We start from the raw sequence: 72,089 nt of genomic DNA, 5'->3' as shown, positions 1-72,089 counted from the left end.
GCTTGTTCTAAGCGCCTCTGCTTGTTCTAAGTATTCCAGAGCCACCTGGTATTGGCCTCTGCAGTGTTTGATATAGGCAAACAGATTGTACACAATTGCTTTGAATTCTGTGTTTAGAAACTCTACCTGATCATATACTCTGTCTTCTAAATCATCTAAGGAGCTTTCTTCACCACGTACATCCTGGGTAAAATGGCATTTCAGTTGTAGAAAGATATTTTCTAAGGAATGTGTGGTGATTTCACAGTAGCTAAGGAAAGTGAACATCTAGGAATGTCAGTAAGCAGATGTACAGTAACAGGTTTAAGGCATAGGCATTGGGCCACTTCTGAGAAGAGGTTAAATATACAGAAGATGTACCAATTTTTAATCTTTCAGCTACCTTCACAGAGTAGTAAGATGAACCATGAACCTTGTGGTTTCTTTTGCAGGCTGTTTCAACTTGTCTTGGAGGAGACAGTGTTAAGATATTACCTGACAGACAAGACATGGGAAAAGGATAAATTCTTATGCTCATTAGGGAGCTGGCATTCATTCCAGACAACAGTGGCTAAAAATTAGCTCAGCAGTCCTTCCCAGATCAATCCATGTGCGAGAGACCATTTTATTCACCAAGATTTGATACATTCCTAGATTTGATTGAATTCTTTCCATTAGTCTTTCTAAATGCATGCATATCAGTCTGGGGACAAGAGAGAGAAAGAGAGGGAAAGGAAGACAAACTCATATCTACAGAGACAGGAAGAGGGGAAGCAAAGGGGGAGAGGGGGAGAGAAAAGAATTTGCTTTGTCAAGTGACCATCCAAGGGAGACAAGCATATTTATCAGTGAAGAGGAGTAGCTCACAAATTCACTCTGTGCTCAAATAATGATCTTTATTTTTAATGTTACAGTGGTGGCTTAGTTGCTAAGTCATGTCCAACTCTTGTGACCCCATGGACAGAGAAGTCTGACAGGCTTCAGTTCGTGGGATTCTCCAGGCAAGAATATTGGAGTGGGTTGCCATTTCCTTCTCCAGGGGATCTTTTCAACCCAGGAATTGAACCCGGGTATCCTGCATTGTAGGCAGATTCTTTACCAACTCAGCTACAAGGGAAGTTTTGCATATAATAATAGGCAAATTGGCAGCTATGCTTCAGGGTTTGCAGAGGTGAAAAAAACTAGATACAAGTGTCTCCCTGCAAAGGTCAGGGTCCCTGGTGCTCGCCCACCTCCAGATCCTCACTAGACAAACTCAGCTCTGGGGCAGGTTCCTCCTTTAGCGCCAAGAGGATCTGGCTCGCAGGTGTCACTTTGGAGGAGCTCTTTCTAACATTCGTGTCAACAGCGTCCCTCTTGTCCCTGAGGTCAGCTCTGGATTCTTGCTGCTTCAACAAGATGCCACCTTCCTTCTCAGGAGCTGCCTGGGATGACAGGCTTCTTTCTGGTCAAGCACCTGCTGGAGCCCCTGGACGGCCACATGACTTTGGCTGAGTTCCTGAGCCAGCTCCAAACACAGGACATCAACGAGCATCTGGAGCTCCTCCTCAGACAGCAGGATGATGCTGGATAGGTCTTCCGTCAGCTGCCTGGCCACTTCTTCCACTTCAACCCTGCCCTGCTGCCTGTTTCATCTCTGTTGAAGGACTCTTGGGTAATCCAAGCTGTACCTCCATCTGAACTGTGTGTCCACTTTTCATTCCCAGCCAAGCCACTAACTTAGTATTGGCAGGAAGACACAGGAAGTAATCATTGTCATCCGCGATGGTGACATTTTCTGCCAGGCAGGGTGACTGGTGCCAGGAACTTGTCAATGGCCAGAATGTCACAAGCCTTGTTCCTCAGCTCGAGGCAAGAGGCCGCCACACCGTGCTGTTCTTGACTATTGTTGCAGCGCAGCAGACACTGCTTTAAAGAGCCTGGATTTTTAATGTTATACTCAAATCTAATTTATTTTATACTGATTTTGAATTCTTTCGCCTCCTAAAGTTCACAGTGTATCTTCTTCACACCAAGGCAGGTGGCGTTTCAAGAATATTTATTAAACATGCAGAAGTGCATTAACTGGTGTGAGGAAATGTTCAAAGTCCATGACTAAGACAAATTCAGGATATCATGTGTTCTAGTGAATGTAAACTACAATAGAACTTTGAGAAAGAAGATAGATAATGGTAACGAAAATAAGAGTTAACATCTATTGATCACTAATTATATGCCAGGTACTGTTCTAGGGACTTCACTTGTATTAATTCATGTAATCCTTACAACTCTGTAGGGAAGGAGCTAGTATCTCCAGATGGGCCATTAAATAACTTGTTCAAGGTCATATAGTTTATTAACTGGTAGAGGCAGAATTTGTATCTAGGCAGTCTAGCTTGAAAGCCCACATTTTTTGGGGGTAATTAATATTGTGTTAGTTCCAGGTATACAGCAAAGTGATTCCATTATATATATAATATATGTATGTATATCATATTATTTTTTATTAATAGGTTATTGCAGGATACTGAATATAGTTCCCTATGTTATATGGTACTATCAGATAATCAGGATGATTTGATCACTCACCTAGAGACAGACATCCTGAAATGTGAAGTCAAGTGGGCCTTAGCAAGCATCACTATGAACAAAGCTAGTGGAGGTGATGGAATTCCAGTGGAGCTATTTCAAATATTGAAAGATGATGCTGTGAAAGTGCTGCACTCAATATGCCAGCAAATTTGGAAAACTCAGCAGTGGCCACGGGACTGGAAAAGGTCAGTTTTCATTCCAGTCCCAAAGAAAGGCAATGCCAAAGTATGCTCAAACTACTGCACAATTGCACTCATCTCACACACTAGTAAAGTAATGCTCAAAATTCTCCAAGCCAGGCTTCAACAATATGTGAACTGTGAATTCCAGATGCTCAAGCTGGTTTTAGAAAAGGCAGAGGAACCAGAGATCAAATTGCCAACATCCGCTGGATCATGGAAAAAGCAAGAGAGTTCCAGAAAAACATCTCTTTCTGCTTTATTGACTATGCCAAAGCCTTTGACTGTGTGAATCACAATAAACTGTGGAAAATTCTGAAAGAGATTGGAATACCAGACCACCTCACCTGCCTCTTGAGAAATCTGTATGCAGGTCAGGAAGCAGCAGTTAGGACTGGACATGGAACAACAGACTGGTTCCAAATAGGAAAAGAAGTACATCAAGGCTGTATATTGTCACCCTGCTTATTTAACTTACACGCAGAGTACATCATGAGAAATGCTGGGCTGGAAGAAGCACAAGCTGGAATCAAGATTGCTGGGAGAAATATCAATAACCTCAGATATGCAGATGACACCACCCTTATGGCAGAAACTGAAAAAGAACTAAAGAGCTGCTTGATGAAAGTGAAAGAGGAGAGTGAAAAAGTTGGCTTAAAGCTCAACATTCAGAAAACTAAGATCATGGCATCTGGTCCCATCACTTCATGGCAAATAGCTGGGGAAACAGTGGAAACAGTGTCAGACTTTATTTTTGGGGGCTCCACAATCACTGCAGATGGTGACTGCAGCCATGAAATTAAAAGACGCTTACTCCTTGGGAGAAAAGTTATGACCAACCTAGACAGCAAACTAAAAAGCAGAGACATTACTTTGCCAACAAAGGTCCATCTAGTAAGGCTATGGTTTTTCCAGTAGTCATGTATGGATGTGAGAGTTGGACTATGAAGAAAGTTGAGCACTAAAGAATGGATGCTTTTGAACTGTGGTGTTGGAGAAGACTCTTGAGATTTCCTTGGACTGCAAAGAGATCCAACCAGTCCATCCTAGAGGAAATCAGTCCTGAATATTCATTGGAAGGACTGATGTTGTAGCTGAAACTCCAATACTTTGGCCACCTGATGTGAAGAGCTGACTCGCTGGAAAAGACCCTGATGCTGGGAAAGATTGAAGGTGGGAGGAGAAGGGGATGACAGAGGATGAGATGGTTGTATGGCATCACCAACTCGATGAACATGAATTTGTATAAACCCTGGGAGCTGGTGGTGGACAGAGAAGCCTGGTGTGCTGCAGTCCATGGGGTCACGAAGAGTCGGACATGACTGAGTGACTGAGCTGAACTGAACTGATGGTATATGGTATAAGGTAAAAAGAGAAATTGGGATTATAGTGAATTTTTGACCTGGGCAACTTGATAGACCCTGAAATTGAGATGAAGACAACAGGAATAGCAGATTTATGGGAGAATAGTGGAGTTTGGGAGCAGATTTAAGAGTTCTGTTTTGAGATCATCAAATTGAGATGCCTAGTAGATATCCAAGTGGAACTAATAAGGCAATAGCTAGATATTTGAATCAGGAGTTCAAAGGTCCAGGCTGGAGTGATAAATCTGGAATTCCTGAGCATGGAGGTAGTTCTGAAAGCCTTGGGTCTGAAAGCCATTACCTATAGAAAGACTGTAGACATAGAGGAGAGGGCTGGCCCAGATGGAGACTTGGTACACAGTGACAGTCAGAGGAACTGGATAGAGGATGAAAAACCGCAGAAGAGGCAAGGAGTGGCCAGTGAGGAAGGAAGAAAACCAGAAGGTGATGCTGCTGTAAGAACCAGTTTAAAAAAAGAAGTTCCAAAGAGGAAGTTGTAGAATTAGTTCTTGAGAAAGAACCACATCAAGGACAGAAAAGTGGCAACATGTTGGTCACTGGTAACTTTGTGTGGGGATCAAGAGTGATGAAGCAAATGCTTGTTTGGAGTGAGTAAACAAGAAAACAAGAAGTAACGAGACAATTCTAAATTTCACTGTAAAAGCAGAAACTTGGGTGGGTAAACCTGGAGAGGACTGAGGCGATACTGCTTTTGAATTGGGTGATATGAGTGTAATGGGCTTCCCTGGTGGCTCAGACAGTAAAGCGTCTGTCTACTATGTGGGAGACCCGGGTTCGAGCCCTGGGTTGGGAAGATCCCCTGGAGAAGGAAATGGCAATCCACTCCAGTACTATTGCCTGGAAAATCCCATGAACAGAGGAGCCTGCTAGGCTACAGTCTATGGGGTCGCAAAGAGTCAGACACGATTGAGCGACTTCGCTTTCACTTCAATTAATGAATGTGTATGTGCTGATGAGAGAGATAGAAAACTGGGATACCAAAGAGCTGATAATCTGGAGAGGAGTCTTTAAGCAGGTGAAATGGGATGTGTACTAGAACAAAACTATGACGCTTGACTTAAAAAAAAGAATACTAGGGATAATTCATCCAAATTATGGAAGGGAAGGCAGCCTGAAGGCACAGATTTACACAGGCAGAAGATTTGGTAGTGATACATGAGGGTGATTCTCGAAGTCTGCTTCTTAGGGAAGGTCTACACCAAAATGTTCCCTGGTGGCTCAGCTGATAAACAATCTGCCTGCAGTGCTGGAGACCTGGGTTCAATCCCTGGGTTGGGAAGATCCCCTGGAGAAGAGAACGGCTACCCACTTCAGTACTCTGGCCTGGAGAATTCCACGGACATAGGGTCGCAAAGGGTCGGACATGAGTGAGTGACTTTCACTTGACATCAAAATATACTTTTGGTGAAATACTTTGATGAAAGTATTTGATGAAGATACTTTTCATCTTTATTTACTTCTCTGTGTTTTTATCCTCAACCTTTAAGGTTTTGCTTTTGAGCATGCATTTCTGAAAACTAAGTAATGTAGGTCTTATGGGTCCATGGAATTGGGACATGCTAGTTTCTATTTGCCCCTACAGCTCCACTCTGCATCCCTCTCCACCTGACTGTCACCATCAGACAAGGAGCTCCACGGTCTCTGGCTTCCCAAGGGGTTTGGCCAAAGGGAGACACAACAAGATCTCAGAGAGAGGGAATGGTATGCTTGAGTATTTACTTCTGGGGCTTCCACACTGCAGAACTTTCCTCTCCTGAAGCCCACAGATGCCATCAGTTGGCTTGTTTACAATTCCCTTTTTCGGTTCAGTTCAGTCACTCAGTCGTGTCCGGCTCTTTGCAAACCCATGGACTGCAGCATGCCAGGCCTCCCTGTCCATCACCAGCTCCCAGAGTTGACTCAAATTCGTGTCGATCGAGTCGGTGATGCCATCTAGCCATCTCATCCTCTGTCGTCCCCTTCTCCTCCTGCCCCCAATCCCTCCCAGCATCAGAGTCTTTTCCAATGAGTCAACTCTTCACATGAGGTGGCCAAAGTATTGGAGTTTCAGCTTTAGCATCAGTCCTCCCAAAGAACACCCAGGACTCATCTCCTTTAGAATGGACTGGTTGGATCTCCTTGCAGTCCAAGGGACTCTCAAGAGTCTTCTCCAACACCACACTTCAAAAGCATCAATTATTTGGTGCTCAGCTTTCTTCACAGTCCAACTCTCACATCCATACATGACTACTGGAAATACCATAGCCTTGACTAGATGGACCTTTGTTGGCAAAATAATGTCTCTGCTTTTGAATATACTATCTAGGTTGGTCATAACTTTCCTTCCAAGGAGTAAGCGTCTTTTAATTTCATGGCTGCAGTCACCATCTGTAGTGATTTTGGAGCCCCCAAAAGTAAAGTCTGACACTGTTTCCACTGTTTCCCCATCTGTTTGCCATGAAGTGATGGGACTGGATGCCGTGATCTTAGTTTTCTGAATGTTGAGCTTTAAGCCAACTTTTTCACTCTCTTCTTTCACCTTCATCAAGAGGCTTTTTAGTTCTCTTTCACTTTCTGCCATAGGGTGGTGTCACCTGAATATCTGAGGTTATTGATATTTCTCCTGGCAATCTTGATTCCAGTTTGTGCTTCATCCAGCCCAGCGTTTCTCATGATGTACTCTGCATGCAAGTTAAATAAGCAGGGTGACAATATACTGCCTTGACATACTCCTTTTCCTTTTTGGAACCAGTCTGTTGTTCCATGTCCAGTCCTAACTGCTGCTTCCTGACCTGCATATAGGTTTCTCAAGAGGCAGGTCAGCTGGTCTGGTATTCCCATCTCTTGAAGATTTTTCCACAGTTTATTGTGATCCACACAGTCAAAGGCTTTGGCATAGTAAATAAAGCAGAATTGTGACCCCATGGACTGCAGCATGCCAGGCTTCCCTGTCCATCACCAACTCCTGGAACTTTCTCAAACTCATGTCCATTGAGTCGGTGATGCTATCCAACCATCTCATCCTCGGTCGTCCCCTTCTCCTCCTGCTTTCAATCATTCCCAGCATCAGGGTCTTTTCCAATGAGTCAGTTCTTTGCATCAGGTGGCCAAAATATTGGGGTTTCAGCTTCAGTGTCCATCCTTCCAATGAATATTCAGGACTGTTTTCCTTTAGAATGGACTGGTTGAATCTCCTTGCAGTCCAAGGAACTCTCAAGGGACTTCCTTATTCAGCTTTCTTCAATGACTCAGCTTGAGTTCGTCAGTTTCTTGCCAGGAATCTGACTTACAAAAAGAAAGGAAACTTAAAAATCAGGACTCAGAACCTGAGAACTAACTGGCAGATGAAATTACAGCATTCTTTTTGTGACATTGTGCAAGTTGTTTAGCCTTTCTGAGCTTAAATTTCTCATCTTTTTTGTGAGGATGAGATGAGATACATAAAAAGTGCCTGTAACATTGCCTGGCACATAGAAAGCATCTGAAAAGGTTATTTATTAGTACTGTTATCTCTATGGGTAACAATAAGTTATATTAATCAAATGAGGCCATACACATATTCACAGCAGCCCCAGGAGGTAGGTGGTCAGTATCCCCATTTTCAGATGTGAAACTCAAAGAGCTAGTTGTTTACACAATATCACAAAGCAAATATACTGCCATTCCAATCAGTCAAATGTGTATGTGTGTGTAGGGATGAACTGAAGGTAAGAATAGGAGGACTGATGAAAAGTTTAAGAAGCATCTGTACCTAAAGACTCTCCCTGTATTCTCTGCAACCCCCACTCCCCAATTTATGTAGAAGACGGTAGGTTTATCCTAGATAGAAGATGAAAGGAAGGGGCCTGGACTGCGGTTACAGGCACAGTTGAAACTCTGGGATACCATACTGAAAACAAGAGTGCTAAGTTTATGTTTGCATATCGAATTTTGAGACCATATCTTCTTCCCGAGTCAGATGCCGCATCCAGACTTATTCCCTCCAGGCAAGAGATTAGAAGACAGTTATGGAGGATGAGATGGTTGGATGGCCTCACCGACTCGATGGACATGAGTTTGAGCAGGCTCTGGGAGTTGGTTGATGGACAGGGAATCCTGGTGTGCTGCAGCCCTTGGGCTCGCAAAGAGTTGGACACGACTGAGCGACTGAACTGAACCGATGAAGGAAATCAGGGAAGTCCAGGGAATAAGCCTCAAGATCATGGTCTCAGCGTGACCTCAGTAAAACGGCGCAGTGAGATCACCTCATAAGGAAGCCCAGTCATCTAGCCCACACACATGCTTCCGGCCAGTTTGTTAGTATTCCACTCTTAATTCTGCATTGGAATCAAAGGATCCCCAGATAGTTTAAGAAAGCCCCAAACATAGAGGACAGTGGCCAAACACAAGTGATTTGAAGGGAGAAGAGTTGAGGCAGCAACAACAAACTACCATCAATAAATTCAGATACTGGAGGAGACATTGCATCCATAAAATGAAATCAAATGCTATGAAGAAAGGCGAGCATTTAAAGAACTTGGAGGGACTCTTGGAAATGAAAGCAACAACTGAGTGGAAAAACTCAAAAGAAAGATTAGAACAGAACAGAAAACATTTCTTTCAAATAGAAAAACAGACTACAAAAGGAAAATAGCGTATATAAAATTTTAAAATTAGAGAATCAGACTATGAGGACCATTGTCTAACCAAAAAGAGTTCTAGGAAGAGAGGACAAAGAAAATGAAAGGAAGAAAAATTTTCCAAGAAAAATTCAATAAAATTTCCCTGAGCTGAGCGGTGTGTTTCCAAATGGATAAAAGTAAATCGTTCCCAACTATGTGATTGTAAATTTTAGAACATACTGGTGACAAGGAGAATTCTACAAGTCCTAGGGGAAAAAGGATTAAGGTAAGCGAGTATCCACATGTTATTGGACCTCTCAATAACAACTACTAAAAGCTAGAAGACAGTGGAGAAATTCCTTCAGAAATACTGTGGGAAAATAGTTTCTCACCTAGAATTCTAAACATAGCCAAATAATTATTTAAATATGAGGAAAGAATATACTTTTATACATGTAAAAGAAAATTTCCTTTCCATGCCCTCTTCTTCAGGAAGCTGAGAGGAATTGTCCAATCAAAATTAGGAGTAAACCCAAGTGAATAAAGAAATAGAAGTTAGGAGACACAGGACTCAGTGTGAGAGAATGTTCATACAATAAGAATCCACCCTACAATGCAGAGGACGTGGGTTTAATCCCTGGTCGGGGAACTAAGATCCTGCATGCTCTGGGGCAACTAAACCTAGGCATTGCAACTAGAGAGTCAGTGTGCCACAAAGAAAGATCCCATATGATACAACTAAATAAATAAGTATAAATAAATAAATATTTTAAATATTTGATGCAGTCAAATAAATATTTTTTAAAACCTTAATTAAGGGAGGTGGAGGAAGAACCCTGGATGGAGGGGAAGGGGCAGAAATATCTGCTACTTTGCAGCCACCTGGAAAGCAACCAGCGTAGAGAGGAGTGGGTCCTGTGAGTGATTTCCACAGAAATGTGAAAATGACAGCTTGCCTAAGATCTGTGGCTGAGAAGGTGATAAGAAACCTGAGAAAAAGAAACCCATTTGTTTCTTTTAACTTCAGAAAAAAAGTGAAACAAAATATAGGGAAACAAAGGTCCCTGATGAGCAATGGGATGATGAAAAGAAATTGTAGCCCCAGATGCCTCTTCTAATGACAGCAGCAGCACCAACACATGCAATCATTCTGCATCTGTGTGGGTTCTGAGAGGAAGAAAACTCCAAGGAAGTCTGTCCTTAGCGAAGTCACTTACCTTCTATCAGCACAGAAATGACAGGTTCTCCTGGGAGCCCTGGTCCCCACGCCTATCCATAGTCTCTCGTCATGGTCCAAGGATCAGGGAAGTATTCATCTTGCCAGATTGTAGCAGCATAAACAGTGTTGTTGGATGAGTCAATGAATGCAAGATCTAGGATGCTAAGGGGCAGACATCAATCAAAAAAATTTTTTTAATTCCTTTGTATCCTAATCAAAATAGTACAATCAATGACCTGTTCTGGTTTCTTAGCTGTTCAATGCAGAGGTCTCTCTTTTTAATTTGTGAGCTGCTTTTGAGGACTGAGCAGAGCAGAGACTTGAACATCCCCCCTTCTAAGAGGATCAACACCAAACGCTGCCTGGACTCAGGTACCATGAATGTATCCTATGTCCATGAATATGGTCCTTTCCCTCAAGGTCACATCTACTTCTCTAATTATCCCCAAATGACTGACAATGTCTACAGCCATATATACGTTTCTCGTTTTCATTTGGGTTTTCATTCTCTTGTCTCTAACAAAGACAATTCAAAGCAACAAATGTGCAAATATTCTTACAGTAGAGAGCAAGACCAGGGATAATCCCTTGCTCTATTTTAGATTCTTGTTATTTAAATTATATCTCATGCAAAGCATTGAAACATTTCAAATAGCCAAAAGACACCTCAGTGGGTTGCCTGTATTTTGTCCAGGGATTACTAGCACACCATCAGCAGTTTCTACCATATGGCGAGTCTCAAGGATCCCAGGAAATGGGATGCACAGCTACAATAATGTTCTTTAGGAGAGATTTCTAACTTTTTTAAAGGGCTAGATGGTAAATATTTTCAGCATTGTGGGCAGTATAGTCTCTGCCTCAACTCCTCAACTCTGTTGCTAAGGTGCAAAGGCAGTCATAGACAATATATGTTCCAGTAAAACTTGTTTATGTAAGCAAGTGGCTGACTATACTGAGTCCACTAGCTGTTGGGAGTTAGTCCTTGCTCTGTGGCCCAATATGTTCTTCATAGTCACAGAGCCTCTTGAGGAAATGGCACCTAGTGTGGCTCAGTGGTAAAGAATCTTCCTGCCAGTGCGGGAGACACATGGGACATGGGTTTGATCCCTGGGTTGGGAAGATCCCCAGAGAAGTAAATGGCAACCCACTCCAGTATTTTTGCCTGTGAAATTCCATGGACAGAGAAGCCTGGCTGGCTGTAGTCCATGGGGTTGCCAAGAGTCAAACACACTTGAGCACAGCACAGCAGCAGTTATCCATTCTACCTCCTTTTGCTTCGAATTTCTGTTATTACTACAAATGACCTACAGCTCAGGAAAACGTCATTGAACATCCCAAACATACCATCTCCATCTACACATTGGCTAAATTTTTCGACCAAGTGATCAAGATAGTTCTGACAATTGTGACCTGAGCGTCTCCTTAGCAGGCTCCTCGCTGCTCCCCACTTTACAATATTTTTCCTAGCAGACCTCTTTCCTGGGTGTCAAAAATGTATTAGTTGTCAGCTCTGATTTTTTAGCATTTTTATTGATACTTAGGTAAATTGGGGGCAAACATGGTTTCTTAAATAGGAAACAAAAAGCATTAACCGAGGAAGAAATCTTGGTGGCAAAACACTGCTGCTGCTGCTAAATTGCTTCAGTCGTGTCCGACTCTGTGTGACCCCATAGACAGCAGCCCACTAGGCTCCGCCGTCCCTGGGATGCTCTAGGCAAGAACACTGGAGTGGGTTGCCATTTCCTTCTCCAATGCATGAAAGTGAAAAGTGAAAGTGAAGTCACTCAGTCGTGTCCGACTCTTCGTGACCCCATGGACTGCCGCCCACCAGGCTCCTCTGTCCATGGGATTTCACATGCAAGAGTACTGGAGTGAGTTGCCATTGCCTTCTTTCATTTAAGTCAAGTTATCACATAAAATTCTGTGAGGCCTAAATGGTTAGAAGACTTTGCTGCAGAAGCAGCTCTTAAACGCTGGCTGAAGGATGCTGGAATGTTATTGAGATGGGAGCAATTCTGGAGACTTCCAAAGACTTAACAATAATACAAAAACAGTGAAGGCTTTATTGAGCATCAGAAAGCATTCCATTTGATGGCATGTCATTGTTTAGAGTTAGAGAGAAAAGTTGGAGGCAAATGTGGGAAGTCTTGAATCATCCATCAAAGGCATTGTAAGAGAACTGGCCTCAATAGAATGTATATTATGGCTAAGCCAAGATGAGCAGAAAATTTCATCTTGAGCATCAGCTCCCATGAATTGGTAGCAAAGGACTAGAATGGTTTGCTGGGAAGGAGTCCGAGCTTGTGTCTGCCCAAGTGGGAAAAACACTGCAATCAATGAGTGACCAAGCGCGCTCCCCTAGTGGGGAAACCGGACAGCGCCCTCGACCCCTCCAGCGTCTCAAAATTTTCCTTGCAGAAAAAGCTCCTTGACATCTGTCTTGACAACGATTTTTTGGAAATGACACCAGAAGCACAAGCACTAAAGGCAAAAGTAAACAACCGAGACTCTATCAGAACAGGCACACTACCTGACATCGTCCTTCTGGTTTCTTCTCTCCTTTTTTTCTTTTTTTAATTTATGTGGCTTCATCAGGTCTTAGTTGTGGCATGCAGACTTAGTCGCCCTGTGGTATGTGGGATCTTAGTTCCTGACCAGGGATCGAACCAGCATCCCCTGCACTGGAAGGTGGGTTATTAAAGACTGGCTCACGGGGATGCCCCTCTCTTCCTTTCTAATTTCAGTGTGTGTTCTTTCTCCCCAAACACTCCTAAAGGTGGAAGGCGGTGTGTGGAGACAGGACCAGAAAAAGGTTTTATTACAGGTTCATACAAGGAGATGGGTGGCTCATGCACTAAGAACCCCAATGTTACAGAAAGCTTTCAGCAAGCCCCTTTAAGAGCAACACCTGAGGGAGGGGCGTGGTTAGTTGTTGCAAACTTCTTGATGCCGGATCTTTTGCTCTTGAGTCATTTGCAGGGTCAGGTAATGATGTTCCCATAAATCTCTACTGCACGGGTTGCAGTCTGTGAGACCTGGTCTCGCCATTCGGCTTGGCTTGAGGAGACTGAAGGCCAGTTGTGTTGGGTGTTTGGCTCCCTCGGGAGTGGCAGCTGGGCAGCATGTGGGAACCTGGCCCTGAAGGAGCTGCCAGCTGAGATCTGCCTCCTCTTAGCCAGGACTGGGACCTTGGAGGGTGAAAGTTGTGTCTTGGGACCTTGCCCTTTCTTGTCAAGACAAAGAAGAACATTCACCACTACCTCAAGGGCTGGGCTACGGCTAGTAGAAGGCCTCAGTGAGGGCTCTGGTCCAGATGCCAACGTTCTAGTTTTGATTTGCCTCACAGTGCGTCAGGCACTCGGACTTGGGATTTGGTAACAAGAGAACTGATCACCGTCTTCATCCCTTCTTTAGATTTCCCCCAAAGTCTGATGACAGGTCTGCATTTTAATATCCGACCTCTCAGCTAATCTTTGTCCCGTGAGCTTGGTTCTCATCTCCGCATAACTATTTTTGCTCTTTCTGAAGTGCCAAAGATCCTTCTAGAAAAGCAGCTGATCAGGTGTGTGGTGAAGTGTTACAAGTCCGGCTGCTGCGATGCCATCAAGATGACGCTTCTCCCTGTGCCCTCCTTCCTCGGAGGAAACAGTCCCCCTTCTCGCATAACGGCAAAAGCTAATACATTTGATTTAAACGTATGCCGTGGGGCCACTGGGTTTGGGGTTCAAATTCCTAGAACTTCCACGGATGAGGCTTCTTCTGGGTCCCACTATGAAGGCAGTACTGTCAAGGCAGAGAACTCGTGTTTTCTGCCTGGTGATGTTCACCTCGTGATCCTTTGTAACCCATCAATACAGAAGGATGGAAACTCAAGGAGCTATGGATGCAGGGTCTGAGCAGAGCATATCACATTCCATTCTCATCAATGGAATGAGAAAATCTGCTGGGGAAATTTCTCATTCTCCATCCCAACTAGAGAGGCACTTTAAAGCAGACTGTGGAGGATCCAAGGATTACTGTGGGTCATGGATATGAGGAACTAAAGCTTTACATGGAGCCACAAGGACTGGGCAGACTGACTTCTTGGCATCCACAGTTTCACGTGGAGTTGGAGATCCAGGACTCAGTGATAGGCCAGAAATAAGAGGTAATGTTCCAGGATCACTCCCGGTTATAAGAGATCTGAGGCCAGAGGGCTGCCCCATCACCCTGAAGCCTCAGCCATCAGCCAATCTAACCAACAGCAGCCCTCCTTGCCCACCCCCCAGGTGCTGCACAGGGTCCCCGCCAACTGCAAGTACCACATCCCCACCTCTAACTGCTACCAAGAGCTCTTGGAGGAGGAAGGCAGATCTAGGGGAGGATTAGGGGACAGGGCAGAGGACCACAGCACAGCCAGCTGCCTGGAGGGGAGAAGACCACCCCTGCCCCCTTTTGATTTCCGACCAGAATTCTGGCTCCTAAGTCTAAGCCCATGTCCTTACATCATAAGACCTCGGTGATTCTGTAATCATATCCAGTTGCCGTCACAAATTGGTCCTGCAGATTCATTACTAGGACTTCTCAATTTTTGGTAAAGAAAATTTAAAAATTCACCTTCTTTCCAATATGAAAGATTAAGAGATTGCAAAAGTAGGTGCCCAAAATATGATACAATCCTTCAATAACTGGATGATCTCTGATGGATGTTTGAGTCGTGACCGGCTTCTCAGCCCGCGGTTTGGTAACGAATCAACATCCTTAACGTCCCCGACTGCCGAGCGGCCGAGTAGTGTCTACTGCCCTCTGGCCTCACCCGGGTCTTGGAGCCCCAGCTCCAGAGACTCGGACCGCGGAGCCCGGCAGAGGCTCGGGAGGCGCTGAAGCGCCGGGCGAGACTGTGACCACGACAAATTCACTTACAAGTTGCCCACTGGGGGTGGGACGAGCTTCGACTCTGTGGCCAAACTGCAGAACGCGAGGAGCCTCGGAGGAAGAGCGAAGGGGTTCACCCCGGAGACGGTGCACCAAGGCGAGCGCCGTTGAGGGCGAGGACGCGGGCGCGGAGAAGGCCCAGGGTGCTGACAGCAACTCGGGACATTTCGGGGCAGGTTCTGGTTGTTCCCCTGCGGGGAACAGCAGGTGGCCTAAAACAACCTCACACAGCGGCGCTGCAGGTCCCCTGCACGAGCGGCGGAGACAGCAGAGGCGAGCCCCCCGGGGGCGAGCGAGGGCCTTCCTGCTGCAGAGCCCGGGCGCCTCCCTCTTCTGAAGCCGTGAGCACCTCCGTCAGCATTCACCTTCAAGTGAAGCGGGAGAGACTCCAGCTCTGACAGCTCCGGTATTGATGGGCTACAAAGGATCACGAGGTGAACATCACCAGGCAGAAAACACGAGTTCTCTGCCTTGACAGCACTACCTTCATAGTGGGACCCAGAAGAAGCCTCATCCGTGGAAGTTCTAGGAATTTGAACCCCAAACCCAGTGGCCCCACGGCATACGTTTAAATCAAATGTATTAGCTTTTGCCGTTATGCGAGAAGGGGGACTGTTTCCTCCGAGGAAGGAGGGCACAGGGAGAAGCGTCATCTTGATGGCATCGCAGCAGCCGGACTTGTAACACTTCACCACACACCTGATCAGCTGCTTTTCTAGAAGGATCTTTGGCACTTCAGAAAGAGCAAAAATAGTTATGCGGAGATGAGAACCAAGCTCACGGGACAAAGATTAGCTGAGAGGTCGGATATTAAAATGCAGACCTGTCATCAGGCTTTGGGGGAAATCTAAAGAAGGGATGAAGACGGTGATCAGTTCTCTTGTTACCAAATCCCAAGTCCGAGTGCCTGACGCACTGTGAGGCAAATCAAAACTAGAACGTTGGCGTCTGGACCAGAAAAAGGTTTTATTACAGGTTCATACAAGGAGATGGGTGGCTCATGCACTAAGAACCCCAATGTTACAGAAAGCTTTCAGCAAGCCCCTTTAAGAGCAACACCTGAGGGAGGGGCGTGGTTAGTTGTTGATGCCGGATCTTTTGCTCTTGAGTCATTGCGGGGTCAGGTAATGATGTTCCCATAAATCTCCACTGCACGGGTTGCAGTCTGTGAGACCTGGTCGCCATTCGGCTTGGCTTGAGGAGACTGAGGGCCAGTTGTGTTGGGTGTTTGGCTCCCTCGGGCGTGGCATCTGGGCAGCTGGGCAGAGCCCATGTGGTGCTGACCAATAGCTGAGCAGGACAACTAACAGGGTGTCTCACTGATAGTTGGTTGTTTGTGGGTGGGGCCCACTGAGGCACTGATCAAGGGCCTTGCTAGGCCTGTTGCCTAGTGACAGAGTGGAGGGGGGGCAGCAATGAGGCACAGCAATGGTTGCCCGCTAAGGGCTGTGCTCTTCTTGCTACGTTACACTCTGATGATGTATTCAAAAGGTGGGCTTTAGGATAATCTCCTAAATCACTGTAGTGATGTATCTTAGACTTTTCAACAAGTATCAAGTGTCAGACACTTTTGAAAGTAAGAATTTTATAAGGTTACGCTAAGGAGAAGGAAATGGCAACCCACTCCAGTGTTCTTGCCTGGAGAATCCCAGGGATGGGGGAGCCTGGTGGGCTGCCGTCTATGGGGTCGCACAGAGTCAGACACGACTGAAGTGACTTAGCAGTAGCACACTAAGGAAACTTGAAAAAACTCCCAGTTCATCTGTCAGAAGATGACTTTCATGTACTTAAGTAGTGTATTAAAGGTTTGTCCTATATGATGCATTGGTCTGAGTACTACTTTTTAAAAAATAAGTTTACTTATTTATGAGCTTTTTAATGTATTGGCTAGCTGGGTCTTTGTTGCTGTGTGGGCTTTTGTCTAGTTGCAGCAAGCAGGGGCTACTCTGTAATTGTGATGTGTGGGTTCTCTTGCTGCTGAGTACGGGCTCTAGGGTGCACAGGCTTCAGTAGTTTCAGAGCAAAGGCTCCGTAATTGCAGTTCCTGGGCTCCAGAGTACAGGCTCAATAGTTGTAGCGCACAGGCTTAGTTGTTCTGTGGCATGTGGAATCATTCCTGATTAGGGATTGAACCTGTGTCTCCTGCATTAAGAGGTGGATTCTTTACCACTGAGCCACCCAGGGAAGTTCTGAGGACTGCTTTTAATAGAGTATTTTCTTTTTTACTGTAAGCCAAATGAAAGCAAGTAAGTCCAATACTTACTACTTATCTCTCAGTAAAATACTTCGTTGTGCCAGGTGTCACCTAAGATGAATTAGAAAGACATAGATAGCATCCTTCTTTTCTGCATAAAGAAGTGAGCCAGTCTAGAGAATTGTATGCATATTTGCAAGGGGTTATTGAAATACTGGATGAGAGGTACTTAGGAAGACACTCATAAGACTTGCGTGACGAATATGTTTCCTTCTTCTGCCTTCCCTTAGGAAGAATGCTATCTTGCGTCTCATTGGGAATAAGGAGTGCTTCCAGTAGGAGGCAGAGGGGAAGGCTCATTCTAGGTGATCATGTTTCCCCGAAGCAGCCAGGGGTATAGGAAAGTCTTAGCTGATGAATGGAGGTTGAGGGAGTTCCCAGGCTTGTATTCTTCCTGTGTTGAGTTCTTTGATCTAACAAGGAATATGTTCATTTATTGGATGTTAACATTTGGCGAGAAAATATTTTCAAAAGCTACAGTTGAACTGTCATCTTGCCCATATGTCATTTTAAATTTTCCCCAAAGAGGGGGAAACATCTAGGCTACAGAAACTTCAGTCTCACTTATACACACTTTCATGTCATCTTAAAGGACTGTATGTCTGTCTCCAGAGAAGGTAACACTTATGTTACCAAAGATTTCTTTATCTAATATGTCAGCACCGTGGAACAATGTTAAAAGAATTGTAAAATATTAATTAGAATAAAAAAATTCTTAAAGGAGAGCCTGTGTTAGACCTACAAGTTTTATTTCAGAGACTTTATCCTCATGGAATTACCATGGATAAGTAGGTGATATTGATTTTTAAAAATAACTTAAACATACAACAAAGGAGATTTGTTAGTAAATTACTGTGACTCCAAATAACAGGATCATACATGTAGCCATTAAAAATGATTTTTAAAATGTTGAATGACATAGAAAGATTTTCAATATTAAGTGGGAATAAAGCAGACAAATAATATATGAGGTCTGAGTCCAGTTTTGTAAAATTATGTATGCAGAGGAGAATAGGGTTAGATGCTATACACACAAGTGGAAATACATTGAACCTATATGATAACTAAAAGCCATTAATAATAAGATTTATAGAAAGGAATTTACTGTAAGAAAAAATAAAAAAAAACACAATTAACCAGTACTTGTTGAGTGCTATATGCCAGACCAATTATAAGTGCTTTACACATATCATCCTGTCTAAACTTTGAAATGGTCTTAGACCCTTCTAATTTTATTTTACAGGTGAGAAAACTGAGAAAAAGAAGTTAAAAGTCTTGCCCAAGTTTGCACAGCTAACAAATTGTCGATATTGGCTTGAACTTGAGTGGTCTGACCCCTGAGTCTGCACTTCCTGATCACAATTCTGGACTTCCTCCTACTTTCCGACATAGCATATAGAAAGATCATGTGAACATTATCTTGAATTTCCCTCTCTGGCTCCACTTTTCGTCCTTTTCCATGCAGCCTTGTGAAGTGGGAAGATTATGGAATGGACTATATTAACAGGTTCCTCGATCCTCCAGCTACCGCTGGGTTTTGTCAATGGGGAATGTTCTGCCGAAGACTGAAGGGAGGGAGATAGTGATGGCGCAGGGTTTATTTCTCCCCCTGCTGAGAGGCTAAGGATCATGCTGAAGAAGGGTTCTGTTCCCTTCACGGGGCTTCTGTGAGACTCTTTCCTTCCCTTTTCCAGTAGCCTCTCATCTCTGTGGGCCCAGGGATGGCTAGCAGCCGTGCTATCTTGTGATCCCCCCAGCCACCCACAGTTAAATGGCCCCTTTGTCAATCAGCTCTCTCAAACATCCCATTTTAAGTGTCCTAGTTAGAATCCAAACTGCTACAAGGTGTGACCCCTGCTTCTAAAAGGCTGACATAGAGCACTTGGGGCATATACCTCAGGAACAGGAAAGCTGAAGACTGTATAAAAAGAGATCATCTGGAGGAGTAAGGTTGATGGTTACAAACTAAGGTGTTTTAAGTTGCATATTCCTGGTCACCTGCATCTTATTCTCCATTCTTATTTTCCTCTTTTAGACAGATTAGCTGTAGAGATGTCTGTAAAGCATGCTGCATGGCGATCAAGATGCGCCCTGAAGTTTTGCAATCTCGGTGTCGGAAGTAATTATAGCAAAGTAATTCTCACACTGGTTTTCAGAGCAATTTACAGAGCTTGTGACACGCATGGACACTGAATCAGAGCATTTTATAGACAGCTCTTCATCTGGAACAGATTTACAAGGTCATCAGACAGGACCTCTCTAGAAATAGAAACAGAAAATAGAAGCTGAGACAGACTTGAGTCAAAATGTTTTATGGACTTATCTTCTACTCAAGATAACATAGAGCTATAATAACACAGTTCCTTCCCTGCTTTCTCAGTCCTCTAATGCTGAGGCCTTTCTCATTAACTACTGAACTCTTACAAGTCTGAGCAGAACAGACGTTCGAGGACTTGCAACTTATGAGAAGTCAATAGCCAAACACCACAAGTCATGACCTGGTCACTCTTCCACTCCCTTGAGGCATCTGCCTTTTTCTTTTGTACCCAACATGATTGATGGTGATAATATACAAAAGTTTTATCTCTCTCTCCCTCTCTCTCTCTCTCTCTCTCTCTATATATATATATATATATATTTTTTTTTTTTTCTTCGAAATTTGAGGCGAGGACACAGCCTTTAATTCTCTGCTCTAACAGCTGAGTTCTGACTTACACAGGAAAGGGTTGGAGGAGGAGGCGGAGAGTAAGAGATTCTAGAAAGTCACTTACACAAATAGGGAAAAAGCCATCAGAGCATCTCTTAAAGCTAATGCTGCATCTGCTGGTTCTGTCTGTAGTTGCTTCCTTAACTATATTCAGATCTGTGCTTTCTATAAAATGCAAATAAATTCTGCAATACTTGAAAAGACAAATTTCATGAGTGTAATTGTGAGACTGGCTTGTCTGGAACTGATTGGCTCTTAGAATTGACACTGATTTCCATATTCCCAGGGTTTACAGTTAACCAGGATCTTGTGGAAGAATCCAGGACTGCTAGCCACTCTAGCCTTTATTCAGGTCTCAGTCTGCTCCATTTCCCTCCTTTTCTCCTAAAGATCCCAGGGATTTAGCCTGGTTCTTCTCTTGTTTGGAAGATTCTTTCTCTATAATGAAATGAATGGTACAGACAAAAAAATGTAATTGCCTACTGTCCCTCGACTTTAATATTGTCTTTTTTTCATTTGTCTGGTTTTTGCTTTGAACCATGAATCATTTTAGAAATGATAATATGTTACAGAACTCCAACAGAAATTTGTGGATTATACTGAGACAGGGGGTATTGAAGAAGCTGCAGACAAATTGTTAAAGACATCAGCACAATATCATTGCTTAAAAATATCATGTTAGTGTTTTATAGAACAACTGCAAACTCAATAATAACCAATATTAAGACAACAAGAACGTTTCCAAATTCGTAAAAGCCAAAGTTCTCACAAGGATTTATGTGACCATACATACATAAGGCTTCCCTGTTCATCACCAACTCCCGGAGCTTGCTCAACTCATTTCCATCAAGTCAGTGATGCCATCCTTTGTCATCCCCGTCTCCTCCTGCCTTCAATCCTTCCCAGCATCAGGGTCTTTTCCAATGAATCAGTTTTTTGCAGAAATGGGAATCAACCTTCAAGAGATGGGACCACCAGACCACCTTACCTGCCTCCTGAGAAATCTTTATGCATGTCAAGAAGCAACTGTTAGAACTGGACATGGAACAACAGACTGTTTCCGAATTGGGAAAGGAGTACGTCAAGGCTGTATACAATCTTCCCTCATAGATCAGTTGGTAAAGAATCTGCCTGCAATGCAGGAGACCCTGGAGAAGGAATAGGCTCCTCACTCCAATGTTCTTGGGCTTCCCTTGTGGCTCAGCTGGTAAAGAATCTGCCTGCAATGTGGGAGACCTGGGTTCGATCCTGGGTGGGGAAGATTCCCCTGGAGAAGGGAAAGGCTACCCACTCCAGTAATCTGGCCTGGAGAATTCCATGGACTGTATAGTCCATGGGGTCACAAAGAGTCAGACAAGACTGAGCAACTGTCACTTCACATACATAAATGATGGCCTCCCCCATCCTTACCCACATCCCTGCCATACTCTGAATCTCTACCTGGTATGTTTCGCTGCTCTGATATTGACAGGGCAAACTCCCTATTTCCTTCAGCTTGACTCGACCATCCCCTTCTCTGTGATAAAGTGAAAAATGGCCTGCTTAAGAGTTAAACTATTAAGAGGAAATGGAATAGGGAGACCAGAAATAAACCCACATGTCTATGGCCAATTTATGTATGACAAAGAAAGCAAGAACATAAAATGGATAAGAGACAGTTTCTTCAACATGTGGTGCTGAGAACACTGAACAGTTACAGGCAAAAGAATGAGATTAGGACATTTCCTTCATATCATATACAAAAATAAGCCCAAAGTGGTTTAAAGACCTAAATGTAAGACCTGAAACTATAAACTTCTAGAAGAGAATATAGGCAGAAGATTCTTTGACATAAAATCACAGCAATATATATATATATATAATATATATAACATTATAATTATATTTATTTATATATGATCTGTCTCCTGAAGCAAAGGAAACAAAAACTTAAAAATGGGACCTCAGTTCAGTTCAGTTCAGTCACTCAATTGTGTCCGACTCTTTGTGACCCCATGAATTGCAGTATGCCAGGCCTCCCTGTCCGTCACCATCTCCCGGAGTTCACTCAAACTCATGTCCATCGAGTTGGTGATGCCATCCAGCCATCTCATCCTCTGTCGTCCCCTTTAACTCCTGCCCCCAATCCCTCCCAGCATCAGCGTCTTTTCCAATGAGTCAACTCTTTGCATGAGGTGGCCAAAGTACTGGAGTTTCAGCTTTAGCATCATTCCTTCCAAAGAACACTCAAGACTGATCTCCTTTAGAATGGACTGGGTGGATTTCCTTGCAGTCCAAGGGACTCTCAAGAGTCTTCTCCAACACCACAGTTCAAAAGCATCAGTTCTTCGGGGCTCAGCTTTCTTCACAGTCCAACTCTCACATCCATACATGACCACTGGAAATACCATAGCCTTAATTAGATGGACCTTTGTTGGCAAAATAATGTCTCTGCTTTTTAATATGCTATCTAGGTTGGTCATAATTTTTCTTCCAAGGAATAAGCATCTTTTAATTTCATGGCTGCAGTCACCATCTGCAGTGATTGTGGAGCCCCCAAAAATAAAGTCTGACACTGTTTCCACTGTTTCCCCGTCTATTTGCCATGAAGTGATGGGACCAGATGCCATGATCTTCATTTTCTGAATGTTGAGCTTTAAGCCAACTTTTTCACTCTCCTCTTTCACTTTCATCAAGAGGCTCTTTAGTTCTTTTTCACTTTCTGCCATAAGGGTGGTGTCATCTGCATATCTGAGGTTATTGATATTTCTCCCAGCAATCTTGATCCCAGCTTGTGCATCTTCCAACCCAGCGTTTCTCATGATGTACTCTGCGTGTAAGTTAAATAAGCAGGGTGACAATATACAGCCTTGATGTACTCCTTTTCCTATTTGGAACCAGTCTGTTGTTCCATGTCCAGTTCTAACTGTTGCTTCCTGACCTGCACATAGGTTTCTCAAGAGGCAGGTGAGGTGGTCTGGTATTCCCATCTCTTTCAGAATTTCCCACAGTTTATTGTGATCCACACAGTCAAAGGCTTTGGCATAGTCAATAAAGCAGAAATAGATGTTTCTCTGGAACTCTCTTGCTTTTTCCATGATCCAGCAGATTTTGGCTAGTTGATCTCTGGTTCCTCTGCCTTTTCTAAAACCAGCTTGAACATCTGGAAGTTCGCGGTTCACATATTGCTGAAACCTGGCTTGGCGAATTTTGAACATTTCTTTACAAGCGTGTGAGATGAGTGCAATTGTGCAGTAGTTTGAGCATTCTTTGTCATTGCCTTTCTTTGGGACTGGAATGGAAACTGACCTTTTCCAGTCCCGTGGCCACTGCTGAGTTTTCCAAATTTGCTGGCATATTGAGTGCAGCACTTTCACAGCATCATCTTCAGGATTTGAAATAGCTCCACTGGAATGCCATCACCTCCACTAGCTTTGTTCGTAGTGATGCTTTCTAGGGCCCACTTGACTTCACATTGCAGGATGTCTGGCTCTAGGTGAGTGATCACACCATCGTGATTATCTTGGTTGTGAAGATCTTTTTTGTAACAGTTCTTCTGTGTATCCTTGCCACCTCTTCTTAATATCTTCTGCTTCTGTTAGGTCCCTACCATTTCTGTCCTTTATCGAGGCCATCTTTGCATGAAATGTTCCGTTGGTATCTCTAATTTTCTTGAAGAGATCTCTAGTCTTTCCCATTCTGTTGTTTTCCTCTATTTCTTTGCATTGATCACTGAGAAAGGTTTTCTTATCTCTTCTTGCTATTCTTTGGAACTCTGCATTCAGACGCTTATATCTTTCCTTTTGTCCTTTGCTTTTCGCTTCTCTTCTTTTCACAGCTATTTGTAAGGCCTCCCCAGACAGCCATTTTGCTTTTTTGCATTTCTTCTCCATGGGGATGGTCTTGACCCCTGTCTCCTGTACAATGTCACGAACCTCATTCCATAGGTAATCAGGCACTCTATCTATCAGATCTAGTCCCTTAAATCTATTTCTCATTTCCACTGAATAATCATAAGGGATTTGATTTAGGTCATACCTGAATGGTCTAGTGGTTTTCCCTACTTTCTTCAGTGGCCGAGAGGAGCTACCCCCTGCCCAAGGCCAGCGGCGGTGGCCAGGAGGAGCTACCCTACGTCCAAGGAGCGGTGGCTGCGCAGGGACAGGAGAGCCTAGAGGAGCTACTCCACGTTCAAGCTCAGGAAGGGCAGCAGTGAGGAGATACCCCCGTCCAAGTTAAGGAGCAGCAGCTGTGCTTTGCTGGAGCAGCCATGAAGAGATACCCCCAGGTCCAAGGTAAGAGAAACCCAAGTAAGACAGTGGGTGTTTCAATAGGGCACCAGGGGGCAGACACACTGAAACCATAATGACAGAAAACTAGCCAATCTGATCACAGGGACCACAGCCTGGTCTAACTCAATGAAACTAAGCCATGCCCCTGGGGCCACCCAAGACGGGCGGGTTATGGAGGAGAGGTCTGACAGAACGTGGTCCACTGGAGAAGGGAATGGCAAACCACTTCAGTATTTTTGCCTTGAGAACCCCATGAACAGTATGAAAAGGCAAAATGATAGGATACTGAAAGAGGAACTCCCCAGGTTGGTAGGTGGCCAATATGCTACTGGAGATCGCTGGAGAAATAATTCCAGAAAGAATGAAGGGATGGAGCCAAAGCAAAAACAATACCGAGCTGTGGATGTAACTGGTGGTAGAAGCAAGGTCTGATGCTGTAAAGAGCAATATTGCATAGGAACCTGGAATGTTAGGTCCATGAATCAAGGCAAATTGGAAGTGGTCAAACAGGAGATGGCAAGAGTGAATGTCGACATTGTAGGAATCAGCGAACTAAAATGGACTGGAATGGGTGAATTTAACTCAGATGACCATTATATCTACTACTGCATGCAGGAATCCTTTAGAAGAAATGGAGTAGCAATCATGGTCAACAAAAGAGTCCGAAAATGCAGTACTTGGATGCAATCTCAAAGACGACAGAATGATCTCTGTTCATTTCCAAGGCAACCTATTCAATATCACAGTAATCCAAATCTATGCCCCAACCAGTAATGCTGAAGAAGCTGAAGTTGAACAGTTCTATGAAGACCTACAAGACCTTTTAGAACTAACACCCAAAAGAGATGTCCTTTTCATTATAGGGGACTGGAATGCAAAAGTAGGAAGTCAAGAAACACCTGGAGTAACAGGCAAATTTGGCCTTGGAATACGGAATGAAGTAGGACAAAGGCTAATAGCGTTTTGCCAAGAGAACGCACTGCTCATAGCAAACACCTTCTTCCAGCAACACAAGAGAAGACTCTACACATGGACATCACCAGATGGTCAACACCGAAATCAGACTGAGTATATTCTTTGCAGCCAAAGATGGAGAAGCTCTATACAGTCAACAAAAACAAGACTGGGAGCCGACTGTGGCTCAGATCATCAGCTCCTTATTGCCAAATTCAGACTTAAAAATGGGACCTAATTAAACTTAAAATCTTTTGCACAGCAAAGGACATCACTGACAAAAGGACAATCTATGGAACAGGTGGCAATAGTTACAAACGATATGGCCAACAAAGTTATGTTGCTTTTAACACCTTCCAGTGGCTTCTCTTCTTGGTAAGAAGTAACAGAGTCATTCCAATTGGTACCAAGGCCCCCAGTTTCCTCTAGGACACCATGATATACCACTCTCCACCTCCCACTTTCTGTTCCAGCCACACTGACCAAATTCTGCTTATTAGACACCACTGGAAGGCAAGGCACCCCACTCCAGTACTCTTGCCTGGAGAATCCCAGGGACTGTGGAGCCTGGTGGGCTGCCGTCTATGGGGTCACACAGAGTCGGACACGACTGAAGTGACTTAGCAGCAGCAGCAGACGCCACTAAGAATATTCCTGCCTCAGGACCTTTGCACTTGCTATCCCCTCATCTCAGAATGCTCCTTCCCAGTATCCACATGGTTCGAAATCACCTTCTTTTTGTTTGTGCTCGGAGTGTCATCAGAGGGTCCTTTCCTGATTACTTTAAACATAGCACCCACCTTCATTATCCCTTTGTTCATCATGGCACTTTTCACTACTTGGTTTTTATATTTATTCATGATGTCTCTTCCCATTAGAATGTAAGCAAGAGAAGAAGGCTCTTGTTTGGCTGCTATACCCCTAGTATCTTCAAAAGTTAAAGTGTTAGTCCCTCAGTCGTGTCCAACTCTTTGTGACCCCATGGACTGTAGCCCCCCAGGGGGCTGTCCATGGAATTCTCCAGGCAAGAATACTGGAGTGGGTTGCCATTTCCTTCTCCAGGGGATCTTCCCAAGCCAGGGATCGAACACGGTCCTCCCGCACTACAGGCAAACACTCTACCCACTTAATGCTAGGCATTTTAGTAATAAAAATAAAATGTACAGCAAGATTGCCCTGCCTCAGGCACATCGCTGAGGGATTCATAAGTAGCATACAATTACATCTACAGAGCCCACGTTCTCTGTGCCAGGCGCGGAGCTTAGCGGCTCTGCAGGAGCTCCTGCGGTGGAGCCCACGCAGCCTACCAGCCCCGGGCGGCGCGGCCTGTGGATGGAGCTGGGGATCCGCTCGGCGCGGTAGCCGGCTGCGGGACGCCGCGCCGCTCGAGCGCGCCCATGGCGCATGCTCCGCGGGAGCCGCGAGCCGGCTCGGAAGCGGAGTCTACGCGGCACTTCCCGCGGCAGGCTGATCTGATTGGGAGCTCTAGGTTGCCAGAGCCTAGCGCGGGGGCGGGCGCGGGCGCGGGCCCCGGGTCCAGCGAGGCTCCGCCCCCCCAGGGTGCCCTCGGCCGCCCCAGCCGCTCGAGCAGGCACTGCGGCTCTCGACAGCGGCCCGGGAGGACGGCTGCAGGTGAGTGCCGGCCCTGCTGCACTGTTAGGTGAGGGTTCCGCGGCATCGGCCTTCCTCCGCGGGCTCCGAGGGCCCCGCACCCTCCCGGGTGCTCATTCACACCGCCTGTGATCCTCCGCGGGACCCCTCTGCGCTGGTTCCCGGAGCACCCGAGGGCACCCGGGAGTTGAGGGCTCTCTTGAAGCTGCCCGTCCTTGCCTGGGCTGCAGCGACACCCGGGATTTCTGATTCCCAATTCCCCTACTTGTTCCTCGTCCTTTACTCGTATTAGCTCCGCCAGGCAGCCCACCAGACGTCGCCTACTTTTTAGCCAAAGGCATGGTCAAGGAACGGCTTGATACCTGTCCTGGTGAATATCCCGGCGATACTATTTAACCACTGGACATTTTGCTTCCAGTAATAAACCTGGGTGAGCCTCAGTTTCCTGGAAGAAGGATTTAACGGTACTGCAGAGAGTTGTAGGAGGCGTAATGAACAGAGTAGGACCGAAGCGCTGCCTGAGAAATCTGGAGCATAGCAAGAGCTTAAATGGGAGTCAAAGTTACTAGTGTTGTTATTGTTAGCTGAATAACAAGCTGCTTTGGAGCTTATCTTTTCTTCAGCTACTGAACTCTGGACTGCCCCAATCCTGTTTTTCAGAATCTGTTGTGTGTCCACCCTTTGCTGGGTCCTGGGGGTTCAGAGTTGACCCAGAGACTGGCTCTGCCCTCAGACTGGTGTAAAATGAAGACAGACAAGTACTTAGTTGGGCTGTTAACAATACCAAAAGAATTGAGATAAAGTTGCAGAGCCTACTGAATCCATCTTGGAGGAGGCTTTTTCTCCTTGATTTTCTTAGTCATCATCCTATGACAGTTACTTGACTCATTTGTCGAGAAACTGTCCAGTGTTTTGTTGGAGGGAAAAATCAGTTGGATGATTTTTCTAGTTGAGTAGCTTCAGATATTATCTTTCTGGAGCTTTCTTTGCGGACAGCTGCCCCAGATCTGGGAGCATTGGTACTGAGTGGAAAAGCAGCTGCCACCAGAGGTGTTACTATTTGAAACTGTGGTTACAAACTTTAACTTTTCTTTTTCAATCTGCTTGGTATTCCGTAGTAATAATGGGGTTTGGGAAGGTTGTATTTATGATAAAGACCTGAACTGTACAGCCCTTCCTAACCACCATGAAAAAATGCAAACTTGTGACTTTGCCTGTACAGATTCAAGATAATATCCGTTCCTGTCTAGAAATTGCAGGTTCACCACTGCTGGGAGAAATCACTCCATCACCAGCAGGAGATGCATCAGCAGAAGGGAGCTAGTTCACTTTTGCCATCATCTGAGAACCAATTTCTTAAGACTTGTGGAATACTGGGTTCAAGCCCATCTTAAAAACAGCTCTGTTGAATTACGGACATACAATACTAGCAGGACATGTTTAGAATGTACATTTTATGCATTTTGATGTGTTTATACACGTGAAACTATGATTGTTCAATGTCATTAACCTGTCCATTACCCCTAAAGGATTCCTTGTGCATTGGGTATCCCTTTGCAGTGCTTGCTTTCTGCCCCTCATTTCCCCAGGCAGCCATTTATCTGCTTTTTGTCAATAGAGATTAGGTTGCATTTTCTAGAGTTTTATAGAAATGAAATCATATGTATTTATTTGATCTGGCTTTGTAAAGAATCCACCTGCCAATGCAGGAGATGCAAGAGATGCAGGTTCAATCCCTGGGTCAGAAAGATCCCCTGAAGTAGGAAATGGCAAACCACTCCAATATTCTTGCTTGGAAAGTTCCATGGGCAGAGAAGCCTGACGGGCTATAGTCCATGGGGCCGCAAAGAGTTGGACACGACTGAGCGACTGCAGGCATCATGTGCTTGGGACAATGGTCTTTCACTCACCATAATTATTTTGAGACTCATCCATGTTATTTATGTGCATTCCTTTTTATTGCTGTAGTATGTGTATATCATAATATATTGATCCATTCACCCATTCAGGGCGTTTGGGTTTTTCTCGTGTTTGGCTATTGCCCATAGAGCTGTTACGAACATTTTTATACAAGTCTTTGTATTGGGATACACTCATCCATATATTTTTTAAAAATTTATTTATTTTAGTTGGAGGATAATTGCTTTACAATATTGTGATGATTTTTGCCATACATGACATGAATCAGCCACAGGTACACGTGTGTCCCCCCGTCATGAATCCCCCTCCCACCTTCCTCCCTACCCCATCCCTCTGGGTTGTCCCAGAGCACTGGCTTTGATTGCCCCGCTTCATGCATCAAACTTGCACAGGTCTTACATATGGTAATATACATGTTTCTATGTTATTCTCTCAAATCATCCCACCCTCTCCTTCTCCCACATAGTCCAAAAGTCTGTTCTTTACATCTGTGTGTCTTTCTGTCTTGCATATAGGGTCACTGTTACCGTCTTTCTAAATTCCATATTTATGCGTTAATATACAGTATTGGTGTTTCTCTTTCTGAGTCTGAATAATAGGCTCCAGTTTCATTCACCTGATTAAAACTGACTCAGATGTGTTCCTTTTTATAGCTGAGTAATATTCCATTGTGTATATGTGCCACAACTTCCTTGTCCATTCGTCTGCTGTCATTCATGTCTTTAAGGGACTATATTTATTTTAAAATATGTGGGAGGCTGGGGCTGTAGTCCCACTTTTGCCTCTAATCATCGGCGTGTCCTTGGAAGAGTCACTTCATTTTCCCTTTGATATCCATCCGCAAAGTCTTTGCTGTGCTGTGATTTTGTGCCGTCACTGTTAGAACTATATGGTCTGTGTCGATCCCTGGAGAGGGTCTCAGAAGCAGAGAGGGGCAGTCTTCTTTCCTTCTATTTCTTCTGCAAGCTCTCTTACTTTTTTCACTTCACTTTTTCCCCTTGGGTGACAAATTCTAATCCTAACGTGTAACTTTGTGCAAGAAGGGAAGTGAATAACTAGCAAGAATAGGAGTTCATATCAGCTGAACTTCAGAACATTTAAATCACAGTTAGAGAGGAAAAGGTGGAAGGTTAACAGGCTCTGGAATTTGGGGGATCTTCCCTTTTCTCAACACATTCTCTTCTGAGTCCTCTCTTCCGCTCTTGCTCCAGGAACATTACGTTCAACTTTGTGGTGAGGAGGTGGGTGGGTGTTCTGGGATCCATGTGTCACAAATGAACTGAGGGTGGTGGGTGGGAGGTTTCCAGTTAAAAAGAATTCCTGAATTTTTTCTTTGAGGTGTGGCTTGAGTCATTTGTTCCATATTTGTCCTTTGCCTAACTTTTCGCTGACGTAAACTGGTTCAGAACCTTATATGGGAGCATTATTTACCAGTGTAATTTTGTGTAGTAAAATCGGTGTAGGCAAATAACAACAGACTGTTTTATACAGAATGAAAATGTGGCTCTGGGGTTTGCTGGTCTGTTTGGTCCTTGGGACCTTGCCTTCCCAAGCATCTGGATGGAAGCAGACACCTGTGGATCCTGAAACAAATATGAATGTGGTAAGTTTCTTAAAGGCATCTGCTTCTTGAAACGCATCTGTGATTAATGTTATTTTCTGAAATCCAGTTACATAGCTACATGAAGCTACAAACTCCGTTCTCTTTATTCTCATTATGTTTTGCTTGTTCTCTGAATCTCCAGTTCAGTTAGCTGGACTTTACCCACTAGGTAATGTGTGTTTTATAAGCCTCTTTTTACTGATGAAATGATATACTTCTTAATAAGGTAAGTGATATTTTTAGACATTCATTTCATTTTAAAATCTCACTGAATTTGTTTAAACAACAATGAAAAAGTGTTAAAACTTCCGAAGAATGTTAATACTGAATGTGTTGAACAAGAACAGATTACCAGTGTTCATACAAAAATCAGTTCAACACAAAAATGAAAGTATCTGAAAACAATTTTGTTAGAATAAGCAAAAATATAATCCCTCAAGTAATGGAAACATTTCAAAGTTATTAATCTTAAGCAAACAATTAAATCTGGAGATACTTTATTTAGGCATAAAATATCAGAAAAGTGTAGATTGCTACAGAAAACAGCAGGTTTAAAACAGTGACACAACTGAAGAATCAGGCAGCTTTGGAGATTTTGATACATTTATAGTCAGTCAAGAGAGTGCAACCTGTTATCAGGGTCTTAAGGTTACATTTTATCTCTTGTTCCTGATTTTTTCTTTTTAAGGTTTTATAAAATTAAAAGCATTTTTCCTTTTTAATTTTTTTCTGTAAGAATGATAAACTTAAATCCTTTCAAGTATTTGTGGTAGAGAGAATCATGAGCACTTATTTACTTTGTTTTCTGGATAACTGAGTTAGCTGTATGCCACTGAGCTCCTAATTAACAATTGCCCAATGGATTAAGTGGTACAAACTGCTATGTGTAAAATAAGCTTCAAGGATATATTGTACAGCACAAGGACTATAGACAATATTTTATAATGACTATAAATGGAATTTAACCTTTAAAAATTATGAATCACTGTGTTGTATACTTGAAACTTATTTAAACATCAGCTATCAGTTCAGTTCAGTTGCTCAGTTGCGTCCGACTCTTTGCAACCCCATGAACCGCAGCACGCCAGGCCTCCCTGTCCATCACCAACTCCTGGAGTTTACTCAAACTCATGTCCATTGAGTCGGTGATGCCATCCAACTATCTCATCCTCTGTCGTCCCCTTCTCCCACCTTCAATCTTTCCCAGCATCAGAGTCTTTTCCAGTGAGTCAGTTCTCCGCATCAAGTGGCCAAAGTATTGGAGTTTCAGCTTCAGCGTCAGTCCTTCCAATGAATATATATTCAGGACTGATTTCCTTTAGGATGGACTGGTTGGATCTCCTTGCAGTCCAAGGGATTCTCAAGAGTTTTCTCCAACACCGTAGTTCAAAACCATTAATTCATTAAACCATTTAATTAACTCAGCTTTGTTTATAGTCCAACCCTCATATCCATACATGACTACTGGAAAAACCATAGCTTTAACTAGCTGGACCTTTGTCGGCAAAGTAATGTCTCTGCTTTTTAATATGCTGTCTAAGTTTCTCATAACTTTTCTTCCAAAGAGTAAGTGTCATTTAATTTCATGGCTGCAATCACCATCTGCAGTGATTTTGGAGCCCAGAAAAATAAAGTCAGCCACTGTTTCCACTGTTTCCCTATCTATTTCCCATGAAGTGATTGGACCAGATGCCATGATCTTAGTTTTCTGAATGTTGAGCTTTAAGCCAACTTTTTCACTCTCCTCTTTCACTTTCATCAAGAGGCTCTTTAGTTCTTCTTCGCTTTCTGCCATAAGTGTGGTGTCATCTGAATATCTGAGGTTATTGATATTTCTCCCAGCAATCTTGATCCCAGCTTGTGTTTCTTCCAGTCTGGTGTTTCTCATGATGTACTCTGCATGTAAGTTAAATAAGCAGGGTGACAATATACAGCCTTGACGTACTCCTTTCCCTACTTGGAACCAGCCTATTTTTCCATGTCCAGTTCTAACTATTGCTTCCTGACCTGCATACAGATTTCTCAGGAGGCAGGTCGAGTGGTCTGGTATTCTCATCTCTTTCAGAATTTTCCACAGTTTATTGTGATCCACACAGTCAAAATCTTTGGCATATTCAATAAAGCAGAAGTAGATGCTTTTCTGGAACTATTTTGCTTTTTCAATGATTCAGTGGATGTTGGCAATTTGATCTCTGGTTCCTCTGCCTTTTCTAAACCCAGCTTGAAAATCTGGAAGTTCGTGGTTCATGTACTGCTGAAGCCTGGGTTGGAGAATTTTGGGCATTACTTTGCTAGTGTGTGAGATGAGTGCAATTGTGCAGTAGTTTGAGCATTCCGTCAATAAAAAAGAAGAAAGAGAACCTAACTGCCCCACGGATCTTTCCTTATGTGAATTTGATCATTATTCCTTTCATCTTTCCCCCTGGTTTTATTGAGATGTAATGGACATATAGCATTGAATTAGTTTAAGATGTACAGGATAGTGGTCTGCTTTGGGTCTGTATCATTTTATCTTGTTCAACTCTACCTTGACATTCTAGTGTAGATTTATTGGTCCACTGATTAAAAACAGATGAATACTTTTTATCCTTCATTTCCCAGGATGGGGCCTCTTGAAACAAGGAGAATTGTAGATTACAGAATTAACTGGCATACTTAGAAAAGAAAGAAAGAAGTGTTTATTGTGCCTGGGAGCCAGGATGGAACCAAAGAAGCCCAAGGCTATGGTAAAATAAGGCACACTTGGTGCAGAACATGTTAGAATGGTGAAACCAAGGTTTAACTAAGCGTCTGTGAGTAGAATGCAGGGGTAAACAAGTGGAGGATTTACTCTTGTGATGGAGGTTGGCTACTAGATTGAGCAGACTAAAATTTCAGTAATGATTGGTTACTTAAATAAAACTTAGTCATTGACATTTTGTCTTCTCCTTTGCTCCACAGAGTGAAATTATCTCTCACTGGGGATTCCCTAGTGAGGAACACTTTGTTGTGACAGCAGATGGGTATATTCTTTGCCTTAACCGAATTCCCCATGGGAGGAAAAACCGTTCCGACAAAGGTATGGGTATTTTCATTGTTGAGATAGGAAAGTTCTGAAGATTTAATTGCATTGCTGGAATTTGGCTGGTTTTTATATCAGTCAGAAGTTCAGATTTAACATGAAAACATTGAAATGGGATTGTCTTTTAGATCAAAGGACTCAACATATTACATTGATGCAAGATATATAAAAACACTTCTTTTAAAGAAGCAAGGACAAGAATCATCTAATTTCATTTTCACTTAAAGACTCAAAGGTCAGGTTTGTTTGAGAATATGCTAAATATCTCATTGTTATAAGGAAGCATTTTATTTAATAGAGTGATTTGAACATTAATTAGATAGCTCTTGCTATTTGAAAATTACTTAATTTTTTGAGTAGGTAATGTCACATAGTTCAAAAATTGAAGAGAATGAAAAGCTACACAGTAAAATACCTCCCTCCTATTTCATTCCTTACCGCCCCAGTTTTTTTATGTATCCTTCCAAAATTTCTTTATTTTAAATTTATGTCTAAAATGTCTCTTTAGAAACAAACATAAATTATTATTTTCCCTGCTTGCCTTTTAATTTAGAATGTGGCATATAATGCACATTTTTGTTTCTTGAATTTTTTTGTTTAATGTTTTGAGTATTTTTCATACAGTAAAAGGTACTTTATCATTCATCTCTACCAATACATGGTTTTCCACTGTATAACTGTCATGATTTATTTAGCAAGTGTTCTCTTAGTGGCATTTGGACTATTTCTACTCTTCTATTAACAAGTACTGCTGCTGTAAATAACCTTGTTTATGTGCAAGTTTATTTATAAGATACACTTTCAGAAATAGAATTTTTGGGTCAGAGGATATGTGGATTTGTGATTTTGATGTGTGTGTGTTAGCCACTCAGTCATGTCCGACTCTTTGTGACCCCATGGACTATAGCCCTCAGGGCTCTGTCCATGGAATTCTCCAGGCAAGAAAACTGGAGTGGGTTGCTATTCCCTTCTCCAGGGGATCTTCCCGACCCAGGGATCAAATCCAAGTCTCCTTGCATTGGCAGGCAGACTCTTTACCATCAGAACCACCAGGGAAGACCCAGGTATTGTTAAATTACTTTCCATGTGGTCTTGTTCTGGTAACTACACTTATTAGGAATACTTGAAAGTTCTTATAGCTTTGGCTTTTATATGCATGTTTTTCCTGTGTCTCATAACTCATGCAAAACTGTGGTTTCCAGTGCAGATTGAAGAATTTCTAGATAGACTTCTTGAAATCACTGAACAGACATCAGAATAAGGATCTGATCCTTAGTTAATTGTCTCTTTAGGTACAGATTTTTTTTTTTAACACTTTTTGTTTTTAGAAACTTTCCTTAGGCTACTAAGGTGAGATTAAGGTAAATGGATAACTGTGTCTTCTTCAAAATTTTATGTGAGTAGAAAATTTTTATTCAAAGTGAATTTAAAAGCCCTCTGTGTTAACTGAGGTTTATATCATTGTCTATTTTTCTCTTAATAAAATCTGATTTATCTATGTTTTTCTCCCATAAATTCTAGCCATACTGAGTCTTTTGATGATATTAACTGGTGAAGACAGCCAGTGCTCTTTTTGAAATTTAATTTCTGACTCTTGAGAGTTTTATGATTTTAGATCCCCTAAATGTATGTTACAAAATGGGAAATGAGTTGCAACAAGGGCTTCTGTTTTTCTTCTGCTGAAGACACACAAAACATTTCAGAGTGAACATATGATCTTGATTTCCTTCCTCTTTTTTACTTTTAAAGTGAAACTTGTATACAGATTTCAGATTCAATATAAAGAAAGGTATGTGTTGATACTGTTTCTCTTAAAAGTGGCTAGTTGACTAATATAATTAGTAATGTGAGCCATTGTTAAAAGATACAGGAAACCTCAGTGAAAACAAGCTTAGAAAATGTGCCTCCTTTTTCCATATCCACCTCCAGGCTTTTCTCTCCTATAGCAATTAAAGCAAATAATGCCGGGTGCCTTCCTGTGGTATTTATCTCAGCCACTGAAGGTGAAATTGCTGTACCCTGGAAAAGGTCAGTTTTCATTCCAATCCCAAAGAAAGGCAATGCCAAAGAATGCTCAAACTACCACACAATTGCACTCATCTCACACACTAGTAAGTAATGCTCAAAATTCTCCAAGTCAGGCTTCAGTATACATGAACCATGAACTTCCAGATGTCCAAGCTGGTTTTAGAAAAGGCAAAGGAACCAGAGATCAAATTGTCAACATCCGCAGGATCACGGAAAAAGCAAGAGAGTTCCAGAAAAACATCTATTTCTGCTTTATTGACTATGCCAAAGCCTTTGACTGTGTGGATCACAATAAACTGTAGAAAGTTTTGAAAGAGATGGGAATACTAGACTACCTAACCTGCCTCTTGAGAAATCTGTATGCAGGTCAGGAAGCAACAGTTAGAACTGGACATGGAGCAACAGGCTGGTTCCAAATAGGAAAAGGAGTACGTCAAGGCTGTATATTGTCACCCTGCTTATTTAACTTACATGCAGAGTACATCATGAGAAACGCTGGGCTGGAAGAAACACAAGTTGGAATCAAGATTGCCAGGAGAAAAATCAATAACCTCAGATACACAGATGACACCATCCTTATGGCAGAAAGTGAAGAGGAACTAAAAAGCCTCTTGATGAAAGTGAAAGAGGAGAGTGAAAAAGTTGGCTTAAAGCTCAACATTCAGAAAATGAAGATATGGCATCCGGTCCCATCACTTCATGGGAAATAGATGGGGAAACAGTGGAAACAGTGTCAGACTTTATTTTTTGGGGCTCCAAAATCACTGCAGATGGTGATTGTAGCCATGAAATTAAAAGACGCTTACTCCTTGGAAGAAAAGTTATGACCAACCTAGATAGCATATTCAAAAGCAGAGACATGACTTTGCCGACTAAGGTCCATCTAGTCAAGGCTATGGTTTTTCCAGTGGTCACGTGTGGATGTGAGAGTTGGACTGTGAAGAAGGCTGAGCGCTGAAGAATTGATGCTTTTGAACTGTGTTGGACAGGGAGGCCTGGAGTGCTGTGATTCATGGGGTCGCAGAGTCGGACACGACTTAACGACTGAACTGAACTGAGGAAGTGAGCATCCTTCTTGATTTGCTCTCAGGTGATAGGAAGGAGAGACGGGGGAATTCTGTCTGCCCATAAGTACTTTTGTGCTTTCATCTCTGTAGGTCTTGGGTTTTTCATTTTTAAAAACAGTCGGCTGCCTGAGATGATCTCAGAGTTCCCTATCAGTCTTTATTTCTCCCTGGTTGTAAGGGTTAGATTTCTTTTCTTTCTTTCTTTTTGGCAGGGGTGTGTGGATTGGGGCAGTGGCTGTCTTTGGTCTTCAGAATGGGGAACAGATTGAAGGCACTCTAAGTCCGGTCATAGCATCAAGTCCCCGCCCTTTTCCTCTGCTCTGCAGAGGCCTCCCTGTGGAGAATCAGTGATGTGTGTGTAACATCTTCTGTGAGCTAAGCTCAGAGACAAGTCTGGAAGCACGCTATGAAGGTGGTCAGTTATCTAAAGGAGTTTGTGATTCTCCTCGGAACTGCACAGGTCCTTCTCTGATGGTTTGTGTCTCCTTGGTCCACAGCCGAGCATGGAGCTGATGTTCTGCCCTGCCCTTCACTCTTGTTCTGGGGCAGTGTTGTCAGCGGGGCTGGTCTGGCTTATTTAAGCCAGATAGACAGACAGAATACATAAAATCCTTCACACCCAACTTGGAAGCTGGCTCATCCCTGCCGCTTCCTCTCCTGTTAATAACACCCTCATTGTCCTAATGCCCAGGATCAGAAACTGCACAGTCACTCTTGACTCCCATCCTCCAGGAGCTGACAAGTCCTCTCTAGGCTCCCACGTTGCATGGCTTCCATTCAGCCTTTTCCTCTCTGCCAGGCTGCCACCCTACCTTACGCTCTCGTGACTGCTCACCTGGCCATCTGAAATAAACTCAGAATCTGAGAGAGAGAAGGAATTTCAAAACAAGGATAGGGCTATTCATTCTGCTTATCTTTTAAGAGATTAATGCTCTTAATGCATAAGAAAATAATGCCATATATCTGTACTATTTATAAGTCATTACATGATCCTTTAAAACATAATTCATTTATCAAGAATGAAGTGAAGCTGTTCTTCATACTCTTCTTTTTTTAAAAAATAATTTTTTTAAAATTTCTTTTTGACCGTCCAGGCTCTTTGTTGCTGTGGGGGCTTTTCTCTGGCTGTGATGAGCAGGGGCTACTCTCTACTTGTGGTTCGAAGGCTTCTCATTGCAGGGGCTTGTGGGCCTCCCTCATAGCTGAGTTGGTAAAGGATCTGCCTGCAAGGCAGGAGACCCTGGAGGAGGGATAGGCTACCTACTCCAGTATTCTTGGGCTTCCCTTGTGGCTCAGCTGGTAAAGAATCTGCCTGTAATGTGGGAGACGTGAGTCGATCCCTGGATGGGGAAGATCCCTTGGAGAAAGGAAAGGCTACCCACTCCAGTATTCTGGCCTGGAGAATTCCATGGACTTGTATGGTGTCACAAAGAGTCAGACATGACTGAGTGACCCTCACTTTCACTTTCACTTTTTTTCTGAGCACAGGCTCAGGGGGGCAGGCTTCGGTATTTGTGGCAAGTGGGCTCAGTAATGGCTATGGTTTTTCCAGTGGTCATGTATGGATGTGAGAGTTGGACTGTGAAGAAAGCTGAGCGCTGAAGAATTGATGCTTTTGAACTGTGGTGTTGGAGAAGACTCCTGAGAGTCCCTTGGACTGCAAGGAGCTCCAATCAGTCCATTCTAAAGGAGATCAGCCCTCGGTGTTCTTTGGAAGGAATGATGCTGAAGCTGAAACTCCAGTACTTTGGCCACCTCATGAGAAGGGTTGACTCATTGGGAAAGACTCTGATGCTGGGAGGGATTGGGGGAGGGAGGAAAAGGGGACAACAGAGGATGAGATGGCTGAATGGTATCACTAACTTGATGGATGCGAGTTTGAGTGAACTCCGGGAGTTGGTGATGGACAGGGAGGCCTGGCGTGCTGCGATTCATGGGCTTGCGGAGAGTTGGACACAACTGAGCGACTGAACTGAACTGAACTGGGCTCAGCAGTTGGGGCTCGAGGGCTCTAGAGCACAGGCTCAGTAGTGGTGTCCCACAGGCTTAGTTGCTCTGTCTGCCGAATGTGGGATATTCCCTGATCAGAGATTGAACCTGTTGTGTTGACATGCAGATTCTCTACCACTGAGCCACCAGGGAAGCCCCTGCCCTTCTTAGTGTAGTTTATTTTTTTCTCAGTTTTTGTGTTCTGTTGTGATGCTACAACCTTCCCCCTGGGTTCAGGGATGCTAACAACCCTTCTGTAGATGGTTGCAAAGTTGGAGTTTCTGTGAGGGGCCTAGGGTTGTGCTGTGCCGCGCTTAGTCCCTCAGTCGTGTCTGACTCTTTGCAACCTCATGGACTGTGGCCCGCCAGGCTCCTCTGTCCATGGAGATTCTCCAGGCAAGAATTCTGGAGTGGGTTGCCATGCCCTCCTCCAGGGGATTTCCCCAACTCAGGGATCAAACCCAGGTCTCCAGCATTGCAGCCAAATTCTCTACTGTCTGAGCCACCAGGGAAGCCCAAGAATACTGGAGTGGGTAGCCTGTCCCTTCTTCATCTTGCCAATGTCACCTCCATTACTTATTTATAGATACCACATTCCTTGGGGAACCTTAGTTAAAGCTGCATGGTGAGCGGCTTTCAATCCTGTCTCAGTGGCCCCCTCCGCTTTTATGTAGAGCCTCACTTGGTGATCATCAAAAGATTTTTATCACAGGCCTTGGCTGCATCACTCCTCTACCATGTCGACTGCTTTCCTCTTTACCAGCCTCCTTGTTCTTATCCATCTCATGTAGTTCTGCAGGATTAAGCTTCTTAGAGCCCAAGTATAATTATATGATACTGCCATTCAACAGTCTTCATGAATCTAATAACTAAAGATAACACCATTCCTTAAGGTTGTGTGCTGGCTGACGTCTGTACTGTTCACCCTCATTTTGTATAGCAGTGGAGTTGTGAAGTTCGCCTTGGGTATGTGCAGAGAACTTCATGAATCCCCAGGTTAGTGATTACAGTCACAGGATAGGATGTCTATGGTGTCTTCTTCTGTAGAGTGGGCTAGACTACCTCTTTCATCTGGTTTATGAGGAGTGCTTGAGAACCGTTGATCTTTACGCATCGTCTAAGAAACATTTCTCATTTCTCATTGTCACAGATTTAAATTGGCACCATAGCCAAACTGCAAATGGTATCGTTGAAGTTGTGTCAGTTTATAAGTATTAAAGAGCCACTGTTTCACACTCTCAAATCAAAACGAGTTATTCCCCTTTTGCTAATTTCTCTCTGGGCCTCAGCTGGTGACTCAACCCATTGGAATGGTGATCACTGTGCCTACCCTCTTCATTTCTACACATCCGTAAAAACACTTTTTTCCCCACCCTTGCAGCCCCACCCGGCTTAACTGTCCACTCTGCCTGGTTGCTTGAGCAGGAAGGAAACCACTTCCTCTGAACTCCCAAACGTCTTGCTGGTAAACCTCTTGAGGTCCTCTCCTTACTCTGCCGTGGGGTTGACTTAGGTGTGCGCTTCTCTCCACCCCGCCCCCCAGCCCCTCCCACAGCCGTGTTTGAAGGAGGAGGCTGCGTTTTCCTCACCTTTGGATTCTTCACAGCAACCAGCATGGCCGTATTGTCTGCGTGGCTGGCCTCATTCAGAGCTGTATCTGGCAGTCATCAGAACTGGGATTCTGAGGGAGATGAAGGCAGCAGATCCTCTCTCAAGTAAAGTAAAATAGACACTTATGCACACACAGGTTTTATATTCAGATGCAGAGAGTTTATGGACCCAGTGGAGAATCCCCTGATTTAGACAATCATTTACGTGTCTAGTCAGACCTCTACTAATTAGGCGGCTTGAAATGTGTATTTAGAAATCTCTTGGAGACCAGAAGAGCATGTGTGGGCTGTTTCTCTGTGTTACACAACCTTCTCTCTCAAGTGTTGAGCTCCCCTCTTCCTTTACACTAATTCTGTAAGGGAATTGAAATTTAGAAATTCATCCTTCATAGGGAAGTGGTTATATTTTCATCTGCTGAGCCTTATTTCAGAAAGTCATGGGATGCTGGCACTGGAAGGATCTCAGAGTCCTGCCTGAACCGAGGATTTGGAGAGCTTGCATTTTTAACATAACTCCCTAGTGGATTCCAAGGTAAAATCCTAGTGTTTGGGAACCTCGGTTCTAGAGCAGCGTACCCTCATTTTACTGGGCAAGACAGTTAGGTTCAATGAGGGAAAGGAATTTGCTTTACATCAAAGGCTAGTGGCCCAGCCAGTCTGACTCCAAGTTCAGTATTCTTTGAGCTGGAGTGTGTGACCTTATGTATTTAATAAGCATAGAGCAAGTTGAATCTATGGGAGTTAAAATATTTATTTTATTTGGCTAAAACACAGAAATAAAGGCCTTGTCCCAAATAGGTAAAATAGCAACATGATCAGTGAGGCAGACTTACTTCTTGCTTAACTGCGAAATAAACTAAACTAAAGCAGTCACCAGATAAAGCGCCAACAGTGGAACATTCATATCTGAAAAGCGGTTGTTCTACCGGCCCGAAGAGTGAAGTGCATTCTGGAGTGTAATTGTCTTTGTGAAGAAACAGGCTCTCTGAACTTTGCCTCGGCAAAACTCCTCAGGGGTTGCCCATTGAACTTTTGAGTTATAATTAAAATTTTACAACCTGACTTTTGAGTTAGGTTTTGCAGGAAAAGGCCATCAGCCTGTGTTTTTGTTTTTGTTTTAAATTTTGATTATATGTTTTAGGATTCCAGCCAATTTCTGAATTTTCTGTTCTTATATGTGACTCCTAAGGAAACCATTTCCAAAATGCAGTGCCCTACCAAGCTAAACAGAGGCCTTGATCAACTGGGATGCAATTCTTCCCCCCTGTGGTGGCACTGGATAGACGTAGGACCAATAGTCAGTGCCTGGACCTGTTGTCTCTGGCTCTCTGAGCTCATGCCCTTGGACCTCGATGACACACTGGGTGTGGGGCTGTGTTCAGACCCTCTGCCTAACTTGAGTGCCGCAAGGCAGTGTCAGCTGCACAGCAGTTTCTTTCGTATTTGCAGATTGGGGCCAGGAGCAGAGAGTCAGTGGAGAGAGGAGATGCTTGGCTCAGCACCCCTCCTTCCCCTGTACTCCCTGTCTTCCTCCTGTTTAACCTTAGGGTTTTATCAGGGAGGAGTTCCCCAGCCACTCACACCCAGTCAGGCCTCTGGCTACACATTCTCATAGCTCTCTGTGTGTTTCCCTCACAGCGGTTAAGACAGTTAAGACAATAAATAATGGTGTTATGTGGGTGATGATGCTTGTAATCTCCGGCTTCCCTACTGGACTGTGAGCTCTCGGAGGGCCCAGACCTTTTCTGATTCCTTGATGATCTCTCCAGTCCAGGGCTTTAGTTTGCTTGCTAGTGCAGTCCTGGTCCTTCCGGGGCCTGGGTTGACCAAAGCATCTACGCTCTATGATGACTGCAGCGGGGTAGGATCGTCCTGAGCTCAGAGGCACGGCACCTCTGTTTAAAGGCAGGCTGTGGTAACAGAGAAGGGCATGGAAAGCAGAAAGGCAGTTTGGCATGGAGATAATGGACACTTTAATGTCACATGATCACACGGTTCCCAGCTCCACCATATACTCATTGTGTCTGCATCCTGGGGCTAATTATTTATTTTTTTCTATGCCTCAGAGACCCCATCTATAACACGGGAAGAGTAACATAACTGGTCTAGCACCATCGTGGGTACGAAGTAAGCTCTAATTAAGGCTGTGCCCTGGAAAGTGCACATGGTGTTTCTCTGTGTGTGTGTGAATTTGTTGTTGTTCAGTTGCTAAATTGTGTCTGACTCTTTGCCACCTCATGGACTGTAGCATGCCAGGCTTCCCTGTCCTCCACTATCTTCTGGAGTTTGCTCAAATTCATGTTCATTGAGTTGGTGATGCTGTCTAACCATCTCATCCTCTGTCACCCTTTTCTCCTCCTGCCTTCAGTCATTCCCACCACCAGGGTCTTTTCCAATGAGTTGGCTCATCGCTTCAGGTGACCAAAGTATTGGCGCTCTGGCTACAGTCCTTCCAGTTAATATTCAGGGTTGATTTCATTTAGGATTGACCAACTTGATCTCCTTGCAGTCCAAAAGAATATCAAGAGTCTTCTCTAGCACCGCAGTTCAAAAGCATCATTTCTTCAGAGCTCAGCCTTCTTTATGTTTCAGCTGTCACATCCATATGTGACTACTGGAAAATCCGTAGCTTTGAGTATGCACTCTTGTCTTTTTTTTCTTTCCTTTCCTTTCTTCATTCCTTCACTATTGCATTTATTTATCAGATTTACCGGCAGTGAGCACCACATGGCAGACTCAGCATCAGGTGCCACAGATGCTGCAGTGAATGAGACAGAGTGGTTGCTGCCTTCTTGTTGCTTAGCAATCATCGTGACCATGGCTACTGTTGGGGAGAGAGGTGCCCGGAGGAGGGGGTATTTTTCTTCCCTGCTCTGTGATCCCAGCACTGTTGTGTTCCTTCCTGCTGAGGGTCATGACCTTTCTAGCAGAGTGACTGTGAAATGTGAGTGCAGCGATCTGGACTTCCCTAGTGGCTCAGACTTTAAAGAATCTGCCTGTAATGCAGGAGACCTGGGTTCAATCTCTGGGTTGGGAAGATCCCCTGGAGGAGGGAATGGGAACCCACTCCAGTATTGTTGCCTGGAAAACCCCATGGACAGAGGAGCCTGGCAGGCTACAGTCCATGGGATTGCAGAGAATCCTGATCTGAGATTGCCGGCTGTGTAACTCTGCACAGATAACTTAGCTACACTGTACCTCAGAGTCCTTATCTGAAAAATGAGGGTAAAAGCTAGTACCCAACTATTTCCTTAAATTCCTATTGCTGCTGTAACAAACCACCACAAACTTAGTGGCTTAAAACAGCACAGATTTTTTTATCTTACTGTTCTGCAGGTCACAAGCCCTATGATCAAGGTAGGGCTGCCTGCTGGAGGCACTTGGGAAGATCCCTTTTCTTGCCTTTTCCAGCTTCTGGAAGCTACCCACTGTACCTGCTCCATTCTCTATCCTCAAAGCGAGTAGCATTTTCCAGTTTCTCTCTCATTCTGACCCTCTTAGAGGGACCCTTGTGGTTACCTTGGGCCTACTGGATAACCTAGGATGATACCCCATCTTGAGATTCTTAATCACATCTGCAAAGTTCCTTTTGCCAAATGAGGTAACATGTTCACAGGTTCCAGGAATTAGGAATGGGTTTCTCCAGTGGCTCAGTGGTAAAGAATCCACCTGCCAATTCAGGAAATGTGGGTTTGATCCCTGGGTTGGGAAGATCCCCGGGAGAAGGAAATGGAAACCCATTCCAATATTTTTGCCTAGAAAACCCCATGGACAGAGGAGCCTGGCCGACTATGGTCCATGGGATCTCAAAAGAGTCAGACACAACTTAACGAATAAACAATACAATATCTTTGATGGGCCACTGTTTAGCCTACCTCCCAGCTCAGCAAGATGTGTGGTTTCTTATCTGAGCTGGTGCATGTCGGGTGTTTAGTGTGGTGCCTGACACAGTCAACACTTAGTGTGCTCTTACTGTGACTGAGATTATGTCACCATGGCTATAGAATGCCTGTTCACGTTGTCTTTCTTCACAGAGCTGTTCTAATAATAATTAATTACAGTAGTACATTTATTATTATTATTGTGACTCACTATTATTTATCAACCACTGTGTCATCCCCCACTTTAGATAAGAACATCTATATTCCAGAGAGATTGAGTAAATCCTATAGGGTTTCATACCCAGTAAGAACCAAAGTCTGGTTCATGGCAGTGTCCTGATCTTTGTGATCTGCTCCTCTGCCGCCTCCTTTCGGTTCTTCACTGGACCTCAGCTGAGTTCTCACAGCGTTTTCCAGTGTGGTGGAGGCCCGTCCAGACACTGCCCTGGTAGAGAAGGCCAGTGCCTTGGGAGGTGGGAGGAACTTCCGTAGGCACCCAGTCATCTTCCTCTTGTGAGGCTGTGGGCTCAGCAGATTCATTTTTGAAGCCTGAGTAATCCCTTCCGGGCTCCCACCCCTGTTTGGCCCTGTCAGGGCTATCACGGGACTGCATCTCTTTGCTGGCTCTGTGCTGACTACGTAGGCGACTGATAAAGCCACTCACCCTCTCTGGGCTAAAGGTGCCCATAGGCCTTTTCTTCAGCCTGCAGCCCTCGTACAGCCAGTTTGGACAAACTCACAGTAGGGCTCTTCAGGAAAGACAGCCCGTGTCCTGTTGTGTTGGTCTGTTGCTCAGACAGACCAGGCTGCAGCTGCTGGCATGCGTGGACTAGGCTGGTCCTTGGGAGAATCACCTGTGTACACAGGGGTGCACGGTAATAGCTAGCTGTGACTTCAGTCAGCTTCTCTCAGCAGGATGAAGAGAAATCTGAATAAAGTAATTCGCTGGAAGATGTGAATGACAGGAGGCTTAACCCTCCTAGAGAGAAACTTCTTTTTCCAAAGTGGACCATTGTGGTTCTGCCTCCCATGGTGTGTCTCCTCTGTCCATGCACTAGAGATTTCTTTCTTCAAATCACCTGGTCTGACTCCCTCCAGAATAACTTCCCTCTTCTGCTTGTCATTGCCTGAGGGCCTCTGTGTGTTATAGAATGATTCTCTCTTGTTAGCCTTTTCCCATAGCAAAACAGTTTAAGAGCACAGACCCTGGCATTAGTTTATGTGGGTTCAAATCCCAGCTCCCCCACTTACTAACTCTGATCCAGTCTTGGACAAATGACTTCTCTTAGCCATAATTTCTTGTTCTGCTAAATGGAAATAGTACTAACTTCATAGGATTTTCATCACAGTGCCTTAGAACACAGAGGTGCACAATAATAGCTGGCTATTACTTCAATCAGCTTCTCTCAGCAGGATGAAGAGAAATCTGATTAAAGTAATTCGCTGGAAGATGTGCATGACAGTAGGCTTAACCCTCCCAGAGAGAAACTTCTTTTTCCAGCAAATCCTTGGCTGGTGGCGGGTTGGGAGAGAGGACATCGTGCCTTCCTTCCTCCCCCTGCTGCATCTCATGGGAGTCAGGTAGGAGCAGGTAGGAGAAGCTGGCAGACGGGTGGGCAGGCCTGTCACAGTGCCCTTGTCTGTCCTGCTGCCATTTTGCATTCACTAAATGTCAGAGGGAAGGGACAAGCAGTTTAGCACCTATTTTCCACCCCAGGCCTGGATTTGTTAGTATTTTCTCTTTGTTGGTGGCCCATCATGTCTCATGGAGTCACGGGCATGGGAAGCCCAGTGGGTTATATTCTCTCTGGCTTCTCCCTCAGAGGCCCCTTTCGTTCTGGGAGGAAGGGGAGCTGGCCCCACTTGCAAGGATGTACACCCCTGAAGGAAGTCCTTCATATCCCCTCTGTGCCCAGATCAGACAAGGCACCACGCCCTGCCAGTGGTTCCCCAAGCCCCTGTGCCTCAGAGCTTTTGCCGTGCCCCCTGGGGTCCCTTCTGGGTGAGGCCCGGGACGCAGTGTCAGGCCTCTGCAGATCCAGGCTGCTGAGCCCTTTGTGGGGAGTCTGTCCCTTGAGATTTGTCTCAACTCTTCGTCTCCTGGCTGAGTGAAATTTGTCTTTCCTCTGAGTTTTACTGTGTGGTAGTCTAGCCCTTTCCACAGTGGGCTGGAAAGGAATCGTGTCTGTCTCCGTGACTAGAATGAAGCTCCATGGAGAAGGGAGCCCTGCTGATGCACTTTCTTATCCTGAATCTAGCTCAGTGACTGCCACCGAGTCGTACTAGGACAGGCTTACAGAAAATGTAATGTGTGTTTTGAATCACTTGATTTTTTTTTTTTCTACCTCCAGTGCTTTGCTTATTATCCAGTGAAACTCTCAGTGAACATTCCTCAAATGACTGAATAGGACATAGCTGAGAAGCTTGAGGTTGCTGTCAGGCGGAGCCGGTTCTCAACCACGTGCTTCTCTGTGCCAGCCCCTTTCCTCCCCTGCTGGCATTTCCCAGGAGAAAGCCATGGGGTCTGCCCTCCCCTTTGCAGTTCTTGGCCCAGATCCTCCAGATTTGAGAACACCTGATTTTGAAAGATCAGATTCACTCCTTTCTTCCTGTCTGGTTTCATCTTTTATATCTGTGGTTCATTGAGCTTTCGGATCCAGCTTGAAGTGAGGGGTGGGGGAACCCTGAAAAACAAAAAAGAATTAGAAAAAAACCTGAATTTGATCCACTCCCATCCCCTATGACAGGTGTCTTAACAAGTCACTGAATTTTCTCTACCACCCTCTCCCCTGCTTAAAACAAGATATTCCCATTTTAATGCAGAGTTCCAAAGAATAGCAAGGAGAGATAAGAAAGCCTTCCTCAGCGATCAATGCAAAGAAATAGAGGAAAACAACAGAATGGGAAGGACCAGAGATCTCTTCAAGAAAATTAGAGATACCAAGGGAACATTTCATGCAAAGATGGGCTCGATAAAGGACAGAAATGGTCTGGACCTAACAGAAGCAGAAGCTGTTAAGAAGAGGTGACAAGAATACACAGAACTGTAAAAAAAGAGCTTCACAACCCAGATAATCACGATGGTGTGATCACTCACCTAGAGTCAGACATCCTGGAATGTGAAGTCAAGTGGGCCTTAGAAAGCATCACTACGAAGAAAGCTAGTGGGGGTGATGGAATTCCAGTGGAGCTGTTTCAAATCCTGAAGATGATGCTGTGAAAGTGCTGCTCTCAACATGCCAGCAAATTTGGAAAACTCAGCAGTGGCCACGGCACTGGAAAAGGTCAGTTTCCATTCCAGTCCCAAAGAAAGGCAATGCCAAAGAATGCTCAAACTACTACACAATTGTGCTCATCTCACACAATGGTAAAGTAATGCTCAAAATTCTCCAAGCCAGGCTTCAGCAATACGTGAACCATGAACTTCCAGATGTTCAAGCTGGTTTTAGAAAAGGCAGAGGAACCAGAGATGAAATTGCCAACATCTGCTGGATCATGGGAAAAGCAAGAGAGTTCCAGAAAAACATCTATTTCTGCTTTATTGACTATGCCAAAGCCTTTGACTGTGTGGATCACAAGAAACTGTGGGAAATTCTGAAAGAGATGGGAATACCAGACCACCTAACCTGCCTCTTGAAAAACCTATATGCAGGTCAGGAAGCAACAGTTAGAACTGGACATGGAACAACAGACTGGTTCCAAATAGGAAAAGGAGTACATCAAGGCTATATATTGTTACCTTGCTTATTTAACTTATATGCAGAGTTCATCATGAGAAATGCTGGGCTGGATGAAGCACAGGCTGGAATCAGGATTGCTGGGAGAAATATCAATAACCTCAGATACGCAGATGACATTATCCTTATGGCAGAAAGTGAAGAGGAACTAAAAAGCCTCTTGATGAAAGTGAAAGAGGAGAGTGAAAAAGTTGGCTTAAAGCTCAACATTCAGAAAACTAAGATCATGGCATCTGGTCCCATCACTTCATGGGAAATAGATGGGGAAACAGTGGAAACAGTGTCAGACTTTATTTGTGGGGGCTCCAAAATCACTGCAGATGGTGACTGCAGCCATGAAATTAAAAGACGCTTACTCCCTGTAAGGAAAGTTATGACCAACCTAGATAGCATATTCAAAAGCAGAGACATTACTTTGTCAACAAAGGTCCATCTGATCAAGGCTATGGTTTTTCCAGTGGTCATGTATGGATGTGAGAGTTGGACTATTAAGAAAGCTGAGCCCCGAAGAATTGATTCTTTTGAACTGTGGTGTTGGAGAAGACTCTTGTGAGTCCCTTGGACTGCATGGAGATCCACCCAGTCCATTCTAAAGGAAATCAGTCCTGGGCATTCATTGGAAGGACTGATGCTGAGGCTGAAACTCCAATCAATACTTTGGCCACCTCATGCGAAGAGTTGACTCATTGGAAAAGACCCTGATGCTGGGAGGGATTGGGGGCAGGAGGAGAAGGGGACGACCCAGGATGAGATGGCTGGATGGCATCACTGACTCGATACACGTGAGTTTGAGTGAACTCTGGGAGTTGGTGATGGACAGGGAGGCCTGGCAGGCTGCGATTCATGGGGTCGCAAAGAGTGGGACATGACTGAGGGACTAAGTGAACTGAACTGCAATTCAGGCACCTGGATTGTTTCATTTTAAAACAATTTTCTTTGTTTCTTTTTCTGTTACGCACAGCCTCTTTTTAACCATGGATTGCAATAGAGGTTGTTTTAGGCAAAGCCAAGTCCATGGAAATGCAAAATGTGGGGTAAATACAGCAGCGTAACTACAGGTAAATACAAACCAAAATAAGGTTTGGGAAACCCTTCCATGGATTATAGAGCAAGGGGTCTGGGAATGTTTTAAACCTCATCCAGGCGTAAATGGCAGGTTCAGGGTTCAGTAGAGGTGTTTGCAGATGTTGTTGAAAGCCCCTTAGCTGCCATAATTGGCCCCTTGGCCCACCGTGTGTGATGGGCACACGCCTGAGTTGGCCGCCTGCACTTCCCTGGGCTTCACGTTCACCTCTTGCAAAAGCATCCGTGGCTCCTGGTTGTTTGTGGGAATCCAGAAGTTATTTACCGGTGGTGTTTAAAGAGTTTCCTGGTATATCTTCAATTTGCCAACTCCCACGTTTCTCCTTTGAACCTTCTGGGGGTATAGGGAGGGAAGTATAGAGAGATTTCAGAGGCATTTGAAATAGTCCCTTAAGAAAAGGTAGGGAGCTGACTCCTGGTCCCCACAAACTGGCGCCTGCCTCCCCTTCCCGCTCAGTCCTAGCTGCCCCACCCTTTATGCTGCTCTCTCCTCCTCGGTTCTCCCACACCCACTGGAGCCCATCCTCCTTTCTCAAGACTCTGCCCTGCGAAGTTGGCTACTACGCAGCCTCAGGTTTTCTATTAAGTGTCTGAAGAGGCACAGGTTGGAACCAGCAGCTAGGAGTTTCTCTCCCTGTGTGCTAACCTCCTGCCTTCCCTTAACCCTCCCCAGCAGACACCGCCAAGCACAGACGCTCCTTCTGTTAGTGAGGACCAGCACCAGAACCTGTTGGAACAAGGCAGTCCTGCCCCACTGGTCCCTAAGGTCTTTCCTTGGTCAACCTGACTTCCTGGTCTTTTAATGTCCAATCATCTTTCCCATGAGCTTCTGTGATAGCTCAGTTGGTAAAGAATCCGCCTGCAATGCAGGAGAGCCCAGTTTGATTCCCGGGTTGGGAAGATCCACTGGCGAAGCGACAGGCTACCCATTCTTGGGCTTCCCTTGTGGCTCAGCTGGTGAAGAATCTGCCTGCAATGTGGGAGACCTCGGTTCGATACCTGGGTTGGGAAGATCCCTTGGGGAAGGAAAAGGCTACCCACTCTAGTATTCTGGCCTGGAGAATTCAATGGACTGTATTGTCCAAGGGGTCACAAAGAGTCGGACACAACTGAGCAATTTTCACTGTCACCTTTCCCATGGCCCAGTCCCAAAACCGGAGAAGGGAATGGCACCCCACTCCAGTACTCTTGCCTGGAAGATCCCATGGATGGAGGAGCCTGGTAGGCTGTGGTCGCTAAGAGTCGGACACGACTGAGCAACTTTCACGTTCACCTTTCCCATGGCCCAGTCCCGAAACACCTTTGATGGGAGAGAGGTGTCTTCATGTGGCCAAGAAAAACAGCTCCCACGCTCTCTTCACACACTATGTACAGTACAGTTACCCCTGAATGGTAACACCACCTCGGTCTTTCGTTTCTGTTTCATTATTTGCTTTGTGATCTTTTGCGACTCGTCTGGTTAGCGTGATATCATGTCAGTTTTGAAGCTTTGTGCTGCTCACTCCTAAACGTGATTGCCTTCCAGGTCCCAAGCCAGTGGTGTTCCTGCAGCATGGCTTGCTGGCCGACTCTAGTGACTGGGTCACAAACCTGCCCAACAACAGCCTGGGCTTCATCCTGGCAGATGCTGGTTTTGATGTGTGGATGGGGAACAGCAGAGGAAACACCTGGTCTCGGAAACACAAGACTCTTTCAGTTTCTCAGGATGAATTCTGGGCCTTCAGGTATCTTTTGAGTCAATTATGGCAAGGATCTATTTCCTTGGTACCCTTAGTGTAAATATTGGGGAGGCAAATAGATGGGGAATTCAAGATCATATGACAGGAAACCAATGGTTTATGGAAGGTTCTACACCTTAACCTTCTCCCTTCCTTCGTAAACATGTACTCCAAATATTAGGAATTTAACAAATAGCAGTAAGGTAAATTATAAATAAATGGTTACATTGAAGGAGTAAATTCAATAAGGAATTTTTAGTTATTTTGGCATTCCTGATGGTGTGGGTTCTGCTGAGTAAATTGTGTCCCATAACCTTCTCCTTTCCTTCATAAACATGTCCTCCCAATGTTCACTTTTCTTATTTCCAGAAGTCCTCTTCTCTCTCCTAATTCCAGCTGGACCAGTTAATGACTGCATGGCATTAGGCATGCACGTGGCATAAGCCCTCTGTGTCTGTAAAATGGGGATAATAAACACCTATCCTGTAAGGTCACTGGGGGCTTAACAGAGAAGATGCAAGCTGGAAAGAGACCGGCAGAGAGCCTGACACGTTGGGAGTGGTAACAGCACGTGTGCCCACGGGCCCAGGGCTGTGTCCCCATACCAGGCATTGGAGAAAGTCATTGCCAGGGACTCCTTCGGGCTTGCTTCCCATTTGTAATACCAGAACCCACCCAAGGCCGTAAAACACAAGAATGAGAGCTTTTTACCAAAGGCCTGTCCGGGAATATATTTGTTGTTACATTATTTGTAACAGCAAAAAGTTGGAAACTCCCAAATGCCCATCAGCAGTGATTGGGTGAATAAAGTGTGATGTATTCACACAGTCACCAACTGACAGCTATATGTGATGGCAGAGATGGAGTCTGATGCAGAGTCACACTGTTTGGTCCCATTCATAGAAAATTTAAAAAATGGATCGCACTATGAAAAATGAGGAAAGCGGTTCTTTTCAGGAGGCATGGTTATCAAGAAGCCCAGAGAGGCTTCTGCAACCCGCTAATGCTCAGTTTTCTGCACTCAGGGCTGGTGTGCCCAGCCGTGTTCAGCTTGTAATGACTCATCAGACCCACACGCTTGTTATTTGTATGCTGTTGTATTTGTATGCAATGTCTCCATGAAAGGTTTCCTTTTTTTCGAATTACAGTTTTGATGAGATGGCAAATTATGACCTACCAGCTTCAGTTAACTTCATTCTGAATAAAACTGGCCAAGAACAACTGTATTATGTGGGTCACTCTCAAGGCACCACAATAGGTATGTATATAGTAAAAAGTGAAATATTAAAAAATGTTAGTTCGATGGAGTTTTGTGTTTGTTTTTTAATGCCAAGCAGAAATAATGAAAATGGCAAAGAATTTTTGTAAAACTGAGTCTTCTCTGGAAATTCAGACTTAAACATAAATAGGTAAACATGCTGTATATGGCTCCCTTGATTGAAGGAATTAATGTAAGCCCCAGCCTATTACGGGGCTTCCCAGGTAGCTCTAGTGGTAAAGAATCTAGCTGCCAATGCAGGAGAAACAGGAGATAGAAAAGATGTGGGTTCAATCCCTGAGTCAGGAAGATCCTCTGGAGTAGGAAATGGCAACCCACTCCAGTATTCCTGCCTGGAAAATTCCATGACAGAGGAGCCTGGCAGGCTACAGTCCAGGGGGCCACCAAGAGTAGAACACGGCTGAGCACGTTCACACACGCATATTACATGTCTTCCTAGTTAAATACTGTGGGGATGTGAGAGGGTAGATAGACAACAAGAAGTTTTATAAATGTAGGAGCTTTTATAAAGGAAACAAGGAAATATGCTGATTTTGTTAAGTGAAGTAGACTAAAGCTAATTATAAGGATGTCATAATATGCTTTATGTACAGTTTTTAAAAGTCACAAGCATTTTTAATTTATGCTGATGATAAAAGTAGTATGTGGTCATTGTAACAGAAACAAAATTTAGCAAAGTTTCAAGAAAAAAAAAATTGCCCATAATTTGAGCAGACAAGTTCCCCTGAATAGGGACTAGAGACCTGGGTCATAATTGGTTTAATTCCCTCTTTAAGGGTAAGCTATGACTAATATCTTTGTGTTCCTATCACACAGTCTCCTTAGAATGCTTTCCTAGAAGAAAACTATGATATGAAAGGTAAAAATGCTTTAAAGGTCTCCAGATATGTGGTCAAGTAGCCTTGCTCTCATTACCACCCCTCCGCTCTTTGCCAGCTTGAGAGCCTTCAAGCAAAAAGTGACACGGATATAACCGCCCTTCTTATTAATGGACTTAGCCACTTTTTCATCCATGTTCCTTCTTCCGTGACTTGTTTATTTGTGTCCTTTGCCCCACTGCTTTCAAAGTTGACATTCTGGGGCCAAGTTTAAGGCAAGAAGTGACCCAAGAGGAAGCTAAAAGATGTTTTAGAGCTAGAGGATTCTAAATGTGTAAGTTCCTTTTGAGTCCATGGTGATTGCTTTGAATACCTTTGTACATTGTTCTTAGTGATGAAGGGATGGGGACCAGGGGTGGAGCTATTAGGAATACAGTCTTCAATCTCTGGCTTACATCATAAAGGAATGGGAAACATCTCCTGGTTCTAGCAACTTGGATTTCTTCCAGTGTATATCTAGGTTGAAAATCGAAACAAGCGCTTCACAAGTACTCGAGTTACTAATGTAATCAAACTCAGTGTGTGCACACGTAGGCGTTCTGTGTGTGCATGTGTGCTCAGTCGTGTCCAAATCTTAGCATGGACTGTAAGCCCTCCAGGCTCCTCTGACCGTGGAATTTTCCAGGCTAGGATACCGACTCCAGTCGGTAGGTAGCTATTCTGTTCTCCAGGGGATCTTCCCAGCCCAGGGATCAAACCCGTGTCTCTGGAGTCTCTTGCATTGGCAGGCAGATTCTTTACTACTGTGCCACCTGGGAAGCTACATAGACATTCAGAGGCCCTCATTTCTAGAGTTTTGCTTCCTGGCATCACTTGCATAGATAATCAACAAAGACCTACTGTATAGCGCAGGGAACTATACTCAATATCTAGTGAAAGTGAAAGCCACTCAGTCATGTCCAACTCTTTGTGACCCCATGGGACCATACAGTCCAAAGAATTCTCCAGGCCAGAATACTGGAGTGGGTAGCCGTTCCCTTCTCCAGGGTATCTTCCCAGCCCAGGGATCAAATCCAGGTGTCCCACATTGCAGGCAGATTCTTTACCAGCTGAGCCACCAGGGAAGCCCAAGGATACTGGAGTGGGCAGCCTATCCCTTCTCCAGCAGATCTTCCCGACCCAGGAATTGAACTGGGGTCTCCTGCATTTCAGGAGGATTCTTTACCAGCTGAGCTACCAGGGAAGCCCAATGTAGGAGACCTGGGTTTGGTCCCTGAGTTGGGAAGATCCCCGGAGACGGGATTGGCTATCCACTCCAGTATTCTGGCCTGGAGAATTCCATGGACTGTATAGTCCGTGAGGTCACGAAGGGTCGGGCACAGCTCAACCTGAACGACTTTCACGATTATTTGCATCGTTCTCAAGTTGCCACTAGAGGGCAACATGCACACCCACTCTTGCCTTTTCAGAGGGAAGTCCTGGAAGATGGAATTCTGTTCTTTTCCTTTTGTCCTCACAGGTTTTATAGCGTTTTCACGGATCCCCGAGCTGGCCAAAAAGATTAAAATGTTTTTTGCCCTGGCTCCTGTGGCTTCAACTGAGTTCATGACTAGTCCTCTACTTAAATTAGCACGAGTTCCAGAACTTTTTCTCAAGGTATTTGGACCCGCCCCACCCCCACTCCCTTCCTTCACAGATTTCCTTTGGTGCTGAAGAATTGGCCTTTAGTGGAAGAATGTGCCTTCCTCCCCGACCAGTGGAGTAGCGGCTTTCCTTCTTTCCATGATTTTTCTTCCCTGCTTCACCCCTGTTTCCAGATCCTGGGGAGTCAGGGAAGGTATCCTTAAGTCTACACTGAAGCCTCCTGTTCTCATGGTTAACACATCAATGAAGCACCCCACCTGCTAAGGAAGAGCACAAGGAAGACCAGGAGAAAGGCAGCTTAAACCTCCTTGAAGTTGCCCTTTATCCCATAGGATGGGCCTGTGCGTAGAGGAATAGGCAGGAGATGGGAGATGGGAGCTTCCACGTGCCTGACCTTGGCCACACTGATGGTGATCTAAAGACACAGTTACTATTATTTTTTATTATATGACCCGTACGCACAGGCTGATTATGTCATCAGCGATCAATGTGGGAAACCCCTAAGCTATACTCAAGGAGGCAGTAATTTTTATGAGAAGTTGAGAACCAGCTGAGGCCAGAGGCACTATCTATATTCTGGACATGATAACATTTATACACACACATTTGAAACCCCATACAGGAATATACACTTAATGTATACATATCTCTTGGCCATTTAAGAAATATGTTCACGGGACATACAGACCCTTTTCTGACCTCAGAATCCAGATTCTCTGTACCAGTGGTCAGACAGACAGATAAGATATGGGCGCCTCTAACCAGATTTATTTTAAATACCTTGGATAATAGAAGCTTCAGTTTTCATTATAAACAATTACAGATTACAAACAAAGTACCTTCAACTACCAAGGCTTCTCCTAGTACTTTCCTCATGGTCTCAGTTTGGAGTCTTTTCCTGTGGACCTTGTGGGTGAATTTGCATACCTGTATAGGTCCAGAGAGAAACATTTTTTTAACGTAGACAGTATCCAACTGTGTAACTTGAGTACCTTGATAAAGACCCTATTTCCAAATATATCACATAGTGAGATAAAAGGAATGTCTTTTGGGGAAGGGACACAATTCAACCCATAAAACTGCCTTTGTAAGCATTTTAATTTTTCATTCTGCTTATCCTTCTGGATAGGCATTAGCAAAAGTGTAAATTATAAGGAGATAATTTGAGTTCACTATAAGGAAGATCTTTTTCCTGTTTCATGATATGTACATATGTGAAGATCTGCCTGCAAGGCATGGTGATTACCCCAGAAATACTTGAGCACAGGTCCAGGGGCCATTGATCAGGCCTGGTGTGCACAAGGAGTCAGCAAACATTTTCTGTAAATATTTTTGGCTTTATGGGTCATATCATTGCCCTTGCAACCACCGAACTCTGCCATTATCACGTGAAGACAGCAAGGGACAGTGTGTAAAGAGAGAAGCCCAGCTGTGTTCTAATAAAGCTTTGTAAAAACGGCATGCTGACAGAGGAGGCATGGGGCTGTATTGCTTAATGGGTACAGAGTTTCAGTCTGAGACGCTGAGAGAGTTCTGAAGACCAGTAGATAGTGGTGATGGTCACACAACAATGTGAATGTACTGATGCTCAACTGAACACTGAAAAATGGTTCAAATGGCAAATTTTATATCGAGTATTAAAAGGCCCCAAAAAGGAGTGGGCAGGATTTGGTGCACTTGCCAGTGGAATTTGATTAGACATATGTGTTCTAAGGAAACACATTGCTGACCAGTTACAGTTTCAACTCTTTCTCAGAAGTCACTAGCCATCGATCAATGTGAGATGAAACCTTTTGGGGATGGCGCTGGGATGAGGGATCATTCAGGCCCTTTCCCACTGTAAAAGCCTTCTGTGGACCTATTTGATTTGCTGTCTTCATTTTTGCATTTGAGACTTTAACATCTGTAACATCCGCTGTTGCCTTAGTAAGCGTATCACACCGGAATCCTGGTTTGAATGACAACTGGTTGCCCTTTCTCATCTGAGTCCCTCTGTGGAGATAGGTGGCATGTGTCTGCTTGTGAGGCGGGACATGGAGGCCAGCACCTCGTAATGAAATGCTGAGAGAGTGTTTTTATTTTGTAGGATTTATTTGGGACCAAAGAATTTTTGCCACAGAATGCATTTTTGAAGTGGCTGAGTACACATATTTGCACTCATGTCATTCTGAAGGAGCTTTGCGGAAATATCTTTTTTGTTCTGTGTGGATTTAATGAGAGAAATTTGAATATGGTATGTATGTTTATAATAACACTTGCTTTAATCTTTCTGTGATTTTATTTTATCTGTGAATATGTGTCTTTGTCTTGGAGGATGTGGGAGAGGCAGGAGTGACCTCAGTAGATCTCTCAAGAATCTCATTTCAGAGGCACAAGAATCCACCTTGGCAGGTGCCTGAAGCACCATCTGTGGCTAGCCTCTGGCCAGCGCTTTGTCGGTTTCCTACATTGCACCTCTGTGAAAACTATGCAATGAGGAGATTGCTCATCATTTAAATTCTAGTATTTATATTTTTAAAGGAAATTTTTCTGTAAAATAATAGACACATTTAGCTGTGTTTAAATTTTGGAATGTCCACTGATACACAAACACCCATTTATATACATTTACTTATTTATTTTATAAACTGTAAACCCTTGGCCAGCAATGTGCTGATGTATTGTAATTACAAATTACATTTGTAATTTATTGTGTTATAGTTTGAAAATAAGTTTTAAAATTCTGAAGTGAAGGCTCTAGGAAATTTTTAAGGGATGTTGATTTTTCTTGTTTCTGATGAATAAAAAAGCAGGGTGTGATTGTCATAGAAAACTTTGGAAATTCAGGAAAACATGCAGATGAGAATAGAAATGACCAGTAATCTCAGCTGGTAAGCCCCACAGTTGTAATGTTGCTGTATTTCTTGTGTGTGTGTGTGTGTGTGGTTATGCATATTTTTATAGGATGTATTAATATTTGTGGTCAAAGAATCTTTTCTGGCTCTCAGTCTCATGTATTTGAGGTTATGGCTCTGTGGTTTTCAATGCTTCCCAGTGTAAACTGTGTTTAGTATCGACGCCTCCTTCATGCTAGTTTCATTGTTTATTTCCACATATTTATTTTGCAGTCTAGAGTGGCCGTGTACGTAGCACACAATCCTGCCGGAACTTCTGTGCAAAACATGATGCACTGGGCCCAGGTAGGCATTTCAGGAGCGTGCTAGGAGCATGTAGAAAATCAGCATTGGGAAGTTCTGTGCATTCCAGGAAACAGAAAGTCTGCTCACACATCTGGGCTGCCTTCCTTCCAGTGCCCTGGGCTCTTGTCACTGTGTCAGCATGGTCCGTGTTATCCTTCCTTGGGCAGACTGCATTACATGCAGATTCACCAAACAGCTACTGAGGGCTTCCCTGGTGGCTCAGTGGTAAAGAATCCGCCTGCTGTTGCAGGAGACACAGGTTCGATCCCTGAGTTGGGAAGATCCCCTGGAGGAGGGCATGGCAACCCACTTCAGTATTCTTGCATGGAGGATCCCCATGGACAGACAAGCCTGGTGGGCTACAGTCCACAGGGTCACAGAGAGTCAGACACGACTGTGCAGCTAAGCACACGGAGCATTTCAGCATTAACCCGTGAACACAGTTTACCTGAAACATCAGTGGATGAGCAGCTAAATCAATCATGGATATAAATGAGAGTCACTGAGTTTTAATATAGACTTTTGATTGTATGATCAAATATCACAAAAATATGCATGTTTATTCTAGAAAATGTATAAATTACATATGGCTGTAATAATAAGGTTTCTCTTATATTGTTCTGTAATCCCCCACACAGAAAATGTGTACCCAGGGATATGAAATGTCTCTGCATTGGACAGTTTCTGGCTGCCTGTCATTTCAAAGTAGTAGGTAAAGATATAGATAGAATTCATAATTATAGAAATAGATTGATTTATTTTCTTCTTACTCTTATAGCTTGATTTTTTTTTTCCCACCTGACAATATGTCAAGGACTTATTTCTACCTTGGGGCGTGTTTTTTCCCCCATGTACAATTATACAATTCCCCCCCACCCCCCAGATTGTTTTTAAATATGAAATAACTCACCATTTAAATACCAAACCAAGATGCAGGGGGTGTCTTGGATAGCAGTTTCCAAACATCTGGCAGTCACTGCCTGCATCAGAATCATGTGAGTTGCCTTTAAAAATACACTTTTAAATAAAATACTGTTTTTAAAAAGTAAGGGGGAGCAGGTTTGTCATAGCGCTAGTGGATTAGCTGGGTTTGGGTTTACCAGGTGGCTCAGTGGTAAAGAATCCACCTGCCAATGTGGGAGATGCAGGTTCGATGCCTGGGTTGAGAAGATCCCCTGGAGAAATGAATGGCAACCCACTGCAGTATTCTTGCCTGGAGAATGCCATGGACAGAGGAGCCTGGCAGGCCACAGTGCATGGGGTCGCCAAGAGTCGGACACGACTGACCACACTTGCACACTGGATTAACTACAATCCAGGCTTTTGGACTTGCACTCATGTCACATCCTAGCAAGGTAATGCTCAGAATTCTTCAAGCTAGGCTTCATTAGTACATGAACCAAGAACTTCCAGATGTACAAGCTGGATTTAGAAAAGGCAGAAGAACCAGAGATCAAATTGCTAGCATCCCCTGGATCATAAAAAAAGGAAGGGAATTCCAGAAAAGCATCTACTTCTACTTCATTGACTGCACTAAAGTGACTGTACACCGTGTGACTATGTGAATCAGAATAAACTGTGGAAAATTCTTCAAGAGATGGGAACACCAGACCACCTTAACTGCCTCATGAGAAACCTGTACACAGGTCAAGAAGCAACAGTTAGAATCGGACATGGAACAACAGACTGGTTCCAAATTGGGAAAGGAGTACGATAAGGCTGTATATTGTCACCCTGCTTATTTAACGTATATGCAGAGTACATCATGCGAAATGCCAGATTGGATGAATCACAAGCTGAAATCAAGATGGCTGGGAGAAATATCAACAACCTCAGATATGCAGATGATACCAATCTAATGGCAGAAAGTGAAGAAGGAACTAAAGAGCCACTTGATGAAGGTGAAAGAAGAGAGTGAAAAAGCCGGCTTGAAACTCAACTTTCAAAAAATTAAGATCCTGGCATCCAGTCCCATCACTTCATGGCAAACAGATAGGGAAAAAATGGAAACAGTGGCAGATTTTATTTTCTTGGGCTCCAGAATCACTGTGGATGGTGACTACAGCTGCAAAATTAAGAGATGCTTGCTTCTTAGAAAAAAAGCTATGACTAACCTAGACAGCATATTAAAAAGCAGAGACATCACTTTGCTAACAATGGTCCATCTAGTCAAAGCTATGATTTTTCCAGTAATCGTGTAAAGATGTGAGAGCTGGATCATAAAGAAGACTGACTGCCAAAGAATTGATGCTTTGAACTGTGGTGCTGGAGAAGACTCTATTAGTCCCTTGGACAGTAAGAAGAGCAAGCCAGTCAATCGTAAAGAAAATCAACCCTGAATATTCATTGGAAGGACTAATGCTGAAGCTCCAATACTTTGGCCATCTGATGTGAAGAGCCAGTTCATTGAAAAAGACCCTGATGCTGGGAAAGATTGAGGGCAGGAGGAGAAGTGGCCAACAGAGGATAAAATGGTTGGATGGCATCACCAATTCAGTGGACTTGAGCTTGCACAAAGTCCGAGAGATAGTGAAGGACAGGGAAGCCTGACATGCTGCTTTCCATGCAGTTGCAAAGAGTTGGACCTGACTTACTGATGGAACAGCAACAACAACAATGCTTTAAAACACAAAGACTCCTGTGTCCCATCCCTAGAGATTCCAATTCATTCGGACTGGAGAGCTTAAACTTTTGTTTTTTAAAAACAACCTTATTGAGGTATAAGTGACATACAGTATTTAAAGTGTAAAGTGTAGTCTGTTTTGCCATATATGCCTACAGATATATCACCACAGTCAAGACAATAAACATATCTCTCACCCCCAGAGGCCCCTGTTAACACCCACTCCTGGAGCCTACTCAAACCCATGTCCATTGAGTCGGTGATGCCATCCAACCATCTTATCCTCTGTTGTCCCCTTCTCCTCCTGCCCTCAATCTTTCCCAGCATCAGGGTCTTTTCCAATGAGTCAGGTCTTCGCATCAGGTGGTCAAAGTATTGGAGTTTCAGCTTGAGCATCAGTCCTTCCAATGAATATTCAGGGTTGATTTCCTTTAGGATGGACTGCTTTTGGTGCCGAGTGGTGAGAATTTAAATATTGATTAAAAATTCTGCCCATTAGATTTTACTATTCAACAGGATTTGGGACCCATTGCTTCAGGACATTACTGGCACGTTCCTGTCCCAGGAACCCTGGCTGTTGGGAGTGCCGTGGTCCCCCTAGGCTTGTCCCTACGAACCAGGCAGGATGGGGCGTGAGGCTTTTAGCGGCATGGTGACTGTGAGGCCCAGTGCCAAGCTTTAGTGACTCAGTGTCAGAGCCTGGCTTAGAAGAGAGGCATCTGCAAGGCAGGGAGCTCGTGACAGGCGGAAGAGGACACACTTACCTCTGAAGTAATGTCCTCAAACCTTCAAAAGTCATCAAATGTTCACTGCTAAGTATCCACTCGGGCCCCTGCTTTTCTCCTCAACCACATGTCTGTTTAGTCGGTGGTTTTCTTTGTATACCCTGCCATCAGCGTATGCTGATCTGCGTGAGCATTTTTACCCTCAACCCTAATGGACATTGTTCAGGAAGGTCCAGTTTCTGTCATCTCAGAGGTCAGTGCTCCCTTGTGCAGAGGATGACTGAGCTGAGCTCAAAGCATATGCTGAGCTGTCCAGGCACTGTATCCTTGTGCCTTAGCACAGCACAGGTGACCCCCAGCCCTGGCTTCTCAGAGTCCCTGGGAGTGTGGCGGCCAAGGCTGTCAGATTCCCCTGTTCCCCCCGCCCTCCCCACCCCCCCCACCCCATGGCGGCATTCCTGCGTCCTTTCATGCTGCACGCCTCCCCTGTCCTCTGGGTTTGCCTGGAGCTCTTGGATGGGCCGTAAGCCAGGCTCCTGCTCTGGTCTAGCCCTTTTCCCAAACAGCTGGTGGGAGTCAGAAGCTGCTGGCTGTGGACACGAGCAGCACTCTCAGGCCCGAGGGTGACCATGTGGTTTCAGGTCCTAGGTGCATTGGAGTGTGCCCCAGGAGTCTTTCTGAAGTCCAGATCCCCTGCAGAAGGTAGCCCTACCCTTTTGCTCTTCTGCTGCCTGTGTCATCCCTTTGTCAAGAAGATAATTGCCTTGTTTGGCCCTTAAAGGCCATTGTATTCATAGTACCTTTTGAAATGAATCTTTTGTTTAAGTAATTAGTATTCGCTTCTCAATAATTCTAAACATAGTTCTTTCCTGGATTTTTAAATTTAGCTTAAAATCTTACCCTCTTGTATAAACCTCACGTGTTTCAGATTTCTTCCAGAATCTCTAATCTCCTTGGTGGCTGTGCCCAGAGCCCAGGTCCTTGCTTCTATTTGAAGAAGGCAGGTCCTAACGTATCTTTTCAGGGCTGTTCAGAATTACTTGTGTGTGTATTAGTTGCTGAGCAGTCCGACTCTTTGGGACCCAATGGGCTGTAGCCCACCAGGCTCCTCTGTCCATGGCATTATCCAGGCCAGAATACTGGAGTGGGTAGCCTTTCCCTTCTCCAAGGGATCTTTCTGACCCAGGGATTGAACCCAGGTCTCTTGCATTGCAGGTAGATTCTTTACCATCTGAGCACCCTGGCTCAGATTTACTTAGGGCACCCTAAGATAACTTGGATCTATCCAAGACTTGTTGGGAATCAGAATTCCTGAGGGTATGGCCCTGGGATCCGCTTTTTAATAAGTACCTTGTAAGATCTGATGTTCTCTATTGTTTGAAACCTGCTGCTTAAGAAATATACATTAGTTAGGCTCTTCAAAACACTGTAAGAGACATTTAGTAATTTTTTATTACATATATTGTTCATTATGAAAATTTCAAAAATATGTGAGTACAAAGAAGAAAATATATCACCTGTATATCTACCACCAATGATAGCTACTACTAGTATTTGGGTATTATTCAGTTCAGTTCAGTCGCTCAGTCGTGTCTGACTCTTTGCGACCCCATGAGTCACAGCACGCCAGGCCTCCCTGTCCATCACCAACTCCCGGAGTTCACTCAGACTCATGTCCATTGAGTCAGTGATGCCATCCAGCCATCTCATCCTCTGTTGTCCCCTTCTCCTCCTGCCCCCAATCCCTCCCAGCATCAGAGTCTTTTCCAATGAGTCAACTCTTCACATGAGGTGGCCAGAGTACTGGAGTTTCAGCTTCAGCATCATTCCTTCCAAAGAAATCCCAGGGCTGATGTCCTTCAGAATGGACTGGTTGGATCTCCTTGCACTCCAAGCGACTCTCAAGAGTCTTCTCCAACACCATAGTTCAAAAGCATCAGTTCTTCGGCGCTTAGCCTTCTTCACAGTCCAACTCTCACATCCATACATGACCACTGGAAAAACCATAGCCTTGACTAGACGGACCTTTGTTGGCAAAGTAATGTCTCTGCTTTTGAATATGCTATCTCGGTTGGTCATAACTTTCCTTCCAAGGAGTAAGCGTCTTTTAATTTCATGGCTGCAATCACCATCTGCAGTGATTTTGGAGCCCCCCCTCAAAAAAAAAGTCTGACACTGTTTCCACTGTTTCCCCATCTATTTCCCATGAAGTGATGGGGAGGTATAATTTTCCCTTTACCCTCTTAGGGTTTCTGCCTGGGACTGCTGTGGGACAGATTAACCGCAGTAAAGCATATGGATTTTTTTCTGTGTTCATGGGAGCCCTCACAAGAAAAATGAAGACCCAAAGAAGTAACTCTGCTGAAGTGCTAATATACTAGGTTGAACAAAGAGTAGCAGTTGTTGAAAAAAAAACATCTGAGGAGGCTTACTGGATATGGGAGTTATTTTTACAAGGTCTGTTTGTACAGATTCCCACAGCCTCCTCTCTCAGGCTCTGGTGTTGTGCGTGCTTCTTCCCCCTAATATAGGGAGGGCTTCTTTCACATGCAAGTTTTGTTGTCTCCTTTTAGAAAGAAAAGGGAAGGTCAGTGTCCTCCGTGCATCTGCTCTTTCTCAAGCGTCTTTAACGCCAAATGATCGTTATGCCAAAGCAGCATGTTTTGAGTTGGCATGTCCTGAACTCTTTCAGTGTAATCTTACAATGTTTTGGTATAGTTGTTTCCATTACAAAAGAAGAATTATGCAATGTGCACTTTTTAATTATTTTATTTTTATTGAATTAAGTAGCATTGTATTTCTTAGGTACAGGCTAAGTTGCTGTATCAGAGACTCTAAAATACAGCGTCTAGAGAGTTTTCTTCCTCAGAATCCAGTCCAGACATCAGTGGCACGTGATTGTGGAGTGGGGGGAATGACTGCTCCAGGAAGTCCTGCAGGGACCCAGTGCCCCCTGTAGTGTAGCTCACCATCTCCGGGGCACTGGCCTCTTCTGTCTGGTTGAAACTGGGTCACGTTCATGGCAGTTTCAGCCCACAGGAAGGAAGCCCATGAGGAATATCGTTCCTTCTCTGGCAGCTAGGTGCTTAGCAAAAAACCTAGAAGTTTTATTACTGAAAGGAAGAAGGCAAGAATGGGTCCTGGGGGGACAAAGAACAGTCTGTGCCATAGTCAAAAATACTTTTACAGGTCAGTAATTACACTTAGAAATATTTGTAACTGAGAACAGCTTTTTATTGCTTGAATTTATTATTATTTTTATTATTACAATGATAGTGTTTTGGGGGCAATAAAACATCCTAGGATAAGTATGCTTGAATTAGAGATCTGTTCTTACCTTAGGGAGATGAGTTTCTTAGGATATGGTCTTAGTAGAATTAATGATCAGAGGATAAGTATATCTTTAAGACTTATAGATATGTATGGTACTTTAGAAAGGTTGACCCTAAGTATAACCATAGTGCATGTTCAATTTTATTTTCTGACTTTTCTCCACTTAATATTGTTTATAAACAGTTTTCTCTTTCTATTTTATTATATATATATTCACAACAGTGGCATACTGTGTGTATATTGTAACATGGTATATTTAACTAAGTATCTGTCATTGAATGTTAGCTTATTAACAGATTTTTGTTACTATAAATAATCTTCACATTTCCCATCCTCTGAAATGCCCTTTCAAGACATATGTGAGAAAGGGACAAGCTGATGTCTGTCTCCAGGGGCTGAACAACGTGCAGTCATATATTTTCGCTGACAATTAAAGTTGGGGAACAGATGCACGAACAGGTGCTGTAAATTCATAGCTGATTCTGCTTGTTAAATGTGCTTCGGATATTAATATCTGTCATTTGTGATGATGAAAGCAGATGCTAAATATTTCCCCTGCAGTACCTCATCTCACATTGTTTTCTGTTGCGTGAAACGGTAGAATTTTATGCAGTTGATAAGAGCTAAAAACTTCTCCTGGGGTTTCCCTGGTGGCTCAGCCGGTGAAGAACCTGCCTGTAATGCAAGAGACCCAGGTTCAATTCCTGGGTCAGGAAGATACCCTGCAGAAGGGAATGGCTACCCACTCCAGTATTCTCATAAATCAAAAGCAGTTTGGCAAAAATGTCTAGATTTTTTCCATTTACTAGGCACCACCCTCTCTGGCCAAAACATGAACAGTTTTCAATTCATTCAGTTCACCCATTTTGAATTTGTTTCTCCACACATTTTTAATTGGGGGATATAGAGGAGGTATGAATTAGCATTATTTCAAAATTTATGAATAAGTGACTTTTTATTAATATTTTCATATCATGCTATTCAAAATAAGCATACATTTAAATTTCATATACAACATCATTTCATGGCTCCAGTATCCTCAAGTGGTTAGAAATGTTCTTGTGTGCAGTACAGTTTGGTGATTATACTGGTACTGGTACTCAAGAAAAATATTAAATAAAATTATTAAAATGTTAAGTAATATGACTAATCAAATAGAATGGATATAGGAAATATGATGGAGATTATAATTATATATAAATATATTAACATATATTAATGTAAGTATATAGTGTTAATATTAGGCTATATATGCTTGCTAATACAATTAATATATTTACATACTAATATAAATATATTTACCCATATACTGCTAAGTCGTTTCAGTCGTGTCCGACTCTGTGCGACCCCATAGATGGCAGCCCACCAGGCTCCGCCGTCCCTGGGATTCTCCAGGCAAGAACACTGGAGTGGGTTGCCATTTCGTTCTCCAGTGCATGAAAGTGAAAAGTGAAAGTGAAGTCACTCAGTTGTGTCCGACTCTTAGTGACCCCATGGACTGCAGCCTACCAGGCTCCTCCATCCATGGGATTTTCCGGGCAAGAGTACTGGAGTGGGGTGCCATTGCCTTCTCCAATTACCCATATAAATATACATTAATCATGTATAAATGTATATTAATCTATATATTATTTGTAATATGTATTCCTTTACCAAGTAAGATAGTTAACTCTTTAGAAAAGTTTACGATTCAAATTTCAGTAAGAACATCATCATAAAGTTTATCCATTGGATGCACTGTTGATCCAGTATCGTTCATAGCACACAGGTGTAGCTGCTTTATTCTGTCATGTAATAGCTACTTTCTAATCATACAGTGTGAAATTGAGTCATTTAGGAATGGAGAGAAAAATAATGCCATTTTATTTTAAATCAGTTTGGAAATGAAGAGTGAACCTGGGTTTCAGTATAAACTTGGGAGTTGGTGATTTACAGGGAAGCCTGGCATGCTGCAGTCCATGGGGTCACAGAGTCAGACACGACTGAGCCACTGAACTGAACTAATAAATTTGGTATCTGGGGAGGTGGCTAACTCTTGCAACCTATGATGTTAAATCAAATTTCTGTGTTAGATAACTCTCGCCCGCCCCCAATTATCTTCTATCTAGGTTGTTAGATTGCACAAGTTTCAAGCCTTTGACTGGGGAAGCAGTGCCAAGAATTATTTTCATTACAACCAGGTAAAGTCTTCAAAGTTTTTAGAATTTAAATGGGCCCTGAAAACTCATCAAAGAAGCCAGCCTGAGTTATGAGAATTCTGGCTGGGCTCAGGTGCTGGGGAAATGTCCAGGAGGGTTGACTAGGTAGCCTTTGTTTTGCCCTAGTCAATTCTAGAACAGCCTAAGCTTCCTGGTTCATTCTTTGGACATTGTCCTTTCTCTGGTCCTGTATGTGCAACTGTCTTTCTCATATGTCATAGATAGTGATCAGGCACAGATATTAGAGTCAGACAAATCTAGGACTGTTAGCTGGTGGCTGGTAGTGGTGGGGGTATTTGGCCAGATTACATTGCCTAAACCTTTTCTTCCATATACAAATAAATTGACCTTTTTCTGAGTGCTAAGGAGTCTAAAGTGTGAGGCCCTATGCCCATGTTTTCCTTACTTAATTCTCAGAATATCTGTGTGACATAGATGTCATTATTAATATTAAAGTGGGAGAAACTGAGACTTAGAGAATTTCTATGACTGTGGCACACCCCAGAGGGAGGAGAGGTTTGGGGTATGACTTCAAAACCCCTTCCCAGCCACTTGGTTTGGTTTTGCAGCTTGGCATCAACCACCTGGGAGAATGATGCCTTCCTGTCAGGGATGTTCCCAGCACAGGGTAACAATTCGCTAGCCAGCAGTCATGATGGTGTTCTTTTCTTCTGGGTTAGTCTTCTTTTTTTGTTCTGGCAGTCGCCAGTTAAAAAGTAACCTGAGAGCAGGTTTCAAAATGTCATCCTTCATTCTTGGATCAGATTTTCTAGGCGGTGGTTTCAGGGCATTGCATTTTTGTCAATGGAAACGACAGAGACAGAGCTGCCTGTGGGTTTTCATTACAGAGTTCCCCTCCCGTTTACAATGTGCGGGACATGCTGGTGCCGACTGCTGTCTGGAGCGGAGGTCAGGACTGGCTCGCGGACGACAAGGACGTCGCCCTCCTGCAGATGCAAATTTCCAACCTGGTGTACCACCAGCGCATTCCTGAGTGGGAGCATCTGGACTTCATCTGGGGCTTGGACGCCCCGTGGAGGCTCTATAATGAGATTATAAAGCTGATGAGGAAGTACCAGTGAACGGCAGACTGGAGCCATTTACTGTCAAGTCGTGCTGAATGTGTTTGCCTAATTTCTCTGAAATAATCATTTTCCTTTCCCAGGCCTTTTATATTTTTATCACCAAGGAAATTATGCTCTTGAAGATGCCTGATTCTCTCCAGTTAGGATCAGAAATGCTTTTGCTTTTTTTCATTTAATCATGGCCGAATACAAAGCTGGTACCTCAACCAGTCTTTAAAATGACACTGATTCATAAATGATCATGACCGTTCCATTTATCCTTACTACTTAGAATATACTATATTGCCTTTTTACTCTCAACACAGGACATGTTGACACATGATGAACAAGATGCCTTGTTCATCAGTAAATAATCTGACACAGACTTGAAAGAAGCTCAGTATATAAGTACCCAGTTCTGACCTGCTTGCCTTAAAGGGCTCTCGGTCGAATGGCCTTGTATTTAGAGATCTAAGTGACACCTCATGTTCTCATGTAGTAGGTACAAAATCAACTTCAGTGACACCTCAGCAGTGCTGGTTATAATGCTCCTGTGATGAATTTTATCAAGCCTAATTGTGAGAGCTCAATATTTAAATTGCTCAGACTAAGGGAAATAGTTTTCTGGAGGCTTCAAAAATAAATGACATTCATAAAAAAAAAAACACATTCATCAACAACAACCACCACTTTAAGTAACTTTACTGATTGATAGAGTCAACCACTGATATGCGTGACCTCTTCATTGTGTGACAGGCCATAAATCCACTTGTTTCAGAAGAAACATCCTGTGAAGACACGATAGCACGATTTTTTCTGAAATTGCAGGGTTCACTTCCCTAGCTGCTGGAGCCTGGCGATGGCATGTGTAGAGAAGAAGCCCTGATGCCACTCAGGTGGAGTGCCCTACTTCATTTTCACACAAAATAAATATGAATGTGAACTTGGTTGTTTTGAGATCAAAGCTCAGGGATTGTTTGTTTGTTTGTTTTCTTTTGTATGTGTTCAGATCTTTAATACTCCTGATTTGTATCCCTATGTCAGGACACCCACATTCACCTGCTTTTCTTGCAGCCCTGTTTCCTTACAGTGCTGTCGGATGAACAGTGACAATTGCTCTGGTTTTCTGATAGAGCTGCTTTGTGATAATAAACAATACTTGGTGTTGGTTAATCTGTGTAGACAACATAAGACTGCTTTATAACATTCAAGTGATCTTATTTAAACTTGTCAATAAAACTCAGCCTCCCAGGCCTGAAGCATTGTGTGTGGGTGTGAGTCCGCCTTTATTTAATAGTCATTCTGGACTTCCTTCTTTCAGCAGGACTTATGATTTCTTTCTTGTCTTTCCCCCCACTCCTCCTTACTCCTTGTAAACCTCATTGATACTGCCCGTGAACCTTTGGTCCTCTCCCATAGGGAGGAGAGTGGTCTTAAATCTAAGGAGCAGGGGGATGGTTTGGGAATCTTCAGGGTCTGCTGGCGAGGCTGTGAGTGGAGACTAAACCCTGATTAACCCTGTCTGCAGGTAGTGGCTGCAGACGGGACCCTAGATTCAAGCTCTGTCCATCAACCTCTCTCCTTAAACAAATGAAGCAACCGAAGTTAGCAGAGGCAATGTCATAGGGCTCCCAAAACATAGATTTGGGGGTCTAATGTGATCCGTCCCACTACTCTGTGAGCTTTAAGATCTATCTTACTCACCTTTGCATACCTAGAATCTAACACAAAGCCTGGACTATTAGTGAGTCAATAAGTATATATGGATGACAGAATGTGTGAAAAATGGCAGACTTTGTCATTGAGCTGAATGAAATTAGATGCACAAGTAACGCCTGGGAGAGTCTGAAGTGGGATCTGATTTTTCATGGCAACTAAAGTAACATTGTACAGAAAAGAGTAAAACTGTGCTAGACGTGAAGGATAGCTGACCCTGGGGGGATGACACTCTTCCTGTCGGCCTTATGTTCCCCTAAAGAAAGAACACTTCTTTGACCAAGGTAGGTACAAGATCCTTAAGTATCGGGCCAGAAATAGCATGACTATTTTTGTTGTTTCCCACCAGTAGTGAGAGAGAGCTGGCCAGAGGATGGCTTCTGGGTTTTAGGTGACTTGGTTTCCCTCCTTTGGTTGCTGTCATGGAGTCTCCCTCAGATGCCCCGGTGAACTTGTAGGGAGTAAATCTTCCACTCCCTAAATCTGGGAGTGAATGAACAAGGCCTAAGTTCTATAGAGTCCACCTTTTATCATTTTGCTCTTCACCTTGCCAAAGTTTTCTTTGGGGATTTTTCATCAGTACATGGGCCAAGCCAGAAGTGGAGATGTTGCCCCGTGGTTCTTACTACAGCTGAGTTACACCAGGGTCGCTAACCCCCCAGGCCACAGACCAGTACCAACTATGGCCTGTTAGGAACCTGGCCACACAGGAGAGGTGAGCATCGGTGAGGGAGCCGAAGCCTCATCTGTAATTATAGCTGTTTCCCACCACTTGCATTACTGGCTGAGCTCCGCCTCCTGTCAAAGCTCCAAGGGGGACTATGAACTGTGCAGGCGAGCGATCTAGGTTGCGTCACTCCTTATGAGAATCTGATGTCCGCTGCTGATCTGAGGTGGAGCCGAGGCGGTGATGCTAATGCTGGAGGGGGCGGCTGCCACTATCTCCCATCACCCCCAGACTGGACTGTCTAATTGCAGGAAAACAGGTTCAGGGCTCCCACTGATTCTGTGTTATGGAGAGTTGTATATTTTCTTATATATCACAATGTAATAATACTAGAAATAAAATGCACAATAAATGAAAGGTTTGAATCATCCCGAAACCACCCCCCCCACCCCCACCCCGTCTATGGAAAAAATGATCTTCCATAAAACCAGTCCCCAGTGCCAGAAAGGTTGGGGGCCACGGTGCCTTTGCCTTTGTTGTCGGCCTCTTTCTCCTGATGTGCTCGTGTAGGCTCATATCCTTACAGCCCCACTGTATTCAGGTAGCTTTGTTTCACCGTTGGCTGAGAGTACAGAACAAGGTTGGACTTTGTGCCTTGAGAAGTCCTGTAATAGATTGGGAGGAGTTCTGACTCTGTTGTTTTCCACTGTGTTTGATACATATTCTTTTGAACAGAACGCAAAGATCTCCAGAGACCTCTAGGGCAAGGAGAAGACGAGTTCATATTCTGTCAGCTTGGAACTCCAAGATCTGGTGTGTGCTTGGGCAAAGCCCATGAGCATACGCATGAAGTCACAGTTGAGAATGAAGTCATTTTTTTTCATTCGCCATAAGGGGGCACTCTTGGCTCTGCTTCCTCACCTTTTCTGCACTAGACGGAGAACTTTGCGGATTTAGGAGCCAGTTGTTAATTTGACTGGTCAGACCAACCATTTCTATCCAAGATTACAACTAACTCTTGCCTAATGCATAATATATGAAAAATGTTCTCAAAGAATAACTGAGGCCCAAATGGGACATAAAAATGAAAACTTGCCTAATAATTAAGAGTGGTCAGAGACTCAGACAGGAGGGAGGAAGTGGGGAAGGTTTGAATGGAGGCTTCACGCTTAATAAGACTGTTGACATTATCTTCAAGCAGTGATTATTTTGTGTTTGTGGGTATGAAAGGTGTTGACTTGTTAAATGTAAACATTTAAAATACCCTATAATTGTAACTCATTTTTTTTTATATAGGGAGAGATTTTCAAAATGTGACCCCTGGAAGATATCAGGCTATAATAATACTGATTTTTAAAAAGTTTGTTAGTGATTCATTCAAGAGTATTTCTTGAGTATTTATTGTACTGTGCACGTTTCAAGGTCTGTTTCAAACTAAGCAAGTAAAAGTCTTTCTCTCTCAACTTGTTTTAATAGTATGACAACAAATACTGTGTATTTTTACCCTGTGCCTTCCTGGGTTTTGAAGCCTTCTCATAAGGCAGTGGCACCCCACTCCAGTACTCCTGCCTGGAAAATCCCATGGATGGAGGAGCCTGGTGGGCTGCAGTCCATGGGGGTGCCAAGAGTTGGGCTCGACTGGGCGACTTCACTTTCACTTTTCAGTTTCATGCATTGGAGGAGGAAATGGCAACCCACGGCAGTGTTCTTGCCTGGAGAATCCCAGGGACGGGGCAGCCTGGTGGGCTGCCGTCTATGGGGTCGCACAGAGTCGGACACGACTGACGCGACTCAGCAGCAGCAGCATAAGACTTTGATCTTCACAACAACCCATTTGATGGAAAGGAGATGGCTTTATATGCTTTTATATTTCAAGCAGGTCGATGAGAATTCCAACAATCTCAGTAGAAGCACTCATTTACACATGACACAGATGGATTGAAATATAAAGTGTTTAAAACTATATACGCATTAGCATCTGTCAAATAGGGTGTCAAGGAGTCTCTTGGGGGAGTTAACACTGCTTCCCTCCCCCGGGCCATGTCCATCATCAGCATACCCGACTGTTTGGGTGCTGGTAATTAAACTGTTTGGTTTATGGAGTCTTTTGTAAACTGCCCTATAAATGCATCTTCCATGTCCCACTCCAAAACTGAACTCCTCCTGTAGAGGTGTCAGTCTTGAAATTGACACTGATGGGGTTCTGCTCTCAGTTTGGCTGTAACCTCCTATTAAACCCTAGCTAGTCTTGACTTTTCTGAGACCGAGTCTTCATTTTTAAATGCTGCTGCTGCTGCTGCTGCTAAGTCACTTCAGTCGTGTCCGACTCTGTGCGACCCCGTAAACGGCAGCCCACCAGGCTCTGCCGTCCCTGGGATTCTCCAGGCAAGAACACTGGAGTGGGTTGCCATTTCCTTCTCCAATGCATGAAAGTGAAGTCACTCAGTTGTGTCCGACTCTTAGCGACCCCATGGACTGCAGCCTACCAGCTCCTCCGTCCATGGGATTTTCCAGGCAGGAGT

General features: G+C 43.9%; 1 protein-coding gene across 1 annotated transcript; it reads left to right on the top strand.

Annotated features, from left to right (window-relative positions):
* Window positions 1-26,591: 26,591 nt before the first annotated feature.
* On the top strand, window positions 26,592-68,419 carry LIPA (lipase A, lysosomal acid type). Its single transcript, XM_052660844.1, has 10 exons — window positions 26,592-26,645; window positions 30,036-30,147; window positions 33,088-33,205; window positions 50,129-50,327; window positions 51,470-51,579; window positions 53,938-54,074; window positions 56,149-56,295; window positions 57,170-57,241; window positions 66,031-66,102; window positions 66,969-68,419. Exons 2-10 carry the CDS (start codon window positions 30,037-30,039, stop codon window positions 67,200-67,202), a joined length of 1,200 nt encoding a protein of 399 aa, XP_052516804.1. The 5' UTR covers window positions 26,592-26,645; window position 30,036; the 3' UTR covers window positions 67,203-68,419.
* Window positions 68,420-72,089: the final 3,670 nt, after the last annotated feature.

This window comes from Budorcas taxicolor, chromosome 23 (assembly GCF_023091745.1).
Source record: "Budorcas taxicolor isolate Tak-1 chromosome 23, Takin1.1, whole genome shotgun sequence".
NCBI lineage: Eukaryota > Metazoa > Chordata > Mammalia > Artiodactyla > Bovidae > Budorcas > Budorcas taxicolor.
The sequence above is the reverse complement of the archived record's forward strand: the minus strand, read 5'-3'. Positions and strand labels throughout refer to the sequence as shown.

Coding starts and splice junctions, on each gene's coding strand:
- LIPA (XM_052660844.1), top strand. CDS start 30,037: ATGAAAATGTGGCTCTGGGGTTTGCTGGTCTGTTTGGTCCTTGGGACC. Junction 50,328..51,469: donor GATGAATTCTGGGCCTTCAG/GTATCTTTTGAG, acceptor TTCGAATTACAG/TTTTGATGAGATGGCAAATT. Junction 57,242..66,030: donor ACATGATGCACTGGGCCCAG/GTAGGCATTTCA, acceptor TCTTCTATCTAG/GTTGTTAGATTGCACAAGTT.